At 42.2% G+C, this 70,245-nt stretch overlaps 6 protein-coding genes and 1 pseudogene across 13 annotated transcripts in view; 1 reads left to right on the forward strand and 6 right to left on the reverse strand.

Moving 5' to 3' along the window:
- The first annotated feature begins 228 nt into the window (after positions 1 to 228).
- rsph10b (radial spoke head 10 homolog B) lies at positions 229 to 10,828 on the forward strand. 7 transcript variants are annotated; one of them, XR_008072623.1, is made up of 20 exons: positions 229 to 554; positions 721 to 796; positions 917 to 985; positions 1,082 to 1,255; positions 1,370 to 1,455; positions 1,579 to 1,699; positions 1,832 to 2,008; positions 2,100 to 2,244; positions 2,378 to 2,511; positions 2,703 to 2,892; positions 3,070 to 3,193; positions 3,316 to 3,401; positions 3,482 to 3,630; positions 3,783 to 3,890; positions 8,007 to 8,261; positions 8,383 to 8,467; positions 8,572 to 8,691; positions 8,836 to 9,063; positions 9,274 to 9,442; positions 10,113 to 10,257. XR_008072623.1 is itself a non-coding variant. In XM_035758974.2 (19 exons), the coding sequence occupies exons 1-19, from the start codon at positions 304 to 306 to the stop codon at positions 10,711 to 10,713; spliced, it is 2,760 nt and encodes a 919-aa protein (XP_035614867.1). In that variant the 5' UTR covers positions 231 to 303; the 3' UTR covers positions 10,714 to 10,828. The 7 variants fall into 7 exon arrangements, 5 of the variants coding, with proteins under 5 accessions (XP_035614867.1, XP_052328028.1, XP_052328029.1 ...); XR_008072624.1 differs by lacking the exon at positions 9,274 to 9,442 and having other exon boundaries at positions 10,113 to 10,251; XM_035758974.2 differs by lacking the exons at positions 8,836 to 9,063; positions 9,274 to 9,442 and adding an exon at positions 10,518 to 10,828 and having other exon boundaries at positions 231 to 554; positions 10,113 to 10,326.
- Positions 10,829 to 10,971: 143 nt separating this feature from the next.
- Positions 10,972 to 15,886, reverse strand: LOC118372947 (uncharacterized). Its single transcript, XM_052485103.1, has 8 exons — positions 15,762 to 15,886; positions 15,580 to 15,674; positions 15,267 to 15,421; positions 14,431 to 14,713; positions 13,328 to 14,194; positions 13,061 to 13,235; positions 12,929 to 12,972; positions 10,972 to 11,337 (listed from the first exon to the last, which is right to left on the reverse strand). The coding sequence occupies exons 1-5, from the start codon at positions 15,884 to 15,886 to the stop codon at positions 13,461 to 13,463; spliced, it is 1,392 nt and encodes a 463-aa protein (XP_052341063.1). The 3' UTR covers positions 10,972 to 11,337; positions 12,929 to 12,972; positions 13,061 to 13,235; positions 13,328 to 13,460.
- A 1,687-nt stretch (positions 15,887 to 17,573) lies between these two features.
- On the reverse strand, positions 17,574 to 21,091 carry LOC127913250 (disks large-associated protein 5-like). The gene is made up of 3 exons (XM_052485107.1): positions 20,879 to 21,091; positions 17,968 to 18,146; positions 17,574 to 17,735 (listed from the first exon to the last, which is right to left on the reverse strand). Exons 1-3 carry the CDS (start codon positions 20,955 to 20,957, stop codon positions 17,574 to 17,576), a joined length of 420 nt encoding a protein of 139 aa, XP_052341067.1. The 5' UTR covers positions 20,958 to 21,091.
- A 6,059-nt stretch (positions 21,092 to 27,150) lies between these two features.
- Positions 27,151 to 33,715, reverse strand: LOC118372937 (vacuolar fusion protein CCZ1 homolog; annotated as a pseudogene).
- A 6,653-nt stretch (positions 33,716 to 40,368) lies between these two features.
- LOC118372949 (parvalbumin, thymic CPV3-like) lies at positions 40,369 to 49,562 on the reverse strand. 2 transcript variants are annotated; one of them, XM_052472075.1, is made up of 5 exons: positions 49,268 to 49,562; positions 48,394 to 48,461; positions 47,556 to 47,688; positions 44,698 to 44,807; positions 40,369 to 40,714 (listed from the first exon to the last, which is right to left on the reverse strand). In XM_052472075.1, exons 2-5 carry the CDS (start codon positions 48,452 to 48,454, stop codon positions 40,689 to 40,691), a joined length of 330 nt encoding a protein of 109 aa, XP_052328035.1. In that variant the 5' UTR covers positions 48,455 to 48,461; positions 49,268 to 49,562; the 3' UTR covers positions 40,369 to 40,688. The 2 variants fall into 2 exon arrangements, with proteins under 2 accessions (XP_052328035.1, XP_052328037.1); XM_052472077.1 differs by lacking the exon at positions 49,268 to 49,562 and adding an exon at positions 49,121 to 49,224.
- An 11,400-nt stretch (positions 49,563 to 60,962) lies between these two features.
- On the reverse strand, positions 60,963 to 63,776 carry LOC118372945 (parvalbumin beta 2-like). Its single transcript, XM_035758994.2, has 5 exons — positions 63,658 to 63,776; positions 62,541 to 62,604; positions 62,108 to 62,240; positions 61,699 to 61,808; positions 60,963 to 61,365 (listed from the first exon to the last, which is right to left on the reverse strand). The coding sequence occupies exons 1-5, from the start codon at positions 63,766 to 63,768 to the stop codon at positions 61,340 to 61,342; spliced, it is 444 nt and encodes a 147-aa protein (XP_035614887.2). The 5' UTR covers positions 63,769 to 63,776; the 3' UTR covers positions 60,963 to 61,339.
- A 5,940-nt stretch (positions 63,777 to 69,716) lies between these two features.
- Positions 69,717 to 70,245, reverse strand: part of LOC118372935 (parvalbumin-2-like) — a 3,200-nt gene continuing 2,671 nt past the window's right edge. Inside the window, exon 5 of the mRNA XM_035758970.2 lies at positions 69,717 to 70,014. Coding sequence (XP_035614863.1) covers positions 69,989 to 70,014 — 26 coding nt within the window. The 3' untranslated portion in view covers positions 69,717 to 69,988. The remainder of the gene's footprint in view (positions 70,015 to 70,245) is intronic.

The following is a 70,245-nucleotide window of genomic DNA, read 5'->3' on the forward strand; positions in this document are numbered from 1 at the left end:
TGTTATATACAGTATATATATTTTTTCAAATGTTGACTCAAAAAAAGTTTTTGTATTTCTAAACATTTATTTTCCATTGTCTATTTTAGGTAAAATAATCAAAACACAAATGCTCTCACATGATCATTTTAGTACATAAACCTACTTTAATTAGAACAATTCATCTTTGTGAGTTTGTAAAGACTTTTTGACATACTGAGGATTCCGTACCGAGGATTCCGTACTGAGCTCCTTAGCAACAGGTGCCTCCGTTGCGATGCATGGTATGTTTATGGAATTGCATCGTCTGGATGAACAGGTGAAATGGCGAAAGGGGATAAAAAGAAAAAACCCGAGAAAACGACTCCCGAACAATCATTAAGTACATTTTTGTCAAATGGCTCCCACGCTGGTGTTGTATCAGAACCACATGTGTTAGATGAAGAGTCGGGACATGAAACAGATGTAATGACTGCCTCCTTTTCTTCACTACCACCACCCGCCGACAAACAACTTGAGAGAAGTGATGATGCATTTCATGAGGTCCCTGTTCTTCCTAATATTATTGTCCAGAGGTAAACCAATGCTTATCACTCGCCTCTTTCTATGAACATGAAATAATGTCTCATATCATATTGTTGGGGTTCTTTTCCATAATAACCTAGGCATACACAGCTAAGCCTGCTAACGTTAGCTAGCTACTGTTACATTATCAATGAAAAGCAATCTGTGCTCACTCAGGTACGAGGGTGAAAAGCATCTAGAGCAGTTTCATGGAGAAGGTGTGGCATATTTTCAGGGAGGACATGTCTACAAGGTATTGCATTATGCCATTGCCATATGGTGTGTATATCACATTGTATAGCATGCATTACATGATGACTAAAATGAACCAGCAAACATGACATCAAATCAATAAGCTTTGTTTTTCTTCAAGGGTATGTTTTCAGTAGGAGTCATGCATGGACATGGTCTGTACACATGGGCAGATGGCGTGAAATATGAGGTATTTTGGTCCACCACCTTTACAAGATGTATTATTTCTTAGTTAATCTTATACTGCAGATGTGATCTGTGAACCATTTGATTCCCATATTGACAGGGTGAGTTTGCATTCAATGTGCCCATGGGCCATGGGACATACACCTGGTTGGATGGTAGCTGTTATGAGGGAGAGGTGTGCAGTGGAATCCGCCATGGTGTGGGGACATATAGGTGTGCCAATTCCTCTGTGATATACAGAGGGCAGTGGCATCACAGCAAAAGGCATGGAAAGGTATGATCCTGTTGCAGTCGTGTGCAATTTAAGTCAGATAATCCTGCATCTTGTCCGCAGGTTTATTTAATGTGGGGTTGTTGTTTAATTTACAATATTTGTTTGTTTTATTAGGGTACAATATACTATAACCAGGAAGCGACGTCCTGGTATGAAGGAGAATTGGTAAACAATAACAGAGAGGGATGGGGAGTCCGATGGTAGGTGAACTTGTGTTTAGACAGTGTGTTACACATGTGAATGTTCTCCCATCAAATGTGTTCTTATGCTTAAATTATATCAGTGTCATACACCTTGCATGTGTTCTCTCTGCTGTGCCAAAGTTACCCCTCTGGAAACCTGTATGAGGGCCAGTGGAGGAACAACGTGAGACATGGAGAGGGCAGGATGAGGTGGCTGCAGCTGGGTCAGCAGTATAGCGGGATATGGGAGAATGGGGTCCAGGTAGGTCAAACCATATCACCCTCACCCTCATGACATAATATATTAATAAACCCATTATTTGGCTTTTGATAAAGAAAACATGTTTAGAGTAACTTCACATAAATAACTGATAAATCATCCTCTGTCTTTCAGCATGGACAAGGGACCCACACATGGTTCCTGAGGAGAGTGACAGGCTCTCAGTATCCCCTAAGGAATGAGTACACTGGGGACTTTGTCCAGGGGCTGAGGCATGGCCAGGGCAGCTTCTACTACGCAAGCGGGGCTCTTTACAAAGGAGAGTGGAAGGACAACAGAAAACATGGACAGGTGAAGGGGGAACATGTCCATAGAGTAATCATTCTAATTGAATAGATGTCAATATGGAGTGTAAATAATAAGATCTTGTTAAACATTCTAGGGAAAGTTCATTTTTAAAAATGGACGCATATTTGAAGGGGAGTTTGTGGATGACCACATGGCAGAGTTCCCAGCGTTCTGCCTGGATGGTTCAAACACCCCTGATCTGAGTGGGATTAGAACGCACACTCCCCATCCTGAGGACGGTAAGTACACCAAGTCCCTCTGAAAAATGTATGTCTGTCTGATAAAATTACTCATCTGACATCAACCCCCTGGAATGGTCCTGTATTTTTCATGTGGTTATCCAGTATAGTAAAAGTAAGTCCTGTGTTTCAGGTGAATCCCCCAGAAGAGCACCAGGAGGAGACTCGGGCAGTGGTCCAGCCCTGCTTGGGCCTGACATGGCTCTGGACATCACTGCTCTGCTGGAGAACCTCCCAGAGAACCAGAGAGACCTGCAGCTCAAACAGGTCAGTGGGACTGACCACAACAGCATATGAAAATCCATTTCAATTTGTGTCAATTCAGTTATCAAATTAGATTCCATATATTATAACAATCCTTGAACTAAGTTATGATAGCTTCAACCCCAACTCTGCACTGAGTTGACACACAGGTGGTGTTTTTTGCACCTCCATTTGTCCCTCTCGCTGTGTGCCAGGTGGAATTTGTGGTGCTGAGACACATAGCGGAGCTGAGGGCCATCTATAGCTTCTACAGCAGTCTGGGCCATGATCAGTCCCCAGACAATACCTTCTTGCTGTCCCGCCTGCAGCTTTGGAGACTCCTCAAGGACTGCAGCATCCACCAGCAAGGCATCACCCTGGCCCAGGTCGACCGCTACATCTGTGGTAAGGCCAGGGAGAAATAACCACCTCATTTCCCGTTTCTCCCTTCATGTTTGGCCAATTCATCCTGCTTTGTTAATTTGTTTCAGTCTCATCACAACATAACTTAACATTATAGAGACTCAGGGGTAGCCTGAGCAGAACTTGAGTCTACAATGTTAAATTTTCTTGTTTTGTGAGCTAATTTCAAAGCAGAGGATGTCCCTTCCGAGGAGATCCACTCTCCCTTCAGCACCATGCTGCTCAGAAGGTTCCTCAGCTGTGTTGTGGTTCTGGCCTACAACACCTACCATAAGGACATAGAGTAAGGACAACATTGCTATCCCTTACTCTCCTACTCCTGTGCAGTAAGACTGTAATTACCGTAGTAACAACCTTGTATCAACACCATGTACTCTACTCCTGAGCCTCTCATCTCCTTCCCAGGCCCTCTGATACCATACTGGTTGCATGTTTGTCCAAGCTGATGAGGGAGAACATCATCCCTAATGCCAAGAATGTAAAAGGTACAGGTACGCATGCATACACCATTGTTTACTCTTTATCAAGTGTAACCCACATTCATGCTCTCCTTGTTGTGAACTGAATGCAGGGCTGTTGTTTCCCAACCCCATGCATGCTGTGATTGCTGTCAACTACATTGGGAGGTGCTGGGGGATCTACAAGGCCTTCTGCAGAGCCAACCCAACCCCCCTAGCTGACCAAACCATGACTGTCAGGCACTTCATATGGATGTTTAAGGTACTTGTGACGTTCAACTAATGTGACCACACACTGATGATGTGTGGTGATGAGTGCTCATATTTAGAGCCCTGAGTTTTTCCTGACCATCACAACCCTAACATTACATGATGTAAGTTGATTGATGAAAGTTGGTTCTGTCCCACCAACAGGACCTTAGTCTGTTTGATGCTGAGCTGACCACAGGGAAACTCCTAGAGATCCTCTCTGTAGAGAACCCAGCTGCTTACGACCGCTACTACTGCAACCTAGACCTAGAGGTCAGCTAAACGCTTCTATAATTTATCATTTTATTTTTTTCTCCACAATTTTCAATCTTGTCGCTACAACTCCCCAAACGTGTTAAATAGGTGGTGGAACAGGTTCACCAGCATTAAGGGACTCTAACTTTCTAATAATAGTTTGTTTTATTCACGTTTTATTGTCACATGCACAAGTACATTGAAATGCTGAACAAGCTCTACCCTAAAGTGCAGTAATCAATATCAAAATAGTAACACTAATAAAATAAATAAATATATATACAGTACCAGTCAAGGGTACCATTTAAGGGTTTTTCTTTATGTTTACTATTTTCTACATTGTAGAATAATAGTGAAGACATCAAAACTATGAAATAACACATATGGAATCATATAGTAACCTGGAGGTATGTTGGGTCATTGTCCTGTTGAACAACAAATGACAGTCCCACTAAGCGCAAACCAGATGGGATGGTGTATCACTGCAGAATGCTGTGTTAGCCATGCTGGTTAAGTGAGCCTTGAATTCTAAATAAATCACTGACTGTCACCAGCAAAGCACTATCACACCTCCTCTTCCATGCTTCATGGTGGGACCCATATGCGGAGATCATCTGTTCACATACTCTGCTTCTCATAAAGACATGGCGGTTGGAACCAAAAACCTCAAATTTGGACTAATCAGACCAAAGGACAGATTTCCAACGGTCTAATGTCCATTGCTTGTGTTTCTTTGCCCAATCAATTCTCACCTTCTTATTGGTGTCCTTTAGTAGGGGTTTCTTTGCAGGAATTTGACCATGAAGGCTCTAGTCTCTAAACAGCTGTTAAAATGTTCTGTTACTTGAACTCTGTGAAGCATTTATTTGGGCTGCAATCTGAGGTGCAGTTAACTCTAATGAACTTGTCCTCTGCAGCAGAGGTAACTGGATCTTCCTTTCCTGTGGCGGTCCTCAAGAGAGCCAGTATCATAGCGCTTGATGGTTTTTACAACTGCACTTGAAGTAACTTTCAAAGTTCTTCACATTTTCTGAATTGACTGATTCTTCATGTCTTAAAGTAATGATGGACTGTCATTTCTCTTTGCTTATTTGAGCTGTTCTTGCCATAATATGGACTTGGTCTTTTACCAAATAGGGCTATCTTCTGTATACCACCACTACCTTGTCAAAACACAACTGATTGTCTCAAACACATTAAGGAAAGAAATTCCACAAATGAACTTTTAACAAGGCACACCTGTTAATTGAAATGAATTCCAGGTGACTACCTCATGAAGCTGGTTGAGAGAATGCCAAGAGTGTGCAAAGCTGTCATCAAGACAAAGGGTGGCTACTTCGAAGAATCTCAAATATAAAATATGTTTTTTTTATTGAACACTTTTTTGGTTACTACATGATTCCATATGTGTTATTTCATAGTTTTGATGTGCTCACTATTATTCTACAATGTGGAAAATAGTAAAAATAAAGAAACACCTGTGAATGAGTAGGTGTGTCCAAACTGTTGACTAATACCGTATATAATAAAGAAAACACAAATAAGAGAGGAAGCTATATACAGTGTCAGTGCCAGTACCATATTGACGATGTGTAGGGATACTGGAGTATTGGGGGAGATATGCATATGTAGAGAGGGATTAGGAGACAGTAACAGGTAGCAGGATAAATAATAATGATAATAATAAACAGTATGGCAGCAGCATAAGTGGTCGATGGATGGGATATGTAAACAGAACTGGAAAGTGACTGGTGTTAGGAATATATAAATACTAATGGTAATATACACTGAGTGTACAAAACATTAAGAACACCTGCTCTTCCCATGACAGACTGAACAGGCGTAATCCAAGTTAAAGCTATGATCCCTTATTGATGTCACTTGTTAAATCTACTTCAATCATTTTAAATGAAGGGAAGGAGACAGGTTAAAGAAGGATTTTTAGGCCTTGAAACATGGATTGTGCATGTGTGCCATTCAGAGGGTGAATGGGCACAACAGAAATTGTGCCTTTGAACAGGGTATGGTAGTAGGTGCCAGGCGCACCGGTTTGTGTCAGAACTCCTACACTGCTGGGTTTTTCATACTCAACAGTTTCCTGTGTCTATCAAGAATGGCCCACCACCCAAAGGACATCCAGCCAACTTGACACAACTGTGGGAGGCTTTGGTGTCAACATGGGCCAGCATCCCTGTGGAACACTTTCAACGCCTTGTAGAGTCCATGCCCTGACGAATTGAGACTGTTCTTGAAGGCAAAAGGGGTTGCTACTCAATATTAGGAAGGTGTTCTTAATGTTTGATATACTCCGCGTACTAATGGTAATATATACAGTTAAAGTCGGAAGTTTGCATACACTTATGTTGGAGTCATTAAAACTCGTTTTTCAACCACTCCACATATTTCTTGTTAACAAACTATAGTTTTGGCAAGTCGGTTAGGACATCTACTTTGTGCATGACACAAGTCATTTTTGTCATTGTTTACAGACAGAGTATTTCACTTTTAATTCACTATATCACAATACCAGTGGGACTGAATTTTACATACACTAAGTTGACTGTGCCTTTAAGCAGCTTGGGAAATTCCAGAAAAGGATGTCATGGCTTTAGAAGCTTCTGATTGGCTAATTGACATAATTTGAGTCAATTGGAGGTATACCTGTGGATGTATTTCAAGGCCTACCTTCAAGGTCAGTGCCTCTTTGCTTGACATCATAGGGAAATCAGCCAAGAGAAATTGGAGACCTTCACAAGTCTGGTTCATTCTTGGGAGCAATTACCAAATGACTGAAGGTACCATGTTCATCTGTGCAAACAATAGTACGCAAGTATAAACACCATGGGACCATGCAGCCGCCATACCGCTCAGGAAGGCGTTCTGTCTCCTATAGATGAACGTACTTTGGTGCGAAAAGTGCAAATCAATTCCAGAACAACAGCAAAAGACCTTGTGAAGATGCTGGAGGAAACAGGTACGAAAGTATCTATATCCACAGTGAAACGACATCATCTGACAGGCCGCTCAGCAAGGAAGAAGCCACTGCTCCAAAACCGCCATAAAAAAAGCCAGACTACGGTTTGCAACTGCACATGTGGACAAAGATTGTACTTTTTGGAGAAATGTCCCCTGGTCTGATGAAACAAAAATAGAACTATTTGGCCATAATGACCATCGTTATGTTTTGGAGGAAACGGGGAGGCTTGCAAGCTGAAGAACACCATCCCAACCATGAAGCACGGGGGTGGCAGCATCATGTTGTGGGGGTGGTTTGCTGCAGGAGGGACTGGTGCACTTCACAAAATAGATAGTTGTCCTGCCTCATGATGCCATGTGGCTATATTGAAGCAACATCTCAAGACAACAGTCAGGAAGTTACAGCTTGGTCGCAAATGGGACTTCCAAATGGAGAATGATCCCAAGCATACAACAAAGTCAAGGTATTGGAGTGGCCATTACAAAGCCCTGACCTCAATCCTATGTCAAATTTGTGGGCAGAACTGAAAAAAGCATGTGTAAGCAAGGAGGCCTACAAACCTGCTCTGTTTGGAGGAATGGGACAAAATTCACCCAACGTATTGTGGGAAGCTTGTGGAAGGCTACCCAAAACATTTGACCCAAGTTAAACAATTTAAAGGCAATGCTACCAAATACTAATTGAGTATGTAAACTTCAGAACCACTGGGAATGTGATGAAAGAAATAAAAGATTAAATAAATAATTCTCTCCACTATTATTCTGACATTTCACATTCTGAAAATAAAGTGGTGATCCTAACTGACCTAAACAGATTATTTTTACGAGGATTAAATGTCAGGAATTGTGAAAAACTGTATTTGGCTGTAAACAGGAGTAATAGTGACCAGTAGCAGGATAAATAGATACTAATGGCAATCAATAATCAATGAACAACAGTGTAGTGGCAGTTATAAATCTAATCAATAGTGATTTTAGCTGCATCGTAGGTATGAGGGGAAGCAGTAGTTATTGAGCAGTAGTTTAACAGGCCAGGGGATAGAAGCTGTTTAGGATTAATAATAATATAATTATATAGTGATTTTCATTACATTAAGAATCTCAGATGCTTAAAAAAAAAAAACTTAATTCGAAGTTTGATGGTGAACCTGATTCTAGATGACGTTCCTGGAGTTCTTTGAGGCGTTGCTGGGCTGTGCAGAGGTTAGCGATCAGAGGGATGGTCAGACATCCTCAGACAGCCAGATGGAAAGCTGCCCTCTGGCTGACACCAGGAGGGTTTCCCCTGGGGAGAGGACCAGAGACAGCCCTCTACAGAGGTCCTCACAGCGGCATTCCCCTCTGACTGGACCTACTGCAAAGTCATCAAACCCCAACATCTCTCCTGATGTGGGTAGTGTCAAATCACTGGAGGTTGGTTTGATCAGCTCTGTCAAATCTATACATAATCTCACACGGCGGTCTGGAAATCGAGACCATTCCTTGTCTAAATTAGTTCATTCAATTTGTTTCTACCCTGATGGTAAAATCCAAGGAGATTCTCCAGCTGTCTACACCTGAAGAGATGGAGCCCAGACAGAGTCCCAACGCAGCAGGCAACCTCACATCACAGACTGGGGGTGTGTTCTCCTCACATATCTTTCCTCTACTCACATATCCGTATTGTCTTGACTGGTCACATATTTGCGGCATTGTTGAAGGTGTATGTGTGTGTTTGAGTCAGGTGGTGGGTCAGCAACCCACTCGTCAGACACTGAGAGGAGAGAGGGCTCAGGTGGCGCTAGATCAGCAGTGGAGGCCAAAGTGTCAAACCACCCTCCCCATGATCATCCCCCCAGCACAGGTAGATTACACAATAAGTACACTGAACAGATTTCATACAAGGAAATCAGTCAATTTAAATAAATTCATTAGACCCTAATCTATGGATTTCACATGACTGGGAAATATGCCTAAATTGATTACATTTTTTTTTTTTTTTTTTAAGTTAGGGGCGTGGATCAGAAAACCAGTCAGTATCTAGTGTGACCATTTGCCTCATGCAGCATGACGCATCTCCTTCACATAGAGTTGATCAGGCTGTTGATTGTGGCCTGTGGAATTTTGTCCTCTTCAATGGTTGTGGGAAGTTGCTGGATATTGGCAGGAACTGGAACACGCTGTAGTACACGTTGATCCAGAGAATCCCAAACGGGCTCAATGGGTGACATGTCTGGTGAGTATGCAGGCCATGTAAGAATTGGGACATTTTCAGCTCCTATAAATTGTGTACAGATCCTTGTGACATGGGGCCGTACATTATGCTGAAACATGAGGTGATGGCGGCGGATGAATGGAACGACAATGGGCCTCAGGATGTCAGCACAATATCTCTGTGCATTCAAATTGCCATCGATAAAATGCAATTGTTTTCCATTGTCCGTAGCTTATGCCTGCCCATACCATAACCCCACCGCCACCATGGGGCACTCTGTTCACAACATTGACATCAGCAAACTGCTCGCCACACGACGCCGTCTGCGATCTACCCGGTACAGTTCAAACCGGAAGTCATGAAGAATGCAACTTCTCTAGCGTGGCAATGGCCATCGAAGGTGAGCATTTGTCCACTGAAGTTGGTTACGACGCTGAACTGCAGTCAGGTCAAGACCCTGGTGAGGATGAGCACGCGTATGACCTTCCCTGAGACGGTTTCTGACAGTTTGTGCAGAAATTCTTTGGTTGTGCAAACCCAGTTTTATCAGCTGTCTGGGTGGCTGGTCTTAGATGACCCCGCAGATCAAGAAGCCGGATGTGGAAGTCCTGGGCTGGCGTGGTTACATGTGGTCTGCGGTTGCGATGCCTGTTAGATGTACTGCCAAATATTCTAAAATGACATTGGAGGTGGCTTATGGTAGAGAAATTAACATTAAATTCTCTGGTGGACATTCCTGCAGTCAGCATTCCATTTACACCCTCGCTCATAACGTCTGTGGCGTTGTCACAAAACTGCACATTTTAGTGGCCTTTTATTGTCCCAAGCACAAGGTGCACCTGTGTAATGATCATGCTGTTTAATAAGCTTCTTAATATGCCACACCTGTCAGATAAAATCAGATACCACCTGGAGCTTCTCCCCTGTTGCACTTATATTTGTTCAGTGTATACTACACTAATTTGTAAGAATTTGACCTCAGAAAATCAGTAACGATATTACGTACATATCTTATCATTGACATGTTTAATTGTCATGCCAATCTTACTCCTGCCGTGTCTCCTAACCAGAGCCCGTTGAAGACAGGAGTGGAGCAGGTATGACTTCCTGCCCTGCTGAGACTGAACTGGACAGCTGGGTCCAGAGGACCCACCAGTTCTTTACCCAGAGGTTCTTCCCAGCGTACGAATACAGCCTGGAGCTGAGGAGGGAGGTGCAGGAAGAGAGGCTGAGGCAGGCGGCACTAGCCCGCATCGCTCTGGCTAAGGCCAAGGAAGACGCCAGGTAGGCAGCTACTGAGACAACATGAGGCCCCTTGATCCAGTTTGTATTCAAAATGTATCCAGATGATGCCCCAGAGAATCTCTATTGGAAGTGATATTTTTAGTCCAAGAAATCTGCCCTTGATGTGAGCACCACACAAGCTCTACATGTTAACTCCACAACAAATAAAGCAATTATGAAAAATGTTCCAGGTTGAGGGAACAGTGGGAGGCAGAGGAGGAGGAGAGACGGAGGGAAGAAGAAGAGGATGAGGAGGCAGAGCGAGTAGAAGGGCTAGAGGATGACCTTAACCCGTCTCCAGCGGCTCAGACGCCTGTGGCCTCCACCACCTCTGTGGTCATCACCAAACAGTCGCCTGCCACCGCAGTCAAGAAGAAGAGGAAATAGACTCTTAGACCACCAACTGTATGGCCAGATTAAACCTAGTCATGGATAAAAACTGACCTTTTCAGAGCAGTCATAACAGCCCTCTATGATGTCAATAACATGCATTTCACACTTAGTTCCAGGAGTGGGACAAGTGTTTTGTGATTCAGTCATTGTTTGGTCGTTGTAGAAGAAGAGGCAAAAAAATGTTTTATCTGTTGGTAGCAAATTTGAAGAATCTACATTTTATTTACACAAGTATTTTCAATATAGCAACAAAGTTGATTTTGTATAGAACACCTGGGCTCCATATAGAATGTGGTTAATAATTAACACTACCTGTTGCCTTTTTGGTATTAAATAATAAAATAGTACAGATAGCACAAAAGAGTTTAAGGAAAGTTACAAAAAAACTATTCTGACAATTATACGTTTAAAATAAAACAATGCATATAAAAAAATATATATTTTTGAAACTATAAACTAGTGTAGCAAAATATACAACAGCAGTTATGCAAATCAGTCTCATCAGTTGCTCGTTCTGTCAGAGGGAGGTGTGAACGACACGAGGTCACTGGTGCACATTGACTGTCTCACTCTGTCCATCTGATCAGTGGTGAACAGCAACAGGTCTGACTCAACTGGCTGGAGAGGAAATGGGGACAGCATGGGTCAGTTGAATGCATACCTAATTGTAAAATAAGAAATAAACAAAAAAATTACGTATTTCAGAACACCAGTGAGAAAGTCATTCGACACCAAATGAAATCATACACACATACAATGCGTGTACAAAACATTAAGAACACCTTCCGAATATTGAGTTGTGCCAATCCATGTCTCAATTGACACTAGGTTTAAAAACTCTTCTTTAACCAGTCTTCTCCCCTTCATCTAAACTGATTAAAGTGGATTTAACAAGTGACATCAATAAGGGATCATAGCTTTCACCTGGTCAGTGTCATAATGTTTTGTACATTCAGTATATGTACAGTACCAGTCAAGTTTGGACACACTCATTCGAGGGTTTTTCTTTATTTTGACTATTTTCTACATTATAGAATAGCGAAAACCTCAAAACTATGAATTAACACATATGGAATCATGTGGTAACCAAATCAGTTGTGTTGTGACAAGGTAGGGGTGGTATACAGAAGACAGCCAATCATTACTTTAAGACATGAATGTCAGTCAATCCGGAAAATTTCAAGAACTTTGAACGTTTCTTTAATTGCAGTCGCAAAAACCATCAAGCTATATGATGAAACTGGCTCTGATGAGGAGCACCACAGGAAAGGAAGACCCAGAGTCTGCTGCAGAGGATAAGTTCATTAGTTAACTACACCTCAGATTGCATCCCAAATAAATGCATCACAGATTTCAAGTAACAGACACATCTCAACATCAACTGTTCAGAGGAGACTGCGTGAATCAGGACTTCATGGTTGAATTGCTGCAAAGAAACCACTACTAAAGGACACCAATAATAAGAAGAGACTTGATTGGGCCAAGAAACACAAGCAATGGACATTAGACTGGTGGAAATCTGTCCTTTGGTCTGAGGAGTCCAAATTTTAGATTTTTGGTTCCAACCACCATGTCTTTGAAATGCAGAGTAGGTGAACGGATGATCTCGCTGGTGGCACTCAATGATTTATTTAGAATTCAAGACACACTTAACCAGCATGGCTACCACAGCATTCTGCAGCAATATGCCATCCCATCTGGTTTACGCTTAGTGGGACTATCATTTGTCCTTTAACAATGACCCATCATGCCGTGTAAGGGCTATTATACCAAGAAGGAGAGTGATAGAGTGCTGCATCAGATGACCTGGCCTCCACAATCACCCGACCACAACCCAATTGAGATAGTTTGGGATGAGTTGGACCGCAGGGTGAAGGAAAAGCAGCCAACAAGTGCTCAGCATATGAGGGAACTCCTTCAAGACTTGGAAAAGCATTCCTCATGGTTAAGAGAATGCCAAGAGTGTGTAAAGCTGTCATCAAGGCAAAGGTGGCTACTTTGAAGAATCTCAAACATATTTTGATTTGTTTAACACGTTTTTGGTTGTTTTGATGTCTTCGCTATTATTCTACAATGTAGAAAATAGTAAAAATAAAGAAAAAACTTTGAATGAGTAGGTGTGTCCAAACTTTTGACTGGTTCTAATATAAATATATATATTACACACATACACACGAGAGAAAGACGAGGGTAAAACAAGGAAGTTAACCTGTGTGATCCGTGGGATGAACATTTGTGTGAAACTGGGAGATGCTGCGATGGGAGTGAGAAGTCGGGAAAATTAAAACCATAAGGAATACAAATATCTAAGACTAACCATATCCAAGCACACACACAGTACCTGTGGGAGTCGACACTTCCTCCTGAGGGGTCTCTTCAGACGGAGCCAACGGACTCTCCATTTCTACGTCTATCACCATGGGCGACAGCATCTCTGCAACAGCTGGCTCCCGTTGTGACAGGCTACACCTCACTGCAGGTTGGAGGTAGCGCTCAAAGTCCAACCCCGGAAGACCCTTGTGTATTTTGAGAAGTAAACCCAGATGAACTCTTGCCAGTAATTTAGTAATACATTAAGATGAGACATCTTCTTTAACAAAACACTGACCTCTGTGATGGAAGTATCTGGAGTCACAGTCCCTGGTACATCGGCATCAGCTGGGAAGCTGAGGGAGACCTGGACAGCAGGAGGAGAGGAGGGGGACACCAAGCAGGGGGAGGAGAGGGGAGATTGGCTGGCCTCAGTAAATCTTGGCCTGGCTGGGGTGCTGAGAGAGGGTGAAGCTGAAATCAGGGCTCCTGACTGGATAGGACTTTGCTCCATGATAGTGGGGCAGTGAGGGTGAGAGGGGAAGCCTTGAGGAGACTGTGAGCCATGATGAGATGGGTAGGCTGGTATTGTAGGCCTCTAAAGCCTCTTTTCTGTCCTGGAGCTCTAATTGGTTGGGCTCTTCTGTGGCCAACACCGATTGGCTGAAGGCATCTCGATGCTGTTCGTCATTGGTCAACTGTTGTGTGTTGGATGGTGATTCACAGCTCTCAGAGTGCTCCTCAGGGCAAACAGTGGGCTCTGAAACTGCCTCAGATTGGTCACAAGCTACATCTTCCTGCATGCTCTCGGGCTCTGGTTGGTCAGCAGTGACATTCTGCACAGAGGCTAGCTCTGGTTGGTTGCTGGGGCCTTCCTCTGACTGAGTGTCCAGAGCTTCTTTGACTGTTGAGATGCAGAGAGAGACTCTGGTGGGGGCCGGGGTGTAGAACTGAGGATCAGGGTGAGGGGTTCGGAGTGGGGTGGCATTAAACAGGTAGGCAGGGGTGAGGGTGGAGCAGGTAGTGGTATGGGTGAAGTGGGGGAGAGGGGAAGTGTGTGCAGCTGCAGCAGTGCTGGAGTGGCGAGTTCTGCCGGGGGTGGAGAACTTGGTGACTGAACAGGCCTGAGGCATGGCAGATACATGGGTGGATCTCCTCACAGAGCCTGGAAAGAGACAGCCCATACAGCAATCAGTCCATGCCCAACTAACGAGCTCTATACAGCTTTACCAGGTACCTCAAACACTGACAGAGGGAGAGGTCAGGGGTCTTCCAGGTTCAAGCAAACCCGCCATCGTTTCTGCCTGCCATTCTATGCATCTTCATCTGCCTCCATATCTCTGAGCATCACAGCAGTTGAGGGGAAGCTTGGGGGAAGAACGGTGGAGGTACGAGTCTCACCTGTGAGTTTGGCAGGACTCTCCACCTGGAACACCACCACCAGTGGTTCTGGGGCCTGGGTCTCCGCCTGGGGGTCCTCAGGAACTGGAGCAGGGTCGTCCACAGCACTGCCTGGCCCTGCGGCCTGCGCTGCCTTTGCAGCCTGCTGCTTGGCCTTTATTGCAGCCAGACCAGACTTGGCGACAGCACCACTGGTAGGCTTAGCCACCAGAGCAGAAGGCAGCTTCTTGACCAACTTCCTCTGTCGTGGGGGGTTTGCTTTCCTCCTGCCAACCTTTAGACTCTACCTCCTTCAGAGCACCAAACTTCTTGTTCACGTCCTCTACCTGAAAGTGGAAGAGCCAAACAAGTGGAGAGAGAGAGAGAGAAGAGGGGTTGCCCTTTTTAGAAAGCTTGCATCCACATGTTCAACCTTTCAGGATGCTGTACCAATCTAGGTGGTAATTCTTCCTAGAGGTAGCTAGTATATTTTAGCTGTAGTGTTAACAGACAGGCACAAACAGAGTTTAACCACCAGTGTCTGACTGTTTGTTCATCTAATTCTACACACACACACAGTAGACCATGTCCTCATTAACCCACATCGTAGGAGATCATGTCGGCAGGGTAGCCTAGTGGTTAGAGCGTTGGACTAGTAACCAAAAGGTTGCAAGTTCGAATCCCCGAGCTGACAAGGTACAAATCTGTCGTTCTGCCCCTGAACAGGCAGTTAACCCACTGTTCCTAGGCAGTCATTGAAAATAAGAATTTGTTCTTAACTGACTTGCCTAGTTAAATAAAGGTAAAAAATATATTAAAAAAAAAAATAACATAAAAATGTCCTCCTAGTCACTAACCCACTTGGTAGTACACCATGTCCCAGAAGCTGTGCAGGTGGTGATCTTCTCTCCTCTGCCCAACTCACAGTCATCCACCAGGCCAGAGAACTGACCAAACCTCTCCTTCATCAGCAGCCTGGCCTGGCCCACCGCCGTACGCATACGGTCACACACTTCACAGGGATGGAGGTCAACACAGTTAGAAAAGGTATTGAGAGAGAAGGATACATTGAGGAAATGTGGTGTGATGGATTTTTGGTTATAGAAATCAGAATTTGATTTGATTTGAGAATCCACAGCATATAATGGTTAAAACACATGAGTCACTCACTCTCTTCAGGGACAGAGGCATCATCCATCCTGGGCTCCCACTGCTGACAAAATTCTGTTAGCCTCTCTGTCTCACTGACTACCTGACGGACAGACCTGACGGACAGACATTCACATGACACACCAATACTAGTCTGAGTCAGGAACATAGCTGTTGACTTGGTTTCACATATTAACCCTCACCTGAAGTAGGGCACATCATGCTCTGGTTCCTTGGGACTCGGAAGACACCGAGGGGCCAGAGTAGGAGAAGGGCGAGGTGGGGAGTGAGCAGGGGACTTGGCAGGAGAGAGAGCACTGAGCTCCATTTTGGGCACCAGGTTATCAGAGGGCCAGAGTGGAACAAGGTGTAGAACTGAGACACTGGAGAGGATGAAAAAAGTTGAATACATACACAAAGCTAAAAAATGACAGCCGGTCATATTTTAATAAGTAGTAATGGTATATCAACCAGGTTTTCATTATCTGAAGAAATGAATCTGACTGAACCTAGTAAATATTAATTTATTGAAAGGGAAGAGAGAGCGTTAATATGTTAGAGGGATATATACTGATCAGAAAAGAGTGAAGAAATATTTACATTTGAGTAATTTAGCAGATGCTCTTACGCAGCGCAACTTACAGAAGCAATTAGGGCACATGGACAGATTTTACACGTCGTCAGCTCGGGGGTTCCAACCATCAACCTTTCGGTTACTGGCCCAACACTCTTAACGGCTAGGCTACCTGCTGCCCTAAAAAGGATTTCCTCGAATCCTCTCCTCGACTTCTTAAACCCCATTGGAAGAGAAAATCTGAGGTAAATGCTTCCTCCAATGCCATTCGAGAAGGTGCAGAGAGAGGATAAAGGTCAAGAGAAGAGAGGATAAAGGTCCATAGAGAAGATAAAGGTCCATAGAGAGGATGAAGGTCCATAGAGAGGATAAAGGTCCATAGAGAAGATAAAGGTCCATAGAGAGGATGAAGGTCCATAGATGTGAGGAGTCACACACAAAGTTACCTGGGTTTGAAAAAGGAGTCTGCAGAGCGGGGAGTGAGAGGGTTGGGGTTGAAGGAGGACAGGCCTGCTGGGGCCTGGAACACAAAGCCCTGGGGGGCGAATGAGGACAAGGTGCGGGCTGAAGGGGGGATGCAGTCGGCCTGGGCTGAGACTGGTTCTGGACCTGGATTAACAAGGTCTTCTACCATCTTCACATCCTTCTGCTCCTCTGCACTAGGGGGTGTGGGGCTGGCAGCCCAAGGCTCCTCTAGTGGCTTGTCCACTTTCACAGCAGCCTGCTTATTGCTCATAGCATTTCCTAAAGAGAATGCCAAATCATTATTTTTGAATGTAGAAATAACATGTTGAAAAGCACGCAAAATGTTGTTTAGGAATGGTGCATAACAAGGTTGGGACGTCAGCTGCCAATGCTCACCCCTGGTGTTCCTCCCTCTGCCAACAGGTGGTGCTGCAGACTGCTTGGCATTTGATCTGGTCTTGGAAGCTGGAGCAGGTTTGTCCTTTGCCACAGGGGCCACAGAGACCCGAGGCCTATTAGCTGAACTTGTGGATGGGGCTCTGACTACTGGTTCAACTGCAGGAAAGTGGAAAAATAACAGTCATGAGTTACGAGTCAAGGATATGTTTATCAGGGTCAAATAATTGGCAAAACAAAAGGCGTGGAGAGTAACGTAAAGAATAGCTGTGTGTAGTACAGTTGACAGATTGTTGTCATGGTTTGGAGTGTTACCAATAGCAATCCTGGTCCTTCTGGCTGACTTGACCACAGCTGGTTCAACTAAGCCAAAACCAGGTAGAGGTCAAGGGTCAGCAAGTGTTGAATCATGCAAACAATTTAAAGATGATATAGGCTGGACTAATTGTTTTAGAGGTAAAGTGGGGGTAAAGAAACACCAACCTTTTCTTGGAGAGTGTCAATAGGCTGTGTTGCCAAGGTCAATGGAACAGAGAAAAAAACTGCATATTGTAAATTATATGGTTATTCAAAAACGCAGCTATCGTAGTTCTTGACTAAATAATGTAACAGAAAATCTTACATAAAGACATGTGCAGAACAAATGTAGACTTAGCAGGGGAAAAGTCACCTTGGGGGCCTGCTGCCTCATGGTGGAGCGAGTCACTCTGGTGGATTGGGGCTGGACCACTGCCGTTGTTGCCTGGTTGGGGGGAAAAGCCAAGTTATGGCCATGTAACAACCACTAAGAACACCAGTTCTTCTGTTCTTATATGCTAATGAATTTTGGGCACATCGAAGTTGATCCTCCGGTGATGAGTCAATTACATTTTCATCAAATCAATGATTGAACAGTGACTCCTAAGGACGATGGATATAACATCTATAGACATGTCAGCAGTATACTGAGTCAGTCTTAAGCTGTGCCCTCTCACCCTGGCTTTTATTGTGGCAGCTGGGGCCTGCGGCAGAGGGACCAGGGGCTGAGCCTCTGGCCGGTACAGCCCAACCTTGAACACCCCCTTCTTCTCCCTTGCCCTCTTTTCTTTCTCCTTCACAAGCTCCTTCTCTTTGTAGCGGGCAAGCTTTTTCATTCGCTCCTCCACTGCAGCGTCTGAGAAAAAAGAAGGAGGGAGTTGGAGAGAAAATAGATCAGTGTGGGATTACATAATGTTAGTGGGAGTGGAGGATGAAGAGGCATGAGGGTGAAGTTGGCTCAGGCTCATTTTTTAGACATACTCCACAGTTTCAGAGAATAAAATATTGTAGCCAGTAACATTACCTAGAGCAGTGGTTCCCAAACTTTGGGGAGCACACCCCTTGGGTCAGTAGGGGGGGTGCGGGGGTCCCCACAAAATAATAAATAAATATATATGTATAGTGCAGTTAAAAAGCATTTGCACCCTTCCAATTTACTCTACTTTTGAATATTATCAGATCTTCAACCAAAACCTAATATCAGTTAAAAGGATCCTGAGTGAACAAATAACAATAACATAATTCTGCCTGTGTGAAAAAGTAATTGCCCCCCTTACACTCAATAACTGGTTGTGACTCCAAACAAACACTTCCTGTAGTTGTTGATCAGTCTCTCACGTCTCTTCTCTGATACAGAGCAGATTTAAATGGGTCCTTCTATTAACGCAAGTCGTCCAGGTCCTGAGGCAGCAAACCATCCCCTATCACCATCATGCTTGACGGTTGGTCTGAGGTTCTTACTGTGGAATGCAGTGTTTGGTTTTCGCCAGACATAATGGGACCCATGTCATTCAAAATGTTATACTTTTGACTCATCTGACCATAGAACATTCTTCCAAGAGTCTTAATCATCCAGGTGCTTCCAGGTGCTTTTTGGCAAACTTGAGGTAAAGTTGAAACAGGGCTTCATCATTGAAGAGCACACTTCTCCTACGTGCCAGCGGCCATCGAAGGTGCGCATTTGCCCATTGAAGTTGATTATGACGCCAAACTGCAGTCAGGTCAAGACCTTGGTGACGAGTACGGAGATGAGCTTCCCTGAGACGATTTTTGACAGTTTGAGCAGAAAGTCTTAGATTGAAACTGTGGGTTTGCACATCAGCAGTACGGGTGGCTAGTATCGATTCAGCAGGTGAAGAAGCCGGATTTAGAGGTCTTGGCTTGGTACACGTGGGTTGCGGTTGTTGGACGTACTGCCAAATTCTCTCAGTTTCTTGATATGCCACACCTATCAGGTGGACGGATTATCGTGGCAAGGAAAAATGCACACTAACAAGGATGTAAACAAATGTGTGCACAACATTTCACAGAAATAAGCTTTTTGTGGGTATGGAAAGTTTCTGGGATATTTTATTTTAGCTCATGAAACATGGGACCAACACTTTACATGTTGTCTTTATATTTTTGTTTAATCATTGTATGTATGTATACAGTACCAGTCAAAGGTTTGGACAAACCCCCTCATTCAAAGTTTTTTTTTTTTTCTTACAAATATTTTCTACATTGTAGAATAATAGTGAAGACATAATAACTTTCAAATAACACACATGGAATCATGTAGTAACCTAAAAAAGTTCAATCAAAAATATATTTTAGATTCTTCAAAGTAGCCACCCTTTGCCTTGATGAAAGCTTTGCACACTCTTGGCATTCTCTCAATCAGCTTCAAGGGGAATGCTTGTCCAACAGTCCTTCTTAGTCAAATAGCCCTTACACAGCCTGGAGGTGTGTTTTGGGTCATTGGTCCTGTTGAAAAACAAATGATAGTCCCACTAAGCACAAACAAGATGGGATGGCATATTGCTGCAGAATGCTGTGGTAGACATGCTGGTTAAGTGTGCCTTAAATTCTAAATAAACCACTAACTGTGTCACCAGCAAAGCATCCCTACACCATCACACCTCCATGCTTCACAGTGGGAACCACACAAGGAGTTAATCCATTCACCTACTGGAACCAAAAATCTCAAATTTGGACTCATCAGACTAAATGACAGATTTCTACCAGTTTAATGTCCATTGCTCGTGTTTCTTGGCCCAAGAAAGTCTCTTCTTAGTGGTGTCCTTTAGTAGTGGTTTCTTTGCAGCAATACAACCATGAAGTCCTGATTCACAGTCTCCTCTGATCAGTTGATGTTGAGATGAGAGGAGAGTCAAACGACCTTTTCACACTACCGAGTCAAGATGAGCAGAGCCAAGCAGAACTGTACTATGCTAGCCTGCTTGCTCATTCAACGGAGTTGCTGGAACCGTACTGGAAAGGCCAATATGAAACTAAAATATCCTTGCCAGCACAACATGTTATGTTAAGGGTAGACGCAGCACCGCAGATATTGAGATGAGCACGATGCAAAACTTTGCTATCAGAGTCACACAGAGTATCTGCGCAGGTGCGCTTCACATTGCTACACTGGGTAGCTACAAGACAACAACGGTAGAGAAGGTTAGTCTCGTGCTTCAACGTTCTTAAATGTTGCGGAAATAGGCTGGTGGTACCCATCCTGACAACAGAGAAGTGGCTTGTGTTAAAACAGCTAAAATAAAACAATTTGGCTGCTGAACAATCTTCCAGTCCAAATTCAATTACATTCAATTGCTCCAGATAAGGACAAGCTCCACTTCAGTGCATGCTGTGACAATAGTCTCTAGCTGTTGTATTTATAAGGGGTAAGTCTCTTGTGACAGACGAAGTTGGCAAGCGCACATGTGAGATTTGGTTCCGGATGCTAAGTTTAATGAGGGGTCGTTCGACCATATACCTCTTTCAATATTTCGGACCGTAATCCTCATCATTGCATGTTGAAGCAACACAGGCCGAGGAATTGGAGTGGAGGTTAGAGGCTTTGCGGATTAAAGTGACAGTACTGACCCTGATATCCTGCGGTTGACGTTGTACTGTTCACATACGTCTGAGGCCAGCAGGGTGAGCTGAGGACCCACCAGGCCATCCAGCTGCTCACAGAACTCCCTCGTCAGCTCCACCGACACTGGGAGAGAATATGACCATACAGTTAGAATTAGTCGAATGGATTTAGGAACTTTAGGTTTTTTTCTTTTCACAGACCACATAATATTTTGCTAATAATTTGCCTTTGCTATATTCGCAAGAACAGCAGACTAAGAAAATGTAATAAGCATCAGCCCAGATGTTTAGAAGGGGGGGGTTTGACCATATGATATGAGAAGATACTCGGCACTGATCATAAAACTGCGCTGCACTCATCGCCTGAAATAAAGCAACGTGCCATTTGAGAGACCAGAGAACAAAGCTGTCTATTCCCAACAAGAGGTCAACTTGGGTCAAACCCTCCCTCTGTCCTTCAGTTATGAAATAATACCAGATTACCAAATCGTCTGCCAAACAAATAATGGGTTGGGAGTACTACCAATCTCGCTCTCCTTAAAACATAAAAAGTAATGCTACCGAGTTCCTACTAACCAGCGGGACTCAAGACCACAGTTCCCTTCTCTTTAGTTGCATCCCAAATAACCCCCCCTTTTCCCTATATAGTATCCTACTTTTAGGGGGAAGGCCCTATGGGCCCTGGTTAAAAGTAGTGCATTATATAGGGAATATGTTGCCATTTGGGATGCAGACCTCCTCACCTTATAAACAATCAGATGCAGCTCCTCAGAATTGTCCTCTGTGTTGACGAATATTCTGGGGAAGCGGAATTTGGCAACTGGGTCTTTGAGGTTAGCAGGTCCTTTGCATACTGTATGACTGTGTGGGTTTGCATACTGTATGACTGTGGGGTTTGCATACTGTATGACTGTGTGGGTTTGCATACTGTATGACTGTGTGGTTTTGCATACTGTATACTGTTTGACTGACTGTGTGGTTTTGCATACTGTATGACTGTGTGGTTTTGCATACTGTATGACTGTTTTGGGGTTTGCATACTGCATGACTGTGTGGGTTTGCATACTGTATGATGTGTGGTTTTGCATACTGTATGTCTGTGTGGGTTTGCATACTGTATGTCTGTGGGGTTTGCATACTGCATGACTGTGGGGTTTGCATACTGTATGACTGTGGGGTTTGCATACTGTATGACTGTGTGGGTTTGCATACTGTATGACTGTGTGGTTTTGCATACTGTATGACTGTGTGGGTTTGCATACTGTATGACTGTGTGGGTTTGCATACTGTATGTCTGTGGGGTTTGCATACTGCATGACTGTGGGGTTTGCATACTGCATGACTGTGTGGGTTTGCATACTGCATGACTGTGGGGTTTGCATACTGTATGACTGTGGGGTTTGCATACTGTATGACTGTGTGGGTTTGCATACTGTATGACTGTGTGGGTTTTCATACTGTATGACTGTGTGGGTTTGCATACTGTATGACTGTGTGGGTTTGCATACTGTATGACTGTGGGGTTTGCATACTGCATGACTGTGGGGTTTGCATACTGTATGACTGTGTGGGTTTGCATACTGTATGACTGTGGGGTTTGCATACTGTGTGTGTACGTACGTACTGTACGTGCGTGCGACCCTTCCATCATTTACACTTTAACAGTTCTCCCCTGCCCTTGAGGCTTTTGCTGGATAATCTCCTTGTTAAATGATCCTCTCTCTCTCTCTGTGTATCCCAGGAGTCAGCCTGAGCTTGGCGTATCCAATTCCCCTCGCAGTCACGAGTCACACCGACAGCAGTACACTCTCAGGGGTCACCTCCCCCCACCTCCTCCTCTAACAACGGCTCTATTTCAATGCTTTGAAAATGCATTTATATGAAGTGCTTGTATTGTCTTCTCTGTGCCTCTACTTAGATCTACATAAAATGTTGTCTGTGTGTGTGTTTGACTACTTTCTGCCAAGCTACTTGCCCTAAAGGGATAACCTCTTAATTATACCTATTCTTTGAGATCATTCATTCTCTTCCCTTCTATGAGGTAATCACTGATCTGACCAGACAGGATAGGTGAAAGCCATGTTGTGGAACCCATTCTTTCATCTATACAGCTAAAGCAGAATCAGTATAGTGGGACCCATTCTTTCATCTATACAGCTGTGTTGAATCAGTATAGTGGAACCCATTCTTTCATCTATACAGCTGTGTTGAATCAGTATAGTGGGACCCATTCTTTCATCTATACAGCTGTGTTGAATCAGTATACTCTAGTGGAACCCATTCTTTCGTCTATACAGTTGTGTTGAATCAGTGTAGTGGAACCCATTCTTTCATCTATACAGCTGTGTTGAATCAGTGATTGGAAGGGACGCAGGAAGGGTGCACTTTTACAGTATTCATACAGAGCCCAGGGCTTTTCTCAGACACAGCTGTACAACAGGCCCACCTCTGGGACTTGGGCTAAACTGAGGAGCGCCTCTGCAAATTACACTATATATACAAAAGTATGTGGACACCCTGTCAAAATAGTGGATTTGGCTATTTCAGTCACAACCGTTGCTGACAAGTGTATAAAATTGAGCACACAACCATGCAATCTCCATAGACAAAACATTGGCAGTAGAATGGCCTTACTGAAGAGCTCAGTGACTTTCAACGTGGCACCATCATAGGATGCCACCTTTCCAACACAAGTTCATCAAATTTCTGGCCTGCTAGAGGTGCTCCCAGTCAACTTTAAGTGATGTTACTTTGAAGTGGAAACATCTAGGAGCAACAACGGCTCAGCCACGAAGTGGTAAGACACAAGCTCACAGAACAGGACCGCCGAGTGCTAAAGCGCGTAGCGCATAAAAATCATCCTCAGTTGCAACACTCACTACCGAGTTCCAAACTGCCTCTGGGAACAACGTCAGCACAACTGTTTGTCAGGAGCTTCATGAAATGGGTTTCCATGGTCGAGCAGCTGCACACAAGCCTTTGATCATCATATGCAATGCAAAACGTTGGCTGGAGTGGTGTAAAACTCACCACCATTGGACTCTGGAGCAGTGGAAACGCGTTCTCTGTAGTGATGAATCACGCTTCACCATCTGGCAGTCCAACAGACCAATCTGGGTTTGGCGGATGCCAGGAGGATGCTACCTGCCCGAATGCATAGTGCCAACTGTAAAGTTTGGTGCAGGAGGAATAATGGTCTGGAGCTGTTTTTCATGGTTCGGGCTAGGCCTCTTGGTTCTAGTGAAGGGGAATCTTAATGCTACAGCATACAATGACATTCTAGACAATGATTCTGTACTACCAACTTTGTGGCAACATTATGGGGAAGGCCCTTTCCTGTTTCAGCATGACAATGTGCACAAAGCGAGGTCCATACAGAAATGTTTTGTCGAGATTGGTGTGGAATAACTTGAATGGCCTGACCTCAACCCCATCGAACACATGAACACCTTTGGGATGAATTGGAACACCGACTGCGAACTAGGCCTAATCGCCCAACGCCAGTGCCGACCTCACTAATGCTCTTGTGGATGAATGGAAGAAAGTCCCCACATCTAGTGGAAAGCCTTCCCAGAAGAGTGGAGGCTCTTATATCAGCAAAGGGGGGGGACCAACTCCATATTAATGCCCATGATTTTGGCATGAGATGTTCGACAAGCAGGTGTCCACATATACTTTTGGTCGCATAGTGTCTCTTCCTCTCAAGCACAGAGGGCTCTAGGGTGGACTAGGCTAGACCGGGACTCTTAAACAGCTTAGCTCTCCCTCCCTCTCTCTGTTAAATGTGATCCCAGAGTCAATCCCCCTCCTTTGTGTCTGTGTGTGGGATGGTAGAGAGCTGCAAATCTCATTATTGTTAGTGGGGTAAGACCACGCTGTGTTGTAACACTGATCAGTAATCCTCCATGTTGTTAAACAATCAGACTGGATATTACGCCTTCCTGGCCACCAACGCACTTTAATTACAACCTAATGCTACAATAATGACACTTTCGTAGCAAAACGATAAAAAAATACCCCACCCCAATTGTGCCATCACGCTTGGTTGATTTCACTTGATAATCTAAAACAATAGGGTTCTTCCATCACTATACGTTGACCTAACAATATACAGTTGAAGTCGGAAGTTTACATACACCTTAGCCAAATACATTTCAACTCAGTTTTTCACAATTCCTGACAATTAATCCTAGTAAAAATTGCCTGTCTTAGGTCAGTTAGGATCATTACTTTATTTTAAGAATGTGAAATGTCAGAATAATAGTAGAGAGAATGATTTATTTCAGCTTTTATTTCTTTCATCACATTCCCTGTGAGTCAGAAGTTTACATGCACTCAATTATTATTTGGTAGCATTGCCTTTAAATTGTTTAACTTGGGTCAAACGTTTCGGGTAGCCTTCCACGAGCTTCCCACAATAAGTTGGGTGAATTTTGGACCATTCCTCCTGATAGAGCTGGTGTAACGCAGTCATTGTTTGAAGGCCTCCTTGCCCGCACACGCTTTTTCAGTTCTGCCCACAAATTTTCTATAGGTTTTAGGTCGGGGTTTTGTGATGGCCACTCCAATACCTTGACATTGTTGTGCTTAAGCCATTTTGCCATAACTTTGGAAGTATGCTTGGGGTCATTGTCCATTTGGAAGACCCATTTGCGACCAAGCTTTAACTTCCTAACTGATGTCTTGAGATGCTGCTTCAATATATACACAATTTTCCTGCATCATGATGCCATCTATTTTGTGATGTGCACCAGTCCCTCCTGCAGCAAAGCATCCCCACAACATGATGCTGCCAACCCCGTGCTTCGCGGTTGGGATGGTGTTCTTCGGCTTGCAAGCCTCCCACTTTTTCCTCCAAACATAACGATGGTCGTTATGGCCAAACAGTTCTATTTTTGTTTCATCAGACCAGATGACATTTCTCCAAAAAGTACGATGTTGTCCCCATGTGCAGTTGCAAACCATAGTCTGGCTTTTTTTATGGCGGTTCTGGAGCAGTGGCTTCTTCCTTGCTGAGCGGCCTGTCAGATGATGTCGTTTCACTGTGGATATAGATACTTTTGTACCTTTTTCCTCCAGCATCTTCACAAGGTCCGTTGCTGTTGTTCTGGGATTGATTTGCACTTTTCGCACCAAATATTTTCATCTCTAGGAGACAGAACGCATCTCCTTCCTGAGCATTATGACGGCTGCGTGGTCCCATGGTGTTTATACTTGCATACTATTGTTTGAACAGATGAACCTGGTACCTTCAGGCATTTGGAAATTTCTCCCAAGGATGAACCAGACTTGTGAAGGTCTCCAATTTTTTAATGAGTTCTTGGCTGATTTATTTTGATTTTCCAATGATGTCAAGCAAAGAGGCACTGAGTTTGAAGGTAGGCCTTGAAATGCATCCACAGGTACACCTCCAATTGACTCAAATTATGTCAATTAGCCTATCAGAAGCTTCTAAAGCCATGACATAATTTTCAGGAATTTTCCAAGCAGGGTTAAAGGCACAGTCATATTAGTGTATGTAAACTTCTGACCTACTGGAATTGTGATACAGTGAATTATAAGTGAAATAATCTGTCTGTAAACAATTGTTGGAAAAATTGCTTGTGTCTTGCACAAAGTAGATGTCCTAACCGACTTGCCAAAACTATAGTTTGTTGACCAGAAATTTGTGGAGTGGTTGAAAAAACTAGTTTTAATGATTCCAACATAAGTGTATGTAAACTCCCGACTTCAACTGTAGTTCTTCCATCACTATGTTGACATAACAATATAGTTCTTCCATCACTACATTTACCTAACAATATAGTCTTTCCATCACTGCGTTGACCTAACAATATAGTCCTTCCATCACTACGTTGACATAATATATTTATTCCATCACTACATTCACCTAACAATATAGTCTTTCCATCACTGCGTTGACCTAACAATATAGTCTTTCCATCACTGCGTTGACATAACAATATAGTTCTTCCATCACTACGTTGACATAACAATATAGTTCTTCCATCACTACGTTGACATAACAATATAGTTCTTCCATCACTACGTTGACATAACAATATAGTTCTTCCATCACTACGTTGACATAACAATATAGTTCTTCCATCACTACGTTGACATAACAATATAGTTCTTCCATCACTACGTTGACATAACAATATAGTTCTTCCATCACTACGTTGACATAACAATATAGTTCTCCCATCACTACGTTGACATAATATATTTATTCCATCACTACATTCACCTAACAATATATCCACTAAAAACCCATCCTGAATGAACACGATAAAGTCCAAATATAATTCCATCCATCCCATCCCCTCTTCACTTCTGTAGTCAGATTAGCAGTAGATGTGACATGGCTAGAAGGTTCCACCCCAACATGATGATATGGTGTCTCTGTCCTTCTGCATGGGACCAGAGCCCCAGCAAGAGAGGGGATGAGGGAACCTGGCCCAGCCTAGCCAGGAGACCTAGAGGGAGGGAGGCAGGGGACCAGAGAGGGTGTTTAAGGACTTGCCTCCCGTAGTGAAGCAGATTTCTTGCCACCTCAGGTCTTAGGGGAGAGTCCCTACCAGCCAGCTGGAGAGAGAAAGGAAGGGAGGGGAAGAGAGGGGAAGTGGGTGGAGAAGAGAGATGGTGGAGAGAAAGAGAAAACCTGCTTTAATATAACTTAAAAAATCATTATTAACATTGTCTGGAGCCTGTGGGGTAACAATGGATGTTCAACTAATTGTACCTGTTATAATACATTATTCGGGTCAAGTGGGGCAAAAAAGTATTTAGTCAGCCACCAATTGTGCAAGTTCTCCCACTTAAAGATGAGAGAGGCCTGTCATTTTAATCATAGGTACACTTCAACTATGACAGACAAAATGAGAGAAAAATCTCAAAAATCACATTGTAGGATTTTCAATTAATTTATTTGCAAATTATGGTGGAAAATAAATATTTGGTCACCTACAAACAAGCAAGATTTCTGGCTCTCACAGACCTGTAACTTCTTCTTTAAGAGGCTCCTCTGTCCTCCACTCGTTACCTGTATTAATGGCACCTGTTTGAACTTGTTATCAGTATAAAAGACACCTGTCCACAACCTCAAACAGTCACACTCCAAACTCCACTATGGCCAAGACCAAGACAATGTGATTTTCTGGATTTTTCTTCTCATTTTGTCTGTCATAGATGAAGTGTACCTATGATGAAAATTACAGGCCTCTCTCATCTTTAAGTGGGAGAACTTGCACAATTGGTGGCTGACTAAATACTTTTTTGTCCCACTGTATACTGTCTAGGTTTTCAACTGTTTACACTATTAGTGTGAAATGTATTGCCCCGGAAGTTGTCTAAAAGGGATTTAATTTCTTGTTGCCTAATAGTTTTTTGGTAGATTTCTACACTACTTTCCTTCCATCAATAGCATTTCTTAATATTATGCAGTTGGCTTTGATGCCTCATGATTGAGTATTGCTCTGTTCAAGTGGAATGGGATCTGATAGGGGTGTCAGTGGGCTGACTGTGAATGCTCTGAGAGACCCTCTCACACACACACACACACACACACACACACACACACACACACACACACACACACACACACACACACACACACACACACACACACACACACACACACACACACACACACACACACACACACACACACACACACACCTCTGGTTCGGAGTGTCTGGGGAACAGTGACGTCGTCAGGTACTTGTACAGGATCCGCATGTCATCCTGCTCCAGACAACTTCTGAATGGGGACACACCTTAGTTAGCATCAAACATGTCCTGTTCCGGTTCACAGTCTGTTCAGGAGTATTGATAAACTAAGCCCATCATCTCCAGGCCCAATGCTATAACAACTGCTCAAATTCTTTGATTAGCAATCAATCAAATCATTACGATAATTATATTATCGTTCACATAATCCCCTGATTAGATATCAGGTCAGACTGAGTTAAAAGTGAGAGACATGTCGGGATTACAGGTTTACTGTAATCAGATTACGGTATGTATTTAAAGTCTCTGTGCCTCCCAGCCTCAACCCTAATGGGATGAGGAGTTGGAGGGATGCCTGGCACTGCTGCCAGGCTCCCCCACACCTTACAGTGGTAAAGGGCTGCCTGGAGGCACCAAGGGCTAGATCAGGGCTCTAGCACGCACACCAGGAGTGGAAGCCCAATAAGCTCTCTCCTCCCCTCCCTGGCTTTGGCATGGTGGGGAGGCCTGAAAAAGAGCCTACTAGATACAGAGCCTGGCCATTTGAATGGTGGAGCAGCCTGTGTCTCAAGATCATGGGAGAATACAATTCGGAGCTTATGTTTTTCCAACCAGCTCTGTTAGCTTTATTCCTACCCATGCATTTGCAAATTGTAGGCTAAATTTGGTTTCTACATGTGGGCAGGTGTTTAAGACCAAAGTACAGCAGACCACCCCCACACATCCTACACACGATCTGGTTCCCCCAACTGTACCATATGAGCTGGTCGTTGTAGAGAAAAGCTGAGCATTTGATCAGCCTGAGGCACTCCTCCACTCTGTTGACAAATGACTGGATCTTCAGGTAGGTCATCTTGTCCAGGTGGGAAAAGGTGATTCTCCCCGAAGACGTCGAGCAGGTCACAGGACTGCAGGTGCAGCGTCTGCAGGTACTGGAGGAGACCAGGGAAAGAGGAAAGTTATACACGCAGTCTGAGTGGACAATGGAAGGTGAATAGAAAGACATGTATCAGTTTGGTTAATAGCCATTTAGGGATACTTGGGGAAGGTGAGGTGTTAGCTTAGAAAGCAACATTATACACACATCCCATTGTGCTCAGATTTCAGATCTGAGAAACCTCATTGAGAAACACAAAAGGCCTGCAAACTGTATGCTGGACAATACAATGCTCCCATTTCCAGCTTCAGCAGCAACAATTGTTCTGTCCAAGGTGGATCCCTGTTAGGTCAAAGCTGGAGATATTAGTTTACCTGCATAGTGCATACATTGCTGTTCCCAAAGACAAGAGGACGCCATCTCAAATGGCTAGAACAGTGACATTCAACCTGGGATACAATACAGACACCGCATGCCTTCTGTGTCTTTAGGTTACATAATGGAAGGGGAAGCCCTTCATACAATTAGGGAGAGTTGGGGGTTTCCTCTGATTGGCTAGGTATGAATAATGTTGACAGGTCATGGAAGTAAATGGGCTGGGCCTGTAGTATGGCAGAAGCTTTGACCAGCTCTCCTTGAGGAAGGCACTATTTCTGAGCAGGGCTAATTAGTGGGGGAGGCCATATTTGAAGACTGTCATCTGGTCCTGCATTTAGTCACTGGAAACGCAATACAAGATCAACCCTTCTGGTGACAGCTAGAAGCACCCTGTCTGTCAAGCAGGCAGCCTGGCCTGGACACCACCATCAGACTGTTAGCAAAGTGGATAGTATTTACGCATTGTAGCTTACAACACCGGATGCTAATGTTTTCACTGTAAAACTGGATGCAGTTCATCACAGTGCCATCCGTTTTGTTACTAAAGCACATTATACCACCCACCACTGCGACCCGTATGTTCTAGTCGGCTGGCCCTCGCTACATGTTCGTCGCCAGACCCACTGGCTCCAGGTCATCTACAAGTCCATGCTAGGTAAAGCTCCGCCTTATCTCAGTTCACTGGTCACGATGTCAACACCCACCCTGTGACTGGAACGAATTGCAAAAATCGCTGAAGTTGGAGACTTTTAACTCCCTCACCAACTTCAAACATCTACTATCTGAGCAGCTAACCGATCGCTGCAACTGTACATAGTCCATCGGTAAATAGCCCACCCAATTTACCTACCTCATCCCCATGCTGTTTATATTTATTTACTTTTCTGCTCTTTTGCACACCAGTATCTCTACCTGCACATGACCATCTGATCATTTATCCCCTGTGTTAATCTGCAAAATTGTAATTATTCGCCTACCTCCTTATGCCTTTTGCACACAATGTATATAGACTCTTTTTTTCTTTCTACTGTGTTATTGACTTGTTTACTCCATGTGTAACTCTGTGTTGTTGTCTGTTCACACTGCCATGCTTTATCTTGGCCAGGTCGCAGTTGTAAATGAGAACTTGTTCGCAACTAGCCTACCTGGTTAAATAAAGGTGAAATAAAAATACAAAAATAAAAAATGCGGTGAATGCCGTCATTCGCCACGGTAGACGGGAGTTAAAATATTTTGACTTTTGCCGTAACGTTGTTTTCTGCCGGATGTTGATTTGCACTGTTTGTTTACTGAAATCATCACAGCAACGCATTCCGTCGTGCTGGCTTGGTTTTGCAGTCACCCTCTTTCTTGCTTTCTTGTCCCGCTATGCTAACTGGTATGACGGTTTTACGTCCCTTGTCTAAATGCAGCATAAAAGGTAGGACTTACTAAGTATGAGTCAATGTGTGTCAAATATGTTATATTTACAAAGATAATAAAGAATCCGGCATTGAAATAGCAGTGCCCTGCTCCTAGCAAAACAATTGAGAAAACACATGCTTGGACGATTTCAGTTGAACCATGCAATCAAGCCACAATTCTCAAAGTATATAGTCACACGTGTAAAACAAATGTTCTGCATCCAATAAGACATGACAAATCACCTCCACCTAGTGCCCTCCATTACTATGCATATACAGTTACCAGTCAAACGTTTGGACACACCTACTCATTCAAGGGTTTTACATTATATGACTATTTTCTACACTGTACAATAACAGTGAAGACATCAAAACTATGAAATAGCACATATGGAATCATGTAGTAACCAAAAAAGTGTAACAAAATCAAAATATATTTTATATTTGAGATTCTTCAAAGTAGCCACCTTGATGAAAGCTTTGCACCCTTTTCTACAATGTAAAAAATAGAAACAATGTAGAAAAACCCTTCAATGAGTAGATGTGTCCAAACCTTTGACTGGTACTGTAGATGCAGAGAATCATTTACTATGTTGTGTTTATTGTTTACCTTGTAGAAGAACGTTTCGAGCTTCTGCATGAGCAGCTCTACCCCACCTGCTTCCATTGCTCTGCCAAATGTGCCATTGAAGAGCTGGAGAAAAGAGCAATTTAAAGAACCATCAGCTAACCACGTCCTTACTAGATGTAAGGATCTTTACTAAAGAATGTGAGCCAGTATGACTTGAGTCCCAACCAGGTGCTCACCTTGTACATACTGTAGCATTCCCGTAGTACTGCGCCATAAACTGTGTCTTACAGGAAAAAGAGAATAAACATCTGAATAAGAAATAAAAGTTCTGCATAGAAGAGTTGAATTTGCTCATAAATGGACAAAGATCAATAAACATGAATAAAAGACACAACAAAATAAGAGCTACAACTATTTCCTCCTCCAAGAATGGTCCACCACCCAAAGGACTTCCAGGCAACTTGACAACTGTGGGAAGCATTGGAGTCAACATGGGCCAGCATCCCTGTGGAACGCTTTCGACACCTTGTAGAGTTCATGCCTTGATGAATTGAGGTTGTTCTGAGGTCAAAAAGGGGGGGGGTGCAATTCAATATTAGGAAGGCGTTCTTAATGTTTTCTACACTCAGATATTCACATTGTATCATTTATAGCAACTGACCGTGTTTGAAGTTCATAGTGAAAACATGTGAAACACACACAGGAAAGCAAAACCACCAAGTGGAGCTCACCTCTCCCTCCCATGGCCAAAATGAAGGATAATAGATGAAAAAACTGAGTAGAGATGAAGTGTACCGTTTCTCTTGCATTCGCAAAGTCATTCTTGGACTGCAACAGAGGAAGATGCTGATCAACTGTCTGTGACTGAACAGACTGAAAGATGTATAACTTGTTATCACAATGAGACCCTGGTTTTACCTGATCATCAGCATTAGTTTGGTTTGTGTCTTGACTTCCTCTGTTCTAGAGTGATTTGAGTCTTGTGGCTGCAGACAAAAATAATATCAGCTTTAAACTCTACACATCATTTCAGATTCAGAGAATCAGTGAGTGTGTCAGTCAATTTGGTCAGTTTACTTTAGACAGTAAATTGCATCAAAATCTCAATCTCGATCTCTTGACCTCTTGACCGAGGGCTGAAAGATGCTATGCATTTTCCAATCTGCACACCTTGCAAGGGGTTAGAAAAATCTCAAATCAAGTGGCTCTGAGGGGTGGCCAGTCCTCTTCTGGCTGTGCAGTGTTGAGATTATAACAGAAATTCAATCTTCTCGGTGTAACAGTTGGGATAATGGGGCAATTCGGGGAACAACTCATTTCTCATTCCTGGATTGAGGTACATTTACTGAGCCATATCTCACGGCGGTTCCATGGTGTCTTAATGTAAACAGGAAGCCTGTTCGACCCCAGTGCAGATGTGAGCAAGCGTAGGGTCGGAAAACAATTCTGGCTAGGGTTAGCGAAAATGCTCTCCTAACCTGCTACAAAAGTCACTCGTATTTAGGTGCCGTGTTTTTAGGGAGTCCCTAGCGCTCAACCTCTAGGCGACATTCTGCCTTCTCCCTACAGTTCTCAGTCATTAACTTTGCCCACGACTGGCCCATGTGAACTACAATTCAGACGTTGCATTTTAATGTTTATAAATGTCAATAATCGCTTGCGGTACAGCTTTCAAAACATACGGCCCTCATCTTTCATTAACAAGAAAGAATCCTTCCAATAAAAAATATACACTTACTGTAGCAGTTTTGCACAGATCCATACAACTATGGGTGTCTCCATCCAATGAAACTACACTTCCCGAGTTAAGTTTACACACAGGTGTTCGCCTCTTGTCTTCAGTCTGTCTTCAGCAAACAAGTGCTGTAACGTGGAGATATGGCCGTGTTGGAAAAGTAACTCCAATTTTAGCAAGGCGTGTATCAATTTAACCTTTTTATTATTAATAATAATATAATTTCTAGCTGATATGAAAGATAAGGGACAGATCTAAATGTACTAAGGGGAGGGGTGGTCCAAAATAGGAGAGGGTTGTCAAACTTGATTTTTTTTTGTGGGGGGGTGGGGGCACATGGGAAGGTCGTGCATTTTTCCCCTGATTTACGTTCGCTCTTCTGCTCGTATTTTCCCAATAAACAATGGCTGGACTTTTGATATTACCCTAATTAAGTTTAGAAACGTTTGTAAAGGTTTGATATGGTGTGGCTATTATTAAGCTTTAGCAGACCTATGATATGAAGGTAGGGAGGCACTCCAACTGAATCTGACGGTTGAACTTGAGGTGAGGAAGACTGTTTCAGGCCTACCAGAGTTCTCCTATAATCTAACAATCTAATGCTTATCTTTATACAAAATATTCAGATTTTACAAATTACCCTCCTTCTGTACATCTGTATAGCAGACGCAGTAGCATTCATACATAAAGAAATGCATGTCGGTGTCTCTGGGGTTTGGCCTAAGTTTCTATTCCTTTATATAGGCTACAAATACAAAAGTATATGGACACCCCTTCAAAGTAGTGGATTTGTCTATTTCAACCACACCCCTTGCTGACAAGTGTATAAAATCAAGCACACGGCCATGCAATCTTCATAGACAAACATTGGCAGTAGAATGGCCTTACTGAAGAGCTCAGTGACTTTGAACGTGGCTCTGTCATAGGATGCCACCTTTCCAACAAGCCAAATCGTCAAATTTCTGCCCTGCTAGAGCAGCTGGTCAACTGTAAGTGCTGTTATTGTGAAGTGGAAACACATCGGAGCAACAACGGCTCAGCCGCAAAGTGGTAGACCACACAAGCTCACAAAACAGGACCGCCGAGTGCTGAAGCGCCAAGCACGTAAAAATCCTCAGTTGTTAACACTCACTACCTAGTTTCAAACTGCCTCTGGAAGCAACGTCAGCCCAAAAACTGATTCATGAAAGCTTCAGGAAATGGGTTTCCATGGCCGAGCAGCCGCACACAAGCCTAAGATCACCATGTGCAATGCCAAGCGCCGGCTGGAGTGGTGCATACTTTTGTTAATACATTAATATTATACAGTGGACACCTAAGCCTATAGGCCTTTGCATGCAATGCACTGATACATTTAGTGCTTAATAATATATATGCCATTTAGCAGACGCTTTTATCCAAAGCGACTTACAGTCATGTGTGCATACATTCTACGTATGGGTGGTCCCGGGGATTGAACCCACTACCCTGGCATTACAAGCGCCATGCTCTACCAACTGAGCTACAGAAGGACCTTAAATCACTGACAGCTGAACCATGAGGTGGGCAATTATTGTTTTAGGATAGTATTTACATTAACATTTGTGTAATTTAGCAGATGATTTTATGTAGAGCGACTTAAATTAGTGAGTGCATACATTTTCATACTGGTCCCACAACCCTGGCGTTGCAAGCACCATGCTCTACCAACTGAGCCACATAGTAGCCTAAAACAGGCTATAAAGTTTTGTATATGCTAGGCTGTTTTTAAGAACACGTAAATTAGGCTCATTTGGCCAACATCCCTTGTTTGATGTCACTGGCTGCGACAGGTTGGATGTGAATGCATATGGATGTCCATAAAATGTCTCAAATGTTTGGTAAATTATAATCTTCCCTGTTATATTGTCTGGTGCCACATTTTCCTAAATTAAACTCTGAAATGGCATATTGTTTTTACGAAGATTTTAGAATATTCACATGAAAATTTGTTGCAAACTGGATGGAAACCGAGCTATAGGTGTCAGTTTGATTATGCCTCCACATCATGGTTTACCAACAACCACAATCATCTAAAGTAGAAGTTACCAGCCAAACAAGCTTACTTTCCTTAAACTCCCCCCTCCTACTGATTTGGAGGTTGAGCAGTTTTCCATCTTTATAGCCCCAATGTGTCTTTATCTATGTAATTGTATATGTATTTATGTGGGAAAAAAATAGGGACCACAATGGAAATAAGTCTCTGACTTTAATGTGCAATCCCAGGTCACTTATTTTTGTGTATACTTGTGTTTTTTTAGCTGACTAATAAAATCAGTCAATCAATCAATCCAAACTGTGCCGCGACCAAATGATGAAGGGAAAGAGATGGGTTACAAAACGCCAAAGAGTTTTAATGGCAGAGATTCAGAGATTGCCAAGATTTCGATACAAGGTAAGGAGGGATGCATTTTCTGTTTGTCGAGATAGACATAGTCTATTTATTGTGGTGTTGAAAACCATGATATTGAAGTGCCCAAAGTCGGTATGCTTTGTTTATTGGTTGTGTGGTGCATTGGCACAGAATCCTGTTGGTGGAAAATCTGTTTGCATATATTTTATATAATTATAAATAGGGCATCAAAATGTTGCAAAATCAGATTTCCCCCAAGCTGATCATTGTCTGCAGCCGACTATGATCGTAGCGTAATGAAACAAACATGGAGAGTTAGCTCGTCAGTGCTGCTCGGGGAACCCTCAACCTTCTCGCCCTCCGTGGCATCGACTGTGCCACAAAAGCATGTTGAAGTGGTAAAGTCAACATCCATGTTTATGAACACAGGGTCACTACAGTTATTGTTCTTTGTGGTTGTAAACATTATTTTGAGTTAATTCTATGAGGGGGGAGGGTGTTCAATTTATTTTACAGTACAATGGGAGGGCCATGTGAAAATTATTTTTGCCAGGGGCACTCTACAAAAGTCAGACATAATTTTCAAATGATGCATTCGTGTTTAGTGAGTCCGCCAGATCAGATGCAGTAGGGATGACCAGGGATGTTCTCTTGATAAGTGTGTGAATTGGACGATTTTCCTGTCCTGCTCAGCATTCAACATGTAATGAGTACTTTTGGGTGTCAGGGAAAATGTATGGAGTAAAAAAATACATCATTTTCTTTAGGAATGTATGCAGTAAAAGTTATCAAAACCATAAATAGTACGCCGTCCCTAGGAGGGGTGCATTACTTGAGTGGGTTGAGTCACTGACATGACCTTCCTGTCCGGGTTTGGCGCCCCCCTCGGGTTCATGCCGTGGGGGAGGTCTTTGTGGGTTGTACTCTGCCTTGTCTCAGGGTAGTAAGTTGGCGGTTGAAGATATCCCTCTAGTGGTGTGGGGGCTGTGCTTTGGCAAAGTGGGTGGGGTTATATCCTGCCTGTTTGGCCCTGTCCAGGGTTATCATTTGACAGGGTCACAGTGTCTCCCGACCCCTCCTGTCTCAGCCTCCAGTATTTATGATGCAATAGTTTGTGTTGGGGGGCTAGGGTCAGTCTGTTATATCTGGAGTATTTCTCCTGTGTCCTGGGTGAATTGAAGTATGCTCCCTCTAATTCTATCTCTCCCTCCCAGAGGACCTGAGCCCTGGGACCATGCCTTAGGACTACCTGGCCTGATGACTCTTTGCTGTCCCCAGTCCACCTGGTCGTGATGCTGCTCTAGTTTCAACTGTTCTGCCTGCACCTTTGGAACCCTAACCTGTTTACTGGAAGTGCTACCATGTCCCAGACCTGCTGTTTTTGACTCTGTCTCTACCGCATCTGCTGTCTCTAACTCTGAATGCTTGGCTATGAAAAGCCAACTGACATTAACTCACCATCTTGCACCATCTACAACCACTGTGATTATGATTTGACCCTGCTAGTCATCTATGAACGTTTGAACATTTTGGCCATTTACTGTTATAACCTCAACCCGGCACAGCCAGAAGAGGACTGGCCACACCTTAGAGCCTGGTTTCTTCCTTGGTTCCTGCCTTTCTAGGGAGTTTTTCCTAGCCACCATGCTTCTACATCTGCATTGCTTGTTGTTAGGGGTTTTAGGCTGGGTTTCTTCATGACATTGGCTGATATAAAAAGGGCTTTATAAATACATTTGATTGATTAAAGTACAGATACCCCCAAAAAACTACTTCAGTAATATTTAAGTAATCCTTCTCCCCCCCCCCTTTAAGATTTAGATGCACTATTGTAAAGTGACTGTTCCACTGGATGTCATAAGGTGAATGCACCAATTTGTAAGTCGCTCTGGATAAGAGCGTCTGCTAAATGACTTAAATGTAATGTAAATGTAAGTATTTCTACTTAAGTACTTTACACCACTGCCCCTCCCCCAGTAAATGTCAATCTGTCTCTAAAATGCTTAGCTTATGTGTTAATGTTCAGATTGAGTGTTGGTGTTCTTAACAAAACACCCTGTACAGAAAAATCCTTCATCCAATCACTCTTTTGTGTAATGGAACTGAGTCTTGATCAAGGGCTAGGGATTCCACATCGGCCTAGCCAGGTGAGCACAACGGGGAATATTTTGCCATCTGACAAGACACGGGATACAAAGCAATCGAACTAGCTAAGATTATACATTTAAAAAGATACAGTACATTTTTAAATATAGAAAGCAGTTAGGTGGTCAATTTGTATGCTGGTTGCACTGCAGCAGCGCCAACAATACGCTACACTGTAGTTGTTTTTGCAGCGATCTGGGGAAACTAATTCTGAACCACAGATGAATTTCACAATTTAACACAACGAAGCGACTTACCTTGGTTCCACAACAAAAGTTCCTGTGATGCCCTTGCCTTTCCAGGCTGTGCATAAATTAGGCCTATATACTAATACAATGTTGAAGGAGAACATTAAGAACATTAATTGGTCTTGATGATCATGGATTGGTCTTTGTTTATTAAAAATGGTTGATGGAACAATTAAACAAGTGACAGGCAATTGACAACTGTCAAATTCAATCATATCATTATTGTATGATGTTGATACTACAGTTTGGATAAATTATCAGTAATAATGTAATATGCGAACTTGCCATAGAGATCCTATTAAATTACAAGTGGGGATGAAAATGGCAGCCATATTGGTCAGGGAGAAATCAGTCTAATTGAAATTAATGGCAATAGATGCATAATCCTGATTTTACTTATGTAAGAGAATAAAAGTAAGGCATGTGATATCAGAAATTCTGTAATCAAATTATTGTCAACCTCAAATATTGTCATATAAATACAGTTTTCTGTATATATTGCCTCTAAACTATATGTAAACAGACCATAAATGTCTCAATTTGTATTTTCTTGGAAAGCTGTGAGTGCTATTGTATTAAACAATATCAGTACTTTAAAAACGTGTCTAAGTCCTATCATCAAGTGATTTGGCCAGTGTACAGAATGGCTTTGGATTGAGTGCATTGTTGGAATGTTGCCATATTGGTAGTTAACTTGAAAAATCTATGGAATCGTTCCTCTAAAACGGGCTGGCTAGCTAACAAACATACAGTATAGATATTTTTAAAATGGATTATTTTACACAATATCTTATCACAGTGCTGGCAAACCATGGTTGACCAACTCCCTGACAAAAAGGGCTGACCTTTAGACCAGGTTCATGAACATTCTAGTATTCTGATTCCTATTTCTATGGAACTGGACATGTTTCTGTCTCTTCACTTTAAGTTGAAATCATTCAACAGAAACCTAAGAGGCGTAGTCTTTCCAATGAGACATTGAGAGGCCTTAATCTGCACCCTGTGTCACCTCCATTTGCTTTAAATCTTTAACACTCTTATTCCAGACCTATTCCTGGATAAACGAGCAACATCCATTTTTTGAATGATTGAAATTTCTATCAACCACAAAATACGGTTTCCCGTTGTTCTGAAGAATAAACAATGTTATTTTCAGTAAACTATTCATGTACTATTCATCACCTAATTATCAAATATTAAAACAAAGATATCAGAACAAATCTTGTAAATGGAATGGAATAATCTTATGCTCAGTGTTGACTATTAACCTTTTATGACCCCATGACAGAAAAAAAAAATCTATATATTTTGACAGAATTTCCTATGGTGGTTGGTTATTGTGCCCTCTTCTACTCAGGTAAACACACACACAGACATACTTAATGCGGTGTAACAGACACAAGTGTTACCCGATATAGCCTGAGAGATAGACTGGTGTCAATTAAGGTCATAGCTCACTTTTACTAGCTACTTAAGCACTGAGGAAAATATAACAGAACAGCTCCCTTTACACTTGATTGTCAGAAACAGCAGGCAAGGATTTCCCTTTACTCCTTCAACAGTTGTCTGAATGGGCACCTCAATGGTATCTTGTTTTCTGTTTCATGTACAGTAGGTCAATGTATATGTGGGTTGATGCTGGGCTAGCAATGACGCTAACCACTGTAGTGACCTGTGAGCTTTACACAACTAAGACAGACTACTGTGTCATACAAGCTGTAGTGTATTCATATTGTGATTTGGATGGACAGAACGGTGTTACACAATGTTACAACTAACATAGCAGCTCTTTACATTTTAGGCAACACTACGTAACATAAAGTAATAGTGCATTAAATTGATTTCCAGTGTGGATTAGCCCAAAAGCTATGTTAAATCCATGACAGGACAATAGGATAATGCACTCTCTCGAGGGATAAGTGTAACATACAACACTTCCTTACATGGCATCTGTTGTATGGTTACGATACAGTCATTTAACAGATGTAAATGTTCAGGAGTTGTGTTTGAAGAAAAAAAGCAATGCAATTCACCACAATAAGTTACAATGTGTTTATTCATTTATTTGATAGACAATGTGGTGTGCATTGGAAGGAAACATGGAGCGACACAGCTATACAACCTTCTAGAACTTAATCAAAAGGCAAAAAAATGGTCTCATGGATTCAAAATGTAATTGAATCGAGAGGGGCTCTGACAAAAATCAAACTTGAAGGGTACAATTCAAGCAGGACAGAGAAAATCACATTTCCAGGAATGGAGGCTGCTGTAGGCTTGAGGAAGTAGACTGGAGGCTGGAAGCTGGAGGAAGGAGAGGAGAACGAACACCTGCTGCTCTCTCTGCGCCCATGGATCTCTCAGGACTGGACCATGATCAGGAATTCTGTGGCGGGAGAGAAACCATAGAATTAGAATGCAAAAAACATTGTGAGATTAGTTCTAATTCTGGATAAGAACAAGAACATTCTGAGATTAGATCAGAGCAGTACTCCGCAAGCGTTGTTTATTTATGTAATCATTTCAATAAACAGCCCATAGAATTAAGAATTGGAATACTAGAATGGACATGAACTTTGTTATCAAAGACAGAACAGTATGAAACTGCTTCTCCAATAGAAATCCCCAATCACACTTTTGGGCAATGTCATGGCGACGTTGGCTAGCTAAACTCATGTGCAGAAGTCGCTCTGGATAAGAGCGTCTGCTAAATGACTTAAATGTAAATGTAATGTCATTGGGTCTAACAGTCGTCTCATGCCGAAATGGCACTCCTTCGAATATACAGTGCCTTGCGAAAGTATTCGGCCCCCTTGAACTTTGCGAACTTTTGCCACATTTCAGACTTCAAACATAAAGATATAAAACTGTATTTTTTTGTGAAGAATCAACAACAAGTGGGACACAATCATGAAGTGGAACGACATTTATTGGATATTTCAAACTTTTTTAACAAATCAAAAACTGAAAAATTGGGCGTGCAAAATTATTCAGCCCCCTTAAGTTAATACTTTGCTGCGATTACAGCTGTAAGTCGCTTGGGGTATGTCTCTATCAGTTTTGCACATCGAGAGACTGAATTCTTTTCCCATTCCTCCTTGCAAAACAGCTCGAGCTCAGTGAGGTTGGATGGAGAGCATTTGTGAACAGCAGTTTTCAGTTCTTTCCACAGATTCTCGATTGGATTCAGGTCTGGACTTTGACTTGGCCATTCTAACACCTGGATATGTTTATATGCAAAGTTCAAGGGGGCCGAATACTTTCGCAAGGCACTGTAAAGTTGTATTTGATGAAAACGAAAACATTTTCACAAGGTTGGAGTAATAATATGTTCACCTACACTGAGCAAAAATCTAAACACAACACGCAACAATTCAAAAGATTTTACTGAGTTACAGTTCATATAAGGAAATCAGTTGAAATAAATTCATGAGGCACAAACCTATGGATTTCACATGACCGGGAAAACAGATATGCATCTCTCGGTCACATATACCTTCAAAAAATGTAGGGCCGTGGATTTTTTTGGTCGACATTTAGGAAGTATAGAAAATAGAAACGACAATTGCCTGCTAAAGTACGTTTCCATTTAATTATCTTGTGTCAATAAAAAACAGTTGGACGTAATGACGTCACACCTAAAAAAAGATGTGTTGAATAAAAATGTAGTGGTTGAAGTGTTTCCAGTGGTGGAAAAAGTTGAAAGTTACTCAAGTAAAAGTTAAAGTCACCCAGTAAAATGCTACCTGAGTAAAAGTCTAAAAGTATTTGGTTCTAAATATACTTAAGTATCAAAAGTAAATGTAATTTATCAAATATACTTACATATTACAAGTAAAAGTACAATTATAAATAATTTCAAATTATTTAAGCAAAGCAGACGGCACTACAGATGACCACGTGTTCTCCTGATAAGTGTGTGAATTGGACCATTTTCCTGTCCTGCTAAGCATAAAAAATGTAACGAGTACTTTTTTACCACATTATTTTCTTTAGGAAAGTAGTGAAGTAAAAGTACCCCAAAAAATACTTAAAAAGTGCTTGTAAGTATTTTTACTTCAGGCCTTTACACCAATGAGTGTGAAGTGTTGACCATCTTTAGAAAATGTCTCAAATATCTGACGTTTCCATTACACATGTCGCAATGATTTTGATTAATGGAAGCCTTCTTATTGACTTCTCAAAACCCAAATCCCGGCCTGGTCTGCTTGGTCTGTTTTACAAGCTTTCCCAGAAGTCTCTCAATGTTGTCGGAATACTTATGTAAATAAAGTAATTCTGGTTTTTATTTTTAATACATTTGCAAAACTTTCTTTGTCATTATGGGGTATTGTCTGTAGATTGATAAGGGGAAAAAATAATTGTATCCATTTTAGAATTAAGGCTGTAACATAACAAAATGTGGAAAAAGTCAAGGTGTCTGAATAGTTTCGAATGCAATGTATCACATGCCTTACTTTTATGGGTGCATACCACCATACACATTCAGTGCCTTGCAAAAGTATTCACTCCTCTTCGCGTTTTTCCTATTTTGTTGCCTTACAGAGTCTGCAACACCACTAAGCAAGCGGCACATGAAGACCAAGGAGCTCTCCAAACAGGTCAGGGAAAAAGTTGTGGAAAATACAGATCAGGGTTGGGTTATAAAAAAATATCAGACACTTTGAACATCCCACAGAGCACCATTAAATCCATTACTAAAAAATGAAAGAATATGGCACCACAACAAACATGCCAAGAGAGGGTATGGAAGAAGGTACTCTGGTCAGATGAGACGAAAATTGAGCTTTTTGGCCATCAAGGAAAGCGTTATGTATTGCGCAAACCCAACACCTCTCATCACCCCGAGAACACCATCCCCACAAAGAAACATGGTGGTGGCAGCATCATGCTCTGGGGATGTTTTTCATCGGCAGGGACTGAGAAACTGGTCAGAATTGGAGGAATGATGGATGGTGCTAAATACAGGGAAATTCTTGAGGGAAACCTGTTTCAGTCCTGCAGAGATTGAGACTGGGATGGAAGTTCACCTTCCAGCAGGACAATGACCCTGAAGCAACACTCGAGTGGTTTAAGGGGAAACACTTAAATGTCTTGGAATGGTCTAGTCAAAGCCCAGACCTCAATCCAATTGAGAATCTGTGCTATGACTTAAAGATTGCTGTCCACCAGCGGAACCCATCAAACTTGAAGGAGCTGGAGCAGTTTTGCCTTGAAGAATGGGCAAAAATCCCAGTGGCTAGATGTGCCAAGCTTATGGAGACATACCCCAAGAGACCTGCAGTTGTAATGGCTGCAAAAGGTGGCTCTACAAAGTATTAACTTGGGGGGGGGGTGAATAGTTATGCACATTCAAGTTTTCAGTTTTTTGTGTTATTTCTTGTTTTTTTCACAATCTTCAAAGTGTTGTGTAAATCAAATTATACAACCCCCCCAAAAATCTATTTTAATTCCAGGTTGTAAGGCAACAAAATAGGAAAAATGCCAAGGGGGTGAATACTTTCGCATGCCACTGTACATAAGTATCTTTCACAGAATCAATTTGCCCCCATGTTCAAGAGATGTTGGATAAAGCATAACAACAAACCATAGGTAATACAAACACCCAAACGCTTACAAAACCTTTTGGTTCATTATTCCATCAATAGATGGAAAGTGGGAAAAAAGGACCAAAATTACCCTGAACCAAATAGTTGGTTTGTAACCAGAGAATAATGTTTAGGGTTGTCTGAATTCTCTGCTTTATTGGAATCAATGGAATAGACCCAAAAATGCAAACGTCACCCATCTGGCACTCCAGGTAGGCTCAATCAAACGCTAAAAGTATATGAAAGGTTTCGAATACCATTTAAAACCAAGGTCTGCTGGAAGCTGTGACTTAAGGATCTCTGCTTGGCAAGAAGACCAACAGGGATTGAGAGCAATTGAACTCCACAATCTGTTCTTGTCACCCTCAAAACACATGCTACTCTATACTCTACCAGGCCTGTCCCAAAGCCTTCCTAATGACCTGAAACATCTGCTGTCTGTAAAACCTACACTCTACCTATTCTATTCTGTCTATCCTGGGCTGGCCCTTCAAAGCCATACATGTGTGTTGACAGGTGTCAGGGCAGATTACAACTCTAAAGAGCATAACGTTAATCTCATGCTACAAAATACACACGGCCATACAATGCCATAAATATGAAGAGAGACCCGACCATCGGCATGCTTGGCTTAGATTCAATAATATTCTGCCATACTGGACAGGATGGCAGAATACTAAGAAAGAACTTTAAACTATTTGATACAAGGAAATGCTAACAGCCTTACCAACTGGCTCATGATAATAACCCAGCCTGCAGGTGATTACAGAGAGCGACTCACCTTCTACTCCGATCTTGCCATCGTTGTCATCATCAGCCGCAGACAGGAAGCCTTTGCACTCAGCGTCTGTCAGTGTCCGCGCCCCGGGAACAAACCGTTGCAGGAAGAACCTAGGGGAGTACACACACACATACACACACACACACACACACATACACACACACACATACACACATACACACACACATACACACACACACACACACACACATACACACACACACACACACACACACACACACACACACACACACACACATACACACACACACACACACACACACACACACATACACACACACACACACACACACACACACACACACACACACACACACACACACACACACACACACACACACACACACACACACACACACACACACACACACACACACACACACACACACACACACACACATACAATCAGAATACAAACACATATACAATCATTTTGTGAGCCTTACACATACAGTACCATGCATCTGTCACGTGCGCACACACACAACTTGTTTTCCAGGACAGCCCTTCTGGCATAAAAGTTATTTGGCTCAACTTAAACAAGGATTGAAAGTAATATAGCTAGGTTATATAGCCAAAACATCGAATGATAAACTCTCTGGCACAATGTTCTGTCTGGTCTCTCTGCAGCTTTGTAACAATGTTCAGCCTGGTCTCTCGCCAGCTTTGTAACAATGTTCACCCTGGTCTCTTGCCAGGTTTGTAACAATGTTCAGCCTGGTCTCTAGCCAGCTTTATAACAATGCTCAACCTGGTATCTCGACAGCTTCCTAACGAGTGTTTTTTATATGCATTGTCATAGAAGATGAGGGACAGTCAATTGAGTAAAATCTCTGCTCTACTGCATCTGTCCATGAACTCAACTGTACTTGGGTCATACAGTTGGTGTCCAAAATTCTGCTGGCTGGCACATTTATTTAATGTAGACAGCACATTATATAATGCAAATATAACAATTATACTTATTTTTTTACCCATGGATTTTATTAAGAAAAAGTAATAATGGTAGCCTTTCATTAAAATGACAGGGCAGTTGGATTGGACAATTTGATCTCATTGGCATTCGTTGCACTTGCAACAACAAAAATAGCTCATTGTATTAAATAATATTAAGTCTCCTGTCACACAGCATACATTTAGAAATGCTCTCTGTGGTTCTGATGGCTCAGCAGGTTGCTGCCCGCATAGTTGGTGGTCCTGTGTGGCTCAGGTTATAAGAGTGTGCTGCTGGCAAAATGCCAATGTCATGGGTTCAATTCCCACAGGAATCACATACGCTTAGTAAAAAATTAGAGGTTGACCGATTGTGATTTTCAACGCCATACCAATACCGATTATTGGAGGACCAAAAAAAAGCCGATACCGAATAATCAAATATATATTTTTTTTGTTGTAATAATGACTGACTGAGCGGTGGTGCCTACCAAATCATAGACATAGTTATAACATGATAACACACAGAAATACAAGTCTTAGGTCATTAATATGGTCGAATCCGGAAACTTATCATCTCGAAAACAAGACGTTTATTCTTTCAGTGAAATACGGAACCGTTACGTATTTTATCTAAGGGGTGGCATCCATAAGTCTAAATATTCCTGTTACATTGCACAACCTTCAATGTTATGTCATAATTACGTAAAATTCTGGCAAATTAGGCGGCCCAAACTGTTGCATATACACTGACTCTGCGTGCAATGAACGCAAGAGAAGTGACTCAATTTCACCTGGTTAATATTGCCTGCTAACCTGGATTTCTTTTAGCTAAATTTGCAGGTTTAAAAATATATACTTCTGTGTATTGATTTTAAGAAAGGCATTGATCTTCATGGTTAGGAACACATTGGAGCAACGATACGCACCGCATCGATTACATGCAATGCAGGACACGCTAGATAAACTAGTAATATCATCAACCATGTGTAGTTAACTAGTGATTATGATTGATTGATTGTTTTTTATAAGATAAGTTAAATGCTAGCTAGCAATTTACATTGGCTTACTGCATTTGCGTAACAGGCAGGCTCCTCATGGAGTGCAGGTGGTTAGAGCGTTGGTCTAGTTAACTGTAAGGTTGCAAGATTGAATTCCCCAAGCTGACAAGGTAAAAATCTGTCGTTCTGCCCCTGAACGAGGCAGTTAACCCACCGTTCCTAGGCTGTCATTGAAAATAAGAATGTATTCTTAACTGACTTGCCTAGTTAAATGAAGATTAAATAAAGGTGTAAAAAAATTATTATAATAAATCGGGAAATCGGTGTCCAAAAATACAGATTTACGAATGTTATGAAAACTTTAAATCAGCCTTAATTAATCGGCCATTCCGATTAATCGGTCGACCTCTAGTAAAAATGTATGGTATGTATTCACTGTACTGTGAGTTGTTATGGATAAAAGCATCTGCTAATTGGCACAGTTGTAGTTTTGAATCCCCCCAGTGCGACATACAGCCAACTGAATGTATTACGATAAGTCACTTGAATAATGGTGTCAGGAAAATGACCATGTAATTAAATCAAGATGTCAGTAAAATGACCATGTAATTAAATCAGGATGTCAGTAAAATGACCATGTAATTAAATCAAGATGTCAGTAAAATGACCATGTAATTAAATCAAGATGTCAGTAAAATGACCATGTAATTAAATAAATGTGTCAGTAAAATGACCTTGTAATTAAATAAAGGTGTCAGTAAAATGACCATGTAATTAAATAAATGTGTCAGTAAAATGACCATGTAATTAAATAAAGGTGTCAGTAAAACAACTATGTAATTTGCATTCCTATATTATCATTACACAGGAAATTGGTCACAAATTGGTCTCCAAATGTCATACTTGAGCTCTGACTCCTCAATGTAGCCACTGTTGTCGTCGTCAAGGATCTGGAAGACATCTTTGACTTCTTTGGGAGACTTGGAGGTCAGGCCACACAGCTGGAAAAACTTCTTGAAGCTGAAGGAGTCTGGGGCTGAATGGAGACATCTTTAAGAGAGAGTCTGGGGCTGAATGGAATAAGAGAGAACATGTCAGAGGAGGCTGGTGAGGGGAGGACGGCTCATAATAATGAGCTGGAATGGAGTAAATTGAATGGTACCAAACAAATGGAAACCAGGTGTTTGAAGTGTTTGATACCATTCCATTAATCCCATTCCAGCCATTACTATGACCCATCCTTTTAAACTGCCACCAGCCACCGCTGGAACCCATGCACCCATAAATGCACCAATGCATGCACACACAGACAGTAGACACACAGCATGTGAGTGCACACAAACACACACAAACATATAGACACAGGTTAGAGTTCAGGCAAGATTGACTTGCTGAGGAGCTTAGGTAGCGTGGCTGCAGTCCAGACTGGAAATGTCTCCCTTTATAGGCTGGCACACAGACACTCTTCCTAAACTGGTACAGTCCTCTTCACCCCAGCACGTAGAGTAAACCGATCCTCAGGATGCTAAATTCTACTGCAATAGTTTGTGGACTACTGTCAGCCTACTACTGAGTAGGAAGCACTTCACCTAACAATAACTCCTACAGTACTTGATAACTGTCTGTTAGAATCTGACCATCTCTCTCATCTCTCCGTTTTCCTCTCATTCTCTCTCTCTCTCTCTTTCTCAATACTCTCTCCCTTTTCTCAGGTAGTCCTGCCTCCTGAAGTAAGACCTACCTTGGAACTCCTTAACGGCATTCTCAATATCCTCCACGGAAAGTATAGAAGTGAGTGACATATTAATCCTGTAGGACAGAGGAACATCGAAAATTATTCACACACACACACACACCAGTGCTATTTAAACGGTCAAATCCAGTCTCTTCATTTTGAGAATATGAGTCAGTAATCCTGACTGCATTCATATTCCTTAATGAATGGGAAAAAGCAGCTGGATTACACAAGGGTGTACAGTAGGCTATGCCAATAATAATGCATTGATACAAAATTCATCAACTATGCAATGTTACAAATCAATTTCTTCAGAATCTTTCTCAAATGAATCAATCTTAAGTAACCAGAACCAACAACACTGCCATGAATTGAACAACACAACCGTTTAAATCTACCTATATGTCCCTTTCCCTCCCTCCCAGGTGATGACTTCTAAAAGTACAGTTTTAGTTCGTTCTGTCAGCTTCTTTCCTCTCCTTGCTCTGTTAATCTACATATCTCTATGTCCCTGTTCTGTCTGTTTTGTCATAATCTGGCTGCTGGATCTGATTCCTCTGATTTAGCCGATTTGAAATTATCTGGCAAAAAGGCAATCGATGAACACGCAACAACACATCTGCATGCATATGCATAATGGCGTCTTCCAAATGGATTAGTAATAGTCTGGGCTATTTAGCGAAAACCTTTAAACCAAATTCCGTTAAAAACACAAATTCCCGAGAAAAATTACCTAAGAGAGGGTCAGCCAGGTAAATTAACCTGAAACTTCCTCCGTATCACCTGGGCCGCACTAGGCTACCTAAACATATCTCGGTCCTCAAAGTTACAGCACGCACACGTCACACCAAAAACTCCAATAGTATTTTATCCTGCTCACCGCTTTGATTGTCTCGCCTTGCCGGTGTCCAAAGCAGAGGATGTAAGGCTTTGTGGTGACTGATGTCAGCCGATGAGGACTTATATATGGACTGGATACACCGAGAATCAGCAATGCTTGAGTTACCTGTCCGTGTATCAAATTCTCACAGCCAGGCCCCTCTCGAATTCCTTACCTAACTAATTAACTGTTAGCCTACTATTTATATCCGTCTTCACTGGCTGATGCGTGCAAATAGGCACTGGAAACTGTACCGCCCTTATACTATAGCAGCAAGTGTTTTACGCATCTCTCTCTCTATTTCTCTTTCGCTCTCTCTCTCTCCCCCTCAAACTCGCGTGCACACACACACACACACACACACACACACACACACACACACACACACACACACACACACACACACACACACACACACACACACACACACACACACACACACACACACACACACACACACACACACACACACACACACACACACACCACGTATTGATATTCCCTATAGCAAGGTTCTCTATATGCATTTCCCCAATGATTTTATTTGGTCCCCCAAGTTTTCTGTTCTTTAAAAAATAATAATTTTCGTTGTTGGACATAAAAGACTGTAAAATCACCAGCTAATCAGCTGAAAGTGATTTTAATTTAGGAAATCTGTTCTCAAGTATTCCCACGCATAAATAGAGGCAGTTGGGATCATATCCCAATGTAATAAAGGTTTGAAATTATTCAGTTTTTGTCAAATGCTATATCTGTTTGGGATTCCTGTTGTCAATTTGCAGTCTGCAAATGATATATACCTGTGTACCTGTATACCTTGCCCCTGACCATCCCCTGCTCTATAGTCTTAAATGGTGGTAGTCTGTGATAAATGATGTATGACTTTAATTTATATAATAACATTGAACATTGAGAAATGTTATTAACAAATAATCAAAAGAAACATCTACTGACTGATCCATGAGAAGATTAAAATTAGCATTGCCTGTTAAGTAAGTAATCCTAAAATATGAATTCCCCTACCATTCTGTCAAAAACCAAGTGGGAGCAGATGGGGACAGATTATCTAATATATTCTCATGCTAATCTAATGAAGGCTGTCAGACAGATATTACACTGACCATCCATCAGCAAACGGCATGGCAATTTAACCATGTCGCATCCCACCAGTATAAGGTTGCACTTAAATCCAACATATTAACTCACATATTATTATTATTATTATACATACATCTTAATCTCAATACTTAGAGAATAAAGTCTACTGTACATGTTATTTTACTTTTTTTTCTTTTTCAAAAGTATTTGAATTTATATGAACATGCAGGAAATTTTTAGAATAAAAACTCCTGTATGAAATGTTTGCTCTGCACGGTTTTGTTATACTCTCAGGGTACCAAACAGCGTTCTGTTCCACTGTAAAGGTGAATAGCCCACACACAGTATTCTGCCTCCTGAATAAATTCACTCAACCTACATGTTGGCTGATAGCCTGCACACTGTGCTTGTGATTCCACCTGGTCACTATAACAACCTTCTTGGCTGTGGTGAGGGATGTGTAAGGGATCAGTTAGAGGCTTTCAAAACATCCGGAACAGCAGCAGCAGCATCTCTCATGACTTCATTTAGTCAGGACAAAATGAAGGTGGAGGGAAGATGAAGGGACCAAGGGAATGATTTTTCTCAATTATACTCGACCCAAAACCCAGTCCAACCTTACCAACCATTCATCTCTTGATTGACAGATCTTGATAGATGATATGAAGGCATGCATAGAAGAAGAAACATGTTTGTGAAATGTTTATAATTTGATTCAGTGCCAGATAGTGCCTCTGGCATTAGATCGTTTGACTTTCCCACCACCTAGCGGTTTGTCTCTGCCAATGCACGGGCCTCAACATAACATCCACATAAGTAGGCCAAAATGGCTTCTAAGTATTCGACCAATTTTTCACTGTTGTATAGGCTTATTAAATCAATAAGGGATAAGGCTGTTTTTTCCCCCCCAACCCTCTAGTTTGATTGATTGGAGTTTGAGTCAGAAGTTGTGTTGTCTATATTTTATCTGTCGGCAGTCTAATATGCCTACACTAGAGGCATGGGGCATGGGTCATGGGTCACTGGTCACCTGTAGCGCACAGGCACACAGGTGACCAGGAAGTAGGGATGCAAAGGCAATAAACATAGATAGAGAACTCTAGTGCCCAAAAGCCCGTTTTAGATTGGGCAGCACCATTGAGGACTTTCACAGTTTTGAAGTAGTCAATGTGGTGGGACTTCCTGTGGTTTATTAAGGAAGGATCACATAATTCCATCCAGGTCATCAGGAGGGATCAGCCAATTAATTATACTCGTGAGCAAACATTCCAATGACATATCAATTACCCAAGCCCAGGTCAGTTAATCGCAACCATTGTCTCGCTGGAAGCTGCTATAGACCACCAAGTGCTAACAGTCAGTATTTAGATAACATGTGTGAAATGCTTGATAATGTATGTGATATCAATAGAGAGGTATATTTTCTGCATGATTTAAATTTGAACTGGCTTTCATTATGCTGCCCACTAAAAAAAAAACTTAAAACTGTAACTAGTATTTGCAACCCTGTTCATGTTATCAGTTAACCTACCAGAGTAGTTACAAACAGCACAGGAATTAAATCATCAACATGTATTGATCCCATCTTAATGATCACAATATAGTAGCCATATCTAGGAAAGCAAAGTTCCAAAGGCTGGGCCTAATATAGTGTATAAGAGGTCATGTAGTGATTCCTATGTTGTTGACGTAAAGAATATTTGCTGGTCTGTGGTGTGTAGTGAGGAGCAACCAGATGCTGCACTTTACATATTTATGAAATGTCTTATCCCAGTTACTAGTAAGCAAGCACTCATTAAGAAAAGGACTGTAAAACTGTTAAATCCCCGTGGATTGATGAGGAATTGAAAAATTGTATGGTTGAGAGGGATGAGGCAAAAGGAATGGCAAATACGTCTGGATGCACAGCCGGATATATTGATAAAAGACACATTGTTTGAGAGAGATTTACACGGTTATCAAAACGTCACGCAGGGGTAAGCCTACATGAAACACAGCCCTTATTTAAAGTGTTTCTAAAATCCCCTACGGGAAAACTGGTGGAAATACGATTGGAACCATTTCCCTGTTTGACCGCTAGGTGTTATGGGTATTATGACACCTCCACTGTGGGGCTCTATGGCACAGGCAGAGACAATAGAGAAAGCAAGACATTTCATAGGGACTTTTTTCTGATTAATCTGTGGTGAGTTGGAGAACTAAGTAGACCAGACCCAGCTGCTATCGCATTGGTGCGTATGGGAGAGCCACCTCCTTGGTAGACCGGAACTGTGATTTTATTTTATCCAGTGGTAAAATGCCTTTTGGCATTATCTTTAAAATCCACTATCTTTGGCACAGGTATGGAGAACCTACTAATTACATCTGCCTGCATGGAATTGTTGCAATTTATGTTTTTGAATTTTGCTGCTAATAAATGGGCAAAAAGTCCAACCCGCTATAGCGTTTGCATGAACATTTCATTCATCATGCAATTGGCTGTCACCTAACTCAAAGTCCTCCTGACTTCAGAGTCTGGAAAGTTGGTCTTTATGTTTTTGGTCCGAGGTGTTGATAATTAGTTAATGGACATTGGAGGTAATCTTCTTTATATATATTATTATTATATATATTATATATATGATTTATTTATTTGTTATGTTTATTTACTTGTTTATTTTTACCCCCTTTTTCATCATATCCAATTGGTAGTTACAGTCTTGCCCCATCGCTGCAACTCCCGTACGTCCTCCCAAACACAGCCCCGTCAAGCCGCACTGCTTCTTGACACAATGCACGCTTAACCCCGAAGTCAGACGCACCAATATGTCGGAGGAAACCCTGTACACCTGGCAACCGTGTCAGCTTGCATGTGCCCGGCCTGCCACAGGAGTCGCTATAGCGCGATGGGACAAGGACATCCCGGCCAAACCCTCCCTTAACCCAGACTACGCTGGGCCAATTGTACGTCACCTCATGGGTCTTTTTGAACCAGGAACTGTAGTAACGCAGCTAGCACTGCACGATGTATTGATACACAATGTGATGATAATTAGTTTATGTACATTGGATTGAATCTTTTTCCCGCAATTGACTGACACCTTACTCGAAATCCTCCTGACTTTAGAATCTGGAAAATGTGTCTTTATGTTTTTGGTACGACGTGTTGATAATTAAGGGGTCTGTGGTTTTACTGGTTGGTTCTCCTGTGTGTCTTTCTCACTCAAACACCCACAGGCACAGCCACACACAGCCCACGAGCACCGCCCCTTCCAATACAACTGTTGGATTTTCAGATCCAAACAATGAGACGTCTCAACCCCCTTGGGGAAAAACATTTTACAGGACCAATCGATGCGTCCGCTCAATTCCTGAGTGAATATTGCTTTGTTAAATGCTTCCTGTCCAGACCAGTGAGTCACAGCTCTTCCTCACTGTGTGGTCATGTGGGTCACAATAACAGCATTCTCTGGTCTGATGAAACCAAGATTGAACTGTTTGGCCTGAATGCCAAGCTTCACGTCTGGAGGAAACAAGGCATTGCTCATCACTTGGCCAATACTATTCCTACGGTGAAGAATTAGGTGGCAGCATCATGCTGTTGGGATGTTTTTCAGCAGCAGGGAATGGGAGAAAAGTCAGCATGAGGGAAAGGTGAACAGAGCTAAGTACAGAGAGATCCATGATGAAAACCATCTCCAGAGCGCTCAGGGGCGAAGGTTCACCTTCCAACAGGACAATGACCCTAAGTACACAGCCAAGACAATGCAGGAGTGGCTTCGGGACAAGTCTATGAATGTCCTTGAGTGGCCCAGCCAGAGCTCGGACATGAACCTGATCGAACATCTCTGGAGAGACCTGAAAATATATTTGAGTTTAATCATAATATTTGTTGTAATATTTGATATGTATTTTCTGGTGGATTTAACTGAAACAGCAATGAACTTACTATGTTTTGCTTTAAAAGTTGAAGTCGGAAGTTTACACCATCTTAGCCAAATACATGAAATCTACATCGCTAACAATAACATTTTCCGCCAAGATAGAACTGCCAAAGGGGGCGGTGTTGCAATCTACTGCAAAGATAGCCTGCAGAGTTCTGTATTACTATCCAAGTCTGTACCCAAACAATTCAAGCTCCTACTTCTAAAAATTCACCTTTCCAGAAACAAGTCTCTCACTGTTGCCGCTTGCTATAGACCTCCCTCTGCCCCCAGCTCTGCCCTCGATACCATATGTGAATTGATTGCCCCCCATCTATCTTCTGAGCTCGTGCTACTAGGTGACCTAAACTGGGACATTCTTAACACCCCGGCCATCCTACAATCTAAGCTTGATGCCCTCAATCTCACACAATTTATCAATGAACCTACCAGGTACAACACCAAATCAGTAAACACGGGCACCCTTATAGATGTCATCCTAACTAACTCGTCCTCCAAATACACCTCTGCTGTTTTCAAAAAAGATCTCAGTGATCACTACCTCATTGCCTGCATCCGTAATGGGTCTGCGACCAAACGACCACCCCTCATCACTGTCAAACGCACCCTAAAACACTTCTGCGAGCAGGCCTTTCTCATCGACCTGGCCGGGGTATCCTGGAATGACATTGACCTCATCCCATCAGTAGATGATGCCTGGCTTTTCTTTAAAAGTGCCTTCCTCACCATCTTAAATAAGAATGCCCCCCTCAACCAATGTAGAACTAGGAATAGATATAGTCCTTGGTTCACTCCAGACCTGTCTGCCCTTGACCAGCACAAACACATCCTGTGGCGTTCTGCATTAGCATCGAATAGCCCCCATGATATGCAACTTTTCAGGGAAGTTAGGAAACAATATACACAGGCAGTTAGAAAAGCTAAGGCTAGCTTTTGCGAACAGAAATTTGCATCCTGTAGTACTGACTCAAAAAGGTTATTGGACACTGTAAAGTCCATGGAGAATTAGAGCACCTCCTCCCAGCTGCCCACTGCTCTGAGGCTAGGAAACACTGTTACCACCGATATATCCACAATAATGGAGAATTTCAATAAGCATTTCTCTACGGCTGGCCATGCTTTCCACCTGGTAACCCCTACCCCAGTCAACTGCCCGGCACCCTCCACAGCAACCCGCCAAAGCCCCCACCATTTCTCCTTCACCAAAATCAGATAGCTGATGTTCTGAAAGAGCTGCATAATCTGGACCCATACAAATCAGCCGGGCTAGACAATCTGGACCCTCTCTTTCTAAAATTACCTGCCAAAATTGTTGCAACCCCTATTACTAGCCTGTTCAACCTCTCTTTCGTATCGTCTGAGATTCCCAAAGATAGGAAAGCTGCCGCAGTCATCCCCCTCTTCAAAGGGGGTGACACTCTAGACCCAAACTGCTACAGACCTATATATATCCTACCCTGTCTTTCTAAGGTCTTCGAAAGCCAAGATAACAAACAGATTACCGACCATTTCGAATCCCACCGTACCCTCTCCGCTATGTAATCTGGTTTCAGAGCTGGTCATGGGTGCACCTCAGCCACGCTCAAGGTCCTAAACGATATCATAACCGCCATCGATAAGAGACATTACTGTGCAGCCGTATTCATCGACCTGGCCAAGGCTTTCTACTTTGTCAATCACAACATTCTTATTGGCAGACTCGACAGCCTTGGTTTCTCAAATGATTGCCGCGCCAGGTATACCAACTACTTTTCTGATAGAGTTCAGTGTGTCAAATCGGAGGGCCTGTTGTCCGGACATCTGGTAGTCTCTATGGATGTGCCATAGGGTTCAATTGTCGGGCCGACTCTATTTTCTGTTGCTCTTGCTGCTGGTGATTCTCTGATCCACCTCTATGCAGATGACACCATTCTGTATACTTCTGGCTCCTCTTTGGACACTGTGTTAACTAACCTCCAGACGAGCTTCAATGCCAGACAACTCTAAACGCAAGTAAAACTAAATGCATGCTATTCAACCGATCACTGCCCCCACCTGCTCGCCTGTCTCCTTCCGTGGCCTCCAATTGCTCTTAAACGCAAGTAAAACTAAATGCCTGATATTCAACCGATCACTGCCCCCACCTGCTCGTCCGTCCAGCATCACTAATCTGGACAGCTCTGACTAAGAATGCGTGGACAACTACAAATAACTGGGTGTCTGGTTAGACTGTAAACTCTCCTTCCAGACTCACATTAAGCATCTCCAATCCATAATTAAATCCAGAATCGGCTTCCTTTATCGCAACAAAGCATCCTTCACTCATGCTGCCAAACATACCCTCGTAAAACTGACCATCCTACCGATCCTCGACTTCGGTGATGTCATCTATAAAATAGCCTCCAACACTCTACTCAACAAACTGGATGCAGTCTATTACAGTGCCATCAGTTTTGTCACCAAAGCCCCAAACACTACCCACCATTGCGACCTGTAAGCTCTCGTTGGTTGGCCCTCGCATCATACTCGTCACCAAACCAACTGGCTACAGGTTATCTATAAGTCTCTGCTAGGTAAATCCCCGCCTTATCTCAGCTCACTGGTCACCATAGCAGCACCCACTCGTAGCCCGCGCTCCAGCAGGTATATCTTACTGGTCACCCCCAAAGCCAATTTCTCCTTTGGTCGTCTTTCCTTCCTGTTCTCTGCTGCCCATGACTGGAACGAACTGCAAAAATACTGTATTTATTTATTTATCTTGCTCCTTTGCACCCCAGTATCTCTACTTTCACATTAATCTTCTGCCGATCTACCAGTGTTTAATTGCTATATTGTAATTACTTCACCACCATGGCCTATTTATTTCCTTAACTTACCTCATTTGCACTCATTGTATATGGACTATTTTGTTTTCTTTTGTTCTACTGTATTATTGACTGTATGTTTTGTTTATTCCATGTATGTGTTGAATTGCTATGCTTTATCTTGGCCAGGTCGCAGTTGCAAATGAGAACTTGTTCTCAACTAGCCTACCTGGTTAAATAAAGGTTAAATAAATAAATAAAATAAACATTTAAACTCAGTTTTTCACAATTCCTGACAATTAATTCTAGTAAAAATTCCCTATCTTAGGTCAGTTAGGATCACCACTTTATTTTAAGAATGTGAAATGTCAGAATAATAGTAGAGAGAATTAATTATTTCAGCGTTGATTTCTTTCATCACATTCACAGTGGGTCAGATGTTTACATACACTCAATTAGTATTTGGTAACATTGCCTGTAAATTGTTTAACTTGGATCAAACTTTTCGGGTAGCCTTCCACGAGCTTCCCACAATAAGTTGGGTGAATTTTGGACCATTCCTCCTGACAGAGCTGGTGTAACTGAGTCAGGTTTGTAGGCCTCCTTGACCGCACACGCTTTTTCAGTTCTGCCCACACATTTTCTATTGGATTGAGGTCATGGCTTTGTGATGGCCACTATAATAAATTGACTTTGTTGTCCTTAAGCCATTTTCCCACAACTTTGGAAGTGTGCAGCACTCCTTCCGTGGCCTCCAACTGCTCTTAAACGCGAGTAAAACCAAATGCATGCTTTTCAACCGATCGCTGCCTGCACCCGCATGCCCGACTAGCATCACCACCCTGGATGGTTCCAACCTTGAATATGTGGACATCTATAAGTACCTAGGTGTCTGGCTAGACTGCAAACTCTCCTTCCAGACTCACATCAAACATCTCCAATCAAAAATCAAATCCAGAGTCGGCTTTCTATTCCGCAACAAAGCCTCCTTCACCCACGCTGCCAAGCTTACCCTAGTAAAACTGACTATCCTACCGATCCTCGACTTCGGCGATGTCATCTACAAAATGGCTTCCAACACTCTACTCAGCAAACTGGATGCAGTCTATCACAGTGCCATCCGTTTTGTCACTAAAGCACCTTATACCACCCACCACTGCGACTTGTATGCTCTAGTCGGCTGGCCCTCACTACATATTCGTCGCCAGACCCACTGGCTCCAGGTCATCTACAAGTCCATGCTAGGTAAAGCTCCGCCTTATCTCAGTTCACTTGTCACGATGGCAACACCCATCCGTAGCACGCGCTCCAGCAGGTGTATCTCACTGATCATCCCTAAAGCCAACACCTCATTTGGCCGCCTTTCGTTCCAGTACTCTGCTGCCTGTGACTGGAACATTTACATTACATTTACATTTAAGTCATTTAGCAGACGCTCTTATCCAGAGCGACTTACAAATTGGTGCATACACCTTATGACAACCAGTGGAACAGCCACTTGCATCTAAATCTTGTTGGGGGGAGAAGGATTACCTACCCTTACTTACCCTATCCTAGGTATTCCTTGAAGAGGTGGGGTTTCAGGTGTCTCCGGAAGGTGGTGATTGACTCCGCTGTCCTGGCGTCGTGAGGGAGTTTGTTCCACCATTGGGGGCCAGAGCAGCGAACAGTTTTGACTGGGCTGAGCGGGAACTGTACTTCCTCAGTGGTAGGGAGGCGAGCAGGCCAGAGGTGGATGAACGCAGTGCCCTTGTTTGGGTGTAGGGCCTGATCAGAGCCTGGAGGTACTGAGGTGGAACGAATTGCAAAAATCGCTGAAGTTGGAGACTTTTATCTCCCTCACCAACTTCAAACATCAGCTATCCGAGCAGCTAACCGATCGCTGCAGCTGTACATAGTCTATTGGTAAATAGCTCACCCTTTTCACCTACCTCATTCCCATACTGTTTTTATACTGTTTTTATTTATTTACTTTTCTGCTCTTTTGCACACCAATATCTCTACCTGTACATGCCCATCTGATCATTTATCACTCCAGTGTTAATCTGCAAAATTGTATTATTCGCCTACCTCCTCATGCCTTTTGCACACATTGTATATAGACTGCCCATTTTTTTTTTTTTTTTTTTTCTACTGTGTTATTGACTTGCTAATTGTTTACTCCATGTGTAACTCTGTGTTGTCTGTTCACACTGCTATGCTTTATCTTGGCCAGGTCGCAGTTGCAAATGAGAACTTGTTCTCAACTAGCCTACCTGGTTAAATAAAGGTGAAATAAAAAATAAAAAAATAAAAAAATGCTTGGGGTCATTTTGGAAGACCCATTTGCGACCAAGCTTTAATTTCCTGACTTGAGATGTTGCTTCTATATATCCGCATAATTTTCCTCACTCATGATGCCATCTATTTTGTGAAGTGCACCAGTCCCTCCTGCAGCAAAGCACCCCTACAACATGATGCTGCCACCCCCGTGCTTCACGGTTGGGATGGTGTTCTTTGGTTTTGCAAGCTTCCCCCTTTTTCCTTCAAACATAACGATGGTCGTTATGGCTAAACAGTTATATTTTTGTTTCAACAGATCAGAGGACATTGCTCCAAAAAGTACCATCTTTGTCCCCATGTGCAGTTGCAAACCGTAGTCTGGCTTTTTTTATGGCAGTTTTGGAGCAGTGGCTTCTTCCTCGCTGAGCAGCCTTTCAGGTTATGTCGATATAGGACTCGTTTCACTGTGGATATAGATACTTTTGTACCTGTTTCCTCCAGCATCTTCACAAGGTCCTTTGCTATTGTTCTGGGATTGATTTTCACTTTTCTCATCAAAGTACGTTCATCTCTAGGAGACACAACGCGTCTCCTTCCTGAGCAGTATGGCAGCTGCGTGGTCCCATGGTGTTTATACTTGCATACTATTGTTTGTACACACGAACGTGGTACCTTCAGGTGTTTGGAAATTGCTCCTAAGGATGAACCAGACTTGTGGAGGTCTACAATTCTTTTTCTGAGGTCTTGGCTGATTTCTTTTGATTTTCCCATGATGCCAAGCAAAGAGGCTCTGAGTTTGAAGGTAGGCCTTGAAATACATCCACAAGTACACCTCCAATTGACTCCAATTATGTCAATTTGCCTATCAGAACCTTCTAAAGCCATGACATAATTTTCTGGAATTTTCCAAGCTGTTTAAAGGGAGAGTCAACTTAGTGTATGTAAACTTCTGACCCACTGGAATTGTGATACAGTGAATTATAGAAGTGAAATAGTCTGTCTGTAAACAATTGTTGGAAAAATGACTTGTCATGCACAGAGTAGATGTCCTAACCGACTTGCCAAAACTATACTTTGTTAACAAGAAATTTGTGGAGTGGTTGAAAAACGAGTTTTAATGACTTCAACCTAAGTGTATGTAGACTTCTGACTTCAAATGTATATTTTGGAGATTATCTCATTTTCAAGTAACTGAAAGTTAGATTTAGGTCTTAGTGACAGAAATATACATGACTAACCACTTGTTCGCTACTATATGACATGACTATTCCAGTTCAAACATTGACCTCTCATCTCCTCACCTCAGTTTCTACTGTATGTGGTGATCATTTTGATTATAAATAGCGGATGCTCCGCTTATATCCACTTCGCACTATCCTACTGAGTCAATCTATGCTGGTTTCGATATTTTTTTTCCACATTGTCCTTTTCAGCAACTATGGGGGATGTTGTAACTAGGCCAGCTCAGTACAGCTTGGTTTGGCTTGGTTCAGTTCAGATCAGTATTGTGAGAAAAGCTCTATTAAAGTGGGTCAGGTGATGACAAAATTCCCCTCTTGTCTTAAAAGGTACTTGCATATGGAGTGTTACTGAAATTCAATCAAACTCCTAAGAAAAGATGAGACACTATATTGAAAAAGAACGTTTATTCTCTTCTATATCATTCGATGTCTATTTCCCAAAAAGTGCACCATTGATTTGACAGTAAAGCAAAACTCAAATTAACGAGGACAGCGGAGACACAGCCATGCTACATTTACATTCAAAGTGGACAGAAAGATGCACTATGGGTAGACAGTCACAGGTTATGTCTGATATGACACCCTATTCCCTATGTAGTGCACTACTTTTGCCCATCGGCAATGGGTGAAGGTAGTGCACTATCTATGGGATAGGGTGGCATCTCAGACAGGCACAGTCACGTGTATAAAAGTGTTAAGATGAAAAGGGGGATGTCTTGGGTCAAGTTGTTCCTTCAGATCAAGATGTGTTGGTCAGGTCTTTATTTATCCTTTGATCATGGCAGCAAACTCTGAAAATGTGAACACAAAAATGTATATCAATGGTTCAATAATGTTTTTTTATTTATTTTTATTTTACTAGGCAAGTCAGTTAAGAACAAATTCTTATTTTCAATGACGGCCTAGGAACAGTGGGTTAACTGCCTGTTTAGTGGCAGAACGACAGATTTGTACCTTGTCAGCTCGGGGGTTTGAACTTGCAACCTTCCGGTTATTAGACCAACGCTCTAACCACTAGGCTACCCTGCCGTCTTATTCAACAGTTAATTGCAAAGACTTGCCAGGAACATGCATGTCTTGTTGTTGAAAGAATGCTCCAAAATTCCAAAAGGAATAGTCCTCACCATCAACTCCAATCATGCCATCACCATCCTTGTCCCCATCAGCCAGGAAAGCCTTGGTCTCAGCGTCAGTCAGGGCTCTGGCAGAAGCAGAGAAGTTCTGCAGGAACAGCCTGGATGGATACAGCGCATGCAGGCAATGAGCAAAGATCATGAATACAGACTATCCTGCTGCTTTCCTTCTCCACTCATATTTTGCTGAGCTAAAAATACGGAGAGGTAGGTTTGAAGTTAGGTATTTTTCCCCCCACACTAAACAATCAGTCAAGCCCCCATTCACTCTAAGGAACATGATCAAACTCTCCCTTTCAGCACAGCATCGGAGCTGTGAGCCTGGTGAGGCATGAGAGAGCAGGCATAAACCAGAATCAGAGGTGTTAGAGGATGAGTGGAATATCAGAGGGGTCCTTACTTGAGCTCATCCTCCTCAATGAAGCCACTCTTGTCCTGGTCAATGACGTAGAAGGCCTTCTTCACGTCATCGTTAGACTTGCTGGCCAGGCCAACCTTGGCAAAGAACGCCTTGTGGTTGAAGGAGTCAGCAGCTGAGGGGAGATCAGGTATCCATTAAAGTGCTGTAGGAGGATTTCACAGTTACAACTACACTGAACGATGCTGGTGGGCCATGGCTGTGTCTGCATTGCTTTGGCAATGTTAACACGTTTCCCATGCCAATAAAGCCCCTTGAATTGAATTGAATTGAGAGAGAGAGAGAGAGAGAGAGAGAGACAGACAGACAGACAGACAGACAGACAGACAGACAGACAGACAGACAGACAGACAGACAGACAGACAGACAGAAATTAGAGAGTGAAAGTGAACTGAGGCATCTATAAGAGGTTTACCTGCGCAAGCAGCGAGGGCTGCAGCAACATCAGCATCGTTAAGACCAGCGAAGGACATGTTTAGCTGTGTAGAACGCAGAGAATATCAGTTACAGCAAAGCAAATGTTATTCTGTTCTTCACCTGCTTCTGTATAGCAACTGAAACTACTGATTTCATTATGTCCTTGGATATTTGGAAGATTGAACCTCTCAACCCATATTAAACAATTGCATTTCCTAATAATATAAGTGGTAATACCATAGTTATTGTTATGTTATTAACATCTGAAAATCAAGTTCTATTATTTTGGATAGTTTTGGTTCTTTTGGTTAGGATAGGCTAGGACACATTCTTTTGATTAGTTTTGGTTCTTTTGGTTGGGATAGGCTAGGACAGGTTCTTTTGATTAGTTTTGGTTCTTTTGGTTAGGATAGGCTAGGACACATTCTTTTGATTAGATTTGGTTCTTTTGGTTAGGATAGGCTAGGACACATTCTTTTGATTAGTTTTGGTTCTTTTGGTTGGGATAGGCTAGGACAGGTTCTTTTGATTAGTTTTGGTTCTTTTGGTTAGGATAGGTTAGGACACATTCTTTTGATTAGTTTTGGTTCTTTTGGTTGGGATAGGCTAGGACACATTCTTTTGATTAGTTTTGGTTCTTTTGGTTAGGATAGGTTAGGACACATTCTTTTGATTAGTTTTGGTTCTTTTGGTTGGGATAGGCTAGGACACATTCTTTTGATTAGTTTTGGTTCTTTTGGTTAGGATAGGCTAGGACACATTCTTTTGATTAGTTTTGGTTCTTTTGGTTAGGATAGGTTCACACAGCAGAGAGCATCAGGATGGAAGGTCTTCTATTCCAAAGCCCAGACTTGCAGGAAGTGAATGATAAAGGATATCATCCCAATGATGTAGCCTAGGGATTTAGTTGTATGATGTCCTTCCGTTTGGTTCCTTGATTATTCCAAAGGCAAAAAACTTTTCCTGAGTTTCTTTAATTGAGATATCGTTTATTGTAGATGCTTCCTCCATGTTCAGTTCCATAGCAAGATGTAGTAAAGCCGAAGGGTTGAAGATACATGCAAGATGTTGTCGACCTGACAAGATTAAGATTTATCCCTCTGCAACAGACTCACCTCAGGTTTGGCTCTAAGGCTTGAGTGGATTCGCAAAGATGATTCTGCCAAATGGTGTAGGCCCCCCCTGCCTAAGCCTTCGACCTTATATATCCTACTCACCTGAAACATGAGATGTAATGTAATAGACACCGCATGCAAAGCAGTTGGTTGAAAATGTGTCCAGTAGTCGGGGTCCTTTCTATTTATATATACATACATGAAGATGCTTAAAAGGTACTTGTATGCTTAATATTAAATCGGGCTAATAATATACACTTCTGCTATGGATGAAATATACTTGCTGCCGATGCAGATTTATATCCTGTGAAAAGCCATACAGATGATGTGATGAGGTAAATTGGATTTTGTAGTTATTGAAAACCAGACTTTACACACAGATGTCTGAATCTTTTGTTGGCTTCGAAGTTCACAAGTGAGCACCTGCACGTGCGCAAACGTTACTGTGATATAAAAAATACAAAATTCAAATGTTTAGATTTCAAATGAAATGTTATTTGTCACATGCTTTGTAAACAACAGGTGTAGTAGACAGGGCTCTATTCAATCCGCATCGCAGAAGTTCAGCTTTTGCAGAGTGATTGAAATTTAAAGACAATGTTTCTGCTGTAGCATAGACCGCATTCTCGATAAACAATGCATATATCGACTCAATCTGAAATGACCTTTACATTTATATCGCCTCAGCTTTACACATTGAAAAAGCCATAACAGTGAAATGCTTACTTGTGTTTTTATTTATGTTTTACTGTCTGCTTTACAAAATGCATCAATAACCACTTAGTTTAACAGTTCAAAGGTCTAATTTACAACTGAGTTGCTCTAATGAGTTATTGGCATGTGCAAAATGTCTGTAATGAGTGGTTGCTCATGTAGCCTAAGTGTTGAACAAAAGTAGAGTTTATGATGTATTGCTGTAGGTGTAGAGTGCTGTGTTATGTTGCAGAGGGAAACAAAGACATTTGAATTACTTGAAAGGCTAATTATAGTAGTGTTGATGTGTCTTTTATGTTAATAGTTTTAAAACACCATTTAAAGGCCCATTGCTGTAAAAAATGTGATTTCCTGTGTTTTATATATTTTTCCACACTTTAAGGTTAGAATAATACTATGAAATTGTGAAAATGATGATCATGCAGTTTTAGTGTAAGAGCTGTTTGAAAAGACTGTCTGAAATGTCAGACTGTTTTGGGATGGAGTTTTGAAATGGCTGGGGACATCACCAGGCGATAGATTAGTTAGTAGACTATTAACAAAGACAGTTCCAAACCTCTCTGCCAATAACAGCTAGTTTTCAATTTTCCCCTCCCCACTCAGGCCACTCCCAGACAGTCCTAGCAAAATTCTTGATTGAGAAATGGCTCTTTGCTATGAATCTATTTTTGTTTATTTTTGACCATTTCAATTGAAAACAATCACTGTAAAGTAATGAATTGTTACTCAGAAGTGATTTGATATTGAGATAAAAACGGCTTCCTTGGACTTTTAACTAGTGTGTAAATCACCAAGTGCTGCTGACACAATTGAAATTATATATGAGGAAAATAAAAGCAAAAAAACTCAAGCAACATAATTCAAAATCTGACCCAAAATGTCACATTCAATTTTATATGTTGTTTTAATTGTTATATATGTTGTTGTAATTGTTATATAATATTTGCACATTTAGTAAAAAAGACAAAATTATACCAGACCACATGAAAAATATGAATTCCTAGAGCTCTAATTGGGGCCTAATAACGTCTGGAATCATGAATCTGTTCAATAGCTTGTCACACATCTTTCCCTACAGTTGGATGTACTGGTCCCTCCTGGGCAGTTCAACATGTTGACTGGGGACCTATTTGCTGAGGAATGTGATTGCTTTTTCTCAGTGTCATTGTAATTCTGTATATAATGGTGCTGGAGGGGATGGATGCCGTTTTACAGGCTCCTATAACCATCTGTGCTATATTGCTTGTTTTTACGCATTGTTGGTAACTCATTTTGTACATAATGTTGCTGCTACCGTATCTTATGCCCGAAAGATCTCCTGGAAATCAGAACAGCGATTACTCACCTCGAACTGGATGAAGACTTTTTTCTTTAATGAGTCAGACGCAAAGGTTATAAAGCTTCGTCAAGACAAGGTCCAAATCCCCGTCATCAGTGTGAAGAAACGGTGGGGGGAAAGGGGAGGAGGGCTGGGTGCCTTGTAAGAATTTGCAGATTAATTTGCAGATGAGTAGGTAAACCACCACTTATCTCAGCATTAAGGGCCAACGTGCAATCATTGGAAAACAAACTGGACAATCTACGATTAAGACTATCCTACCAACAGGACATTAAAAACTGTAATATTGTCATGCCCTGACCTTAGAGATCCTTATTTATTCTCTATGGTTGGTTGGGTCAGGGTGTGACTAGGGTGGGAATATCTATGTTTTCTATTTCTTTGTTGGTTTGGCCGAGTGTGGTTCCCAATCTGAGGCGGCTGTCTATCGTTGCCTCTGATTGGGGATCATATATACTGTAAGTTGTGATTTTCCGTTTGGGTTTTGTGGGGTGTTATTTTCTGTTTAGTGTCTGTGCCTGACGGAACTGTTCGCTTTTCGTTTTTTGGATTTGTTATTTTTGTTTGAGTGTTTCTTGTAAATAAATATCATGAACACTTTCCACGCTGCGCTTTGGTCCACTCTTCCTTCCACCGACAACGAGCGTTACAAATATCTTATGTTTCACCGAGTCGTGGCTGAACGATGACGGATAATATAGAGCTAAACTGTAGACCACACTATCTACCAAGAGAGTTCTTATCTATATTATTCATAGCTGTCTATTTACCACCACAAACAGATGCTGGCACTAAGACCACACTCAATGATCTGTATAAGGCCTTAAGAAAACAAGAAAATGCTCATCCAGAAGCAGCGCTCCTAGTGGCCGGGGACTTTAATGGAGGCAAACTTAAATCCGGTTTACCTAATTTCTACCAGCAAAACAAAACAAATCTAAAAGTAACACAAGAAAATTTCATAACAATAATGAGGCTATATACGGGGGTACCGGTGTCACACCCTGACCTTAGTTATCATTGTTTTCTTTATTATTTTGGTCAGGGTGTGACGAGGGTGGTATGTGGGTTTTTGTCTTGTCTAGTTTTTTTGTTGTAATTCTATGGGGTTTTGGTATGTCTAGGGATATGTAGGTCTATGGTGGCCTGAATTGGTTCCCAATCAGAGACCGCTGTTTATCCTATTTAGATTGCCATTTTTCCATTTTGGTTTTGTGGGTTATTGTCTATGTGTAGTTGCATGTCAGCACTCGGTTTAGCATAGCGTCACGTTCGTTTTGTTAGTTTGTGTAAGTGTTCTTTTTTAATTAAAGAAGAATGTATTCTTATCACGCTGCGCCTTGGTCTAATCATTACGACAAACATGACAACCAGTCAATGTGCGGGGGTACAGGTTAGTCGAGGTAATAATATACAGCGAGTAGCCGCAGTGCTGGGGGTGTCAATGTAAGTAGTCTTTGTGGACATTTGAGTAATTGTTCAGCAGTCTTATGGCTTGGGGGTAGAGGCTGTTAAGGAGCCTTTTGATCCAGTGCCGTGCGGTTGCAGGGAGAACATTATACGACTTGGGTGACTGGAGTCTGTGACAATTATTTGGACCTTCCTCTGACACCAACTAGTATATAGGTCCTGGGGAGAAAAATGCTAGGAAGCTTGGTGATGTACTGGGCCGTACGCACTACCCTCTGTAGCGCCTTCCAGTCAGACACCGAGCAGTTGCCATACCAGGCGGTGGTGCAACCGTTCAGGATGCTCTCAATGGTGCAGCTGAATAACTTTTTGAGGATCTGGAGACCCATGTCAAATCTTTTCAGTCTCCTGAGGGGGAAAAGGTGTTCTCGTGCCCTCTTCAAAACTGTCTTGGTGTGTTTGGACAATGATAGTTCATTGGTGATGGGACCTCAAGGAACTTGAAACTCTCGAGCAGCTCCACTACAGCCCCGTCAATGTTAATCGGGGCCTGTTTGGCCCGCCTTTTCCTGTAGTCCAGGATCAGCTCACATTGAGGGAGAGGTTGTTGTCCTGGCACCACACTGCCAGGTCTCTGACCTCCTCCCTATAGGCTGTCTCATCGTTGTCGATAATCAGGCCTACCACTGTTGTGTCATCAGCAAACTTAATGATGGTGTTGGAGTTGTGTTTGGCCACGCAGTGGTAGGTGAACAGGGAGTACAGGAGGGGACTAAACACCCTCTCCTGAGGGACCCCAGTGTTGAGGATCAGGGTGGCTGACGTGTTATGGCCGACCCTTACCACCTGGGGGAGGCCCGTCAGGAAGTCCAGGATCCAGTTGCAGCGGGAGGTGTTTAGTCCCAGGGTCCTTAGCTTAGTGATGAGCTTTGTGAGCACTATGGTGTTGAACACTGAACCGCATTCTCACATAGGTGTTTATTTTTTTGTCCAGGTGGGAAAGGGCATTGTGGGGTGCAATTGAGATTGCGTCACCGGTGGATCTGTTGGGGTGGTATGCAAATTGGAGTGGATCTAGGTTTTTCGGGATGATACAGTTGATGTGAGCCATGACCAGCCTTTCAAAGCACTTCATGGCTACCGACGTGAGTGCTACGGGGCAGTGATAATTTAGGCAGGTTACCTTCGCTTCCTTTGGCACAGGGACTATGGTGGTCTGCTTGAAACATGTCGGTGTTACAGACTCGGTCATGAAGCGGTTGAAAATGTCAGTGAAGACACTTGCCAGTTGGTCCACATACAAGTATACATACGTGTTTTAACCAGATGAATGTCATTGTGTTCCAAATGGCACCCTTTTCCCTATGGGCCCTGGTCAAAAGTAGTGCACCATATTGGGAATAGGGTGCCACGTTGGATGTTTCTAATGGGTTTTATACTGCAGCAGGTGGCACTCTTGAGTTTTTCCTCTTGCTTTTGTGTGAAGGCATTTCACAGCCAGCTGGATAAACTTTGGGAATCAGTTTGTTATCATTCTATTTATATGGTTGTGTAGAGACTATCCAAACCCTTTTAATAAATCTAGCACTGGAAACCTCATCCGTTAATATTTTATGGTACATAACTTACCAGGTAGAGAATTACATGGGAAATGGTAATTACATAGTAATACCAGTAATACCTGACCCCTAACCCCTGACCTTTACCCACAGACAGGTAGAGGAATCCATTTAGACAACCCTTAACTATTCTCCCTCCGATTATGTCCTTTGTATCCATTCCTGACATTATTTAATATGAGTGTTGTTGTAAAATGTCAGAAGAGTGGACAACTCGTTATTGGATGAAACTAGGACTGAATCCAAGCTGACATTCTGACATTCTGACATTCCAAACTCCACTTAGATGTGATCCTTGGACTAAATTCCACCTTGTCATCAATTAGTATGTAAAAATAATTAAATACAGTTTGTGTACATTCTAGCTGGAAACAAATATCTCCAAGTAAATGTTCAGAGTGTAATTTGTTCAATTCTCCTTTCCCTTTCTTCATAAATAGAAATGGCCTTATTCTATGTCACCGAGTATGACATTCTCTCAGTCTGATATCTGAGAGAGAGAAACGTATTCATAAATGTGCCTCATTGACAAAAATGGTGTAACTTGGGAGTTCTGAAACCCTAGCCGGGTACTGGCTGGGGCCCTTTGGAATGTGCTGGCTCTAACTGAACAGAGATCCTCTAGCTGGCCAGCCCCCTAAAGAGCTGGCTCCAAGAGGTCCTGACAGCGGCTGTGTCTTTCTGAACCAGCTATAGGTGTGCCAGAGCTGAACATATATCTGTCTCCTATATGCAGTGCCAGACGGTGGATCCTGTTTGAACTTTATGTGAACATGTGTTCACATGATGTATGGCATTGTTCACTATATACAGTTACTTCTCTGTACTCCAGGGAATAATGTCAGGTGGGAATCCCAGCGTAGCTAGTGCTAAATCAGTCCTATATACTCTAATATTCTAAATAAACATTCTTTACTTCTTTGAAGGACTTCCTCAGTTGTGACACTCAATGTTCGATTAATAACAGAAGTCGGTGATAATCCAAATGTGAATTTATTTCAATTTTCTAAAAGTGCAAAAGCATGGTGGTAAATTTTTGCACACCGGCTGAATGCGAACATAAGACATATTTAAAAAACATAACAGTCAACACGCTTTGGGGGTGTGGGGTTACAGTCAAAACAGTCTGTGCGACATTCATAAATAAAATGAATATAAAAAAGATGCAGTATGTGACAGGCAGCGGGCCAGGACAAAACCTCAACAGCAGATTTGTGTTTCTATGATAACCAAGCCAATGGTAGATGACTTATGCGTTCACCAAGGTGACAAACTCTGTGGAAACAAGGAGGAAACAACAACATTTATTGTAGTGGCAGGTCTTGATGAGATCTTTTAAAAAATGCACCTCGTAAAATCCTCATTCCTACATGGCATTTAAAAGTAGTTATATGTAACTAGTAGTTACACAAGTCATAAAAGCAGTTGTTATTTTTAGGGGTACTTTTAGGGGTACTTTTATATCCAATTGGTAGTTACAGTCTTGTCCCATTACTGCAACTCCCA

Source organism: Oncorhynchus keta, chromosome 2 (assembly GCF_023373465.1).
Source record: "Oncorhynchus keta strain PuntledgeMale-10-30-2019 chromosome 2, Oket_V2, whole genome shotgun sequence".
NCBI classification, from domain to species: Eukaryota; Metazoa; Chordata; class Actinopteri; order Salmoniformes; family Salmonidae; genus Oncorhynchus; species Oncorhynchus keta.

Coding starts and splice junctions, on each gene's coding strand:
- LOC127913250 (XM_052485107.1), bottom strand. CDS start 20,957: ATGGCCTGGTGGGTCCTCAGCTCACCCTGCTGGCCTCAGACGTATGTG. Junction 18,147..20,878: donor GTCAACCGCAGGATATCAGG/GTCAGTACTGTC, acceptor CTTTTTTCTCAG/ACGCTGCAGTGGAGGAGCGA. Junction 17,736..17,967: donor CTGCCACAATAAAAGCCAGG/GTGAGAGGGCAC, acceptor CCCCCCAACCAG/GCAACAACGGCAGTGGTCCA.
- rsph10b (XM_035758974.2), top strand. CDS start 304: ATGGCGAAAGGGGATAAAAAGAAAAAACCCGAGAAAACGACTCCCGAA. Junction 3,891..8,006: donor ACTGCAACCTAGACCTAGAG/GTCAGCTAAACG, acceptor ACCTGATTCTAG/ATGACGTTCCTGGAGTTCTT. Junction 8,262..8,382: donor GTAGTGTCAAATCACTGGAG/GTTGGTTTGATC, acceptor GTAAAATCCAAG/GAGATTCTCCAGCTGTCTAC.
- LOC118372949 (XM_052472075.1), bottom strand. CDS start 48,454: ATGTCACTCACTTCTATACTTTCCGTGGAGGATATTGAGAATGCCGTT. Junction 47,689..48,393: donor TGCCGTTAAGGAGTTCCAAG/GTAGGTCTTACT, acceptor GTCTCCATTCAG/CCCCAGACTCCTTCAGCTTC. Junction 44,808..47,555: donor ATTGAGGAGTCAGAGCTCAA/GTATGACATTTG, acceptor GTACTCCCCTAG/GTTCTTCCTGCAACGGTTTG.
- LOC118372945 (XM_035758994.2), bottom strand. CDS start 63,768: ATGTTTCAGGTGAGTAGGATATATAAGGTCGAAGGCTTAGGCAGGGGG. Junction 62,605..63,657: donor GCCTTAGAGCCAAACCTGAG/GTGAGTCTGTTG, acceptor CGTTCTACACAG/CTAAACATGTCCTTCGCTGG. Junction 61,809..62,107: donor ATTGAGGAGGATGAGCTCAA/GTAAGGACCCCT, acceptor GTATCCATCCAG/GCTGTTCCTGCAGAACTTCT.
- LOC118372947 (XM_052485103.1), bottom strand. CDS start 15,886: ATGGAGCTCAGTGCTCTCTCTCCTGCCAAGTCCCCTGCTCACTCCCCA. Junction 15,675..15,761: donor CATGATGTGCCCTACTTCAG/GTGAGGGTTAAT, acceptor TCTGTCCGTCAG/GTCTGTCCGTCAGGTAGTCA. Junction 14,195..14,430: donor GAGTCCTGCCAAACTCACAG/GTGAGACTCGTA, acceptor GTCTCTTTCCAG/GCTCTGTGAGGAGATCCACC.